Here is a 72089-nt window from a genome sequence, read left to right on the forward strand (position 1 = left end):
TTAGGGAGGTAGTGATCTCCTGTCACCAAAACCAGAGGCAAGAGTCCTGAGAGGGGCCATGAAGCATATCCAGTGACACTCCTCCCTGAGGAGCCCTAGAACTTTCCATCACGCACTCCTTAACACCCATGGACCACCCCATCACCACAGCAACTAAGGCTTGTGGCTCTGATTTCAACAACATACAGCTCTCCTCCAGATGGCTTCTCTGTGGCCCAACCTCTCTCATCTGTCTTTCAAAGGCTAACTCAGCCAGCCACCCAGGAGGCAGTCTCTAGAATAGAGACCAGACCATGCCTGGACACTCCCCACTGGGACGCTGTACAGCCTCAGAGTCTATCATTAACCTATCATCCACCAAGCAATTTGGGGCCAGTGCTGGAAGCAGCCACACACAGACAGCAGCAGCCCTGTGCCTAACAGCGAAGGGTCAAGTGGTCAGATGAAGGCAGGAGGCACAAGCCATGTCCCTGAAGATGAGTGAGACCTCTAAGGAGGTAGGAGTGCAGAGTTTTCAGTGCAAGTGAGGGATCCAGTTAAACTACAGGGTGAATCCCATCTCTGGAACTTTGTGTGTGACTTCAAGCAGATAATTGTGCTTCTCAGGGCTTCTCATCTCTCAAAAGAGCCATTATTGGGTATTCTGTAAGGAAATGTGTGTAATTTGCCTGGAGAATCTGAACAAAAGATGCCAGTTAGTCTGAAGAAAGTGATATCAAAAGACGGAATATTCTTAAGCCTCAGAGAAGAGGGAAAGAGAACACCAGAGATTGGAGAGGGCTTCCTGGAGGAGGCAGCAGTAGATCTGAGCCTTGAGGGAGCAGGACTTCAGTAGAAGAAAAGGAATGGTTGGCACCATAGTACAGGATACCAACAAAGGCCCCCCTCTGAGTTTGATGAGAGATGCTGCCAGTGTAGCAGAAGTCCATGGGTACCAGAGATTTAACTGAGCTTTGTGCTAACTATATCATGGAGACAAATTTTTTCCCTCAGCGTCACCATCTGTAGAACGAGGCTGCCAGAGTCCAGGAACCTCTGTACTGCCAGCCCTCCAGGACATTTCTTTCTGCACTGCCTAAGCTCCCAGGCTCCTAAATGCTTCCACATGTCAACCCTGACCTGCAGGGCTCCTTATCTTCGCTTGCACAATGTGGCCAGCCAGCTCTGCTTCCGGGCTCTGGATGGCCTCCCTGTGGTCCTGGAGCAGACATCCATCTCAGGACCACCAGGTACTGTCCCAGGCTCCATCAGAAATACAACACCTGCCTGGGGTGGTGGTCTCACCACCTCTCTCTTCCTCCTCCGGCCTCAGCAGTGCTGAGGGCAACATAGGTTTATCTGGGGTCTTCAGGGTGTGGAGAATGTTATCATTCTCAAGGAACTCCATGTCCCCATCCCACTGCTTATTCTGGCCCTTACCCTAGGATGCTGCGGGAGGCCCACCATTGGTGAGATCTCCCTCCTGCTCTCAACCACCCAGGGCTCACAGTTCCAAAGAGGTGTCAGGTTTCAGAGCCCTGAACTGAGTTCCAGGAGGGGCAGGCACAGCAGCCTCTTTGACTTTTAGAGCAGAGAGACTGGCAAGGCTGAGGGGTCACCCCCTCTCTAGTCCCCTGACCCTCACCCCTGCAGATGCCAGACATTTATTTGCCTTTCAAGGTGGAATATGAGAATTCTAGGATTTTAGCACCTGAGGATTCAAGACTCTTCAAACAGATGGAATCTGAGGCTATCAAACCCTAGGGGGGGGTTGTTGGATCTTACATTTCTAGAACCCCGAAATTCTAGACTCTCTTAAGTGACCGTGCATACAGGAAAGAGATAGGATTCACCACTCCCCTGCTATGTGACACTGAGCAAGAGATCTAACATCTTTGTCTTCTGCTATGTGACGCTGAACAAGAGACCTAACAACTCCGTGTTCTATCTCATCACCTGTGACATGGTGCTGTGCTACTTCCCACTTCTTAGGGCCCTGTGTCAACTGAATAAGCTGACATGCACTTAGAGCCGTGCCTGGCATATGGTCTTTGTGGCCACAAAGTACTGGCTCCTGCCAGTAACTGGCATGCACTTAAACAATGCTTCCTAGGACTCAGCCCCATGAGATCCTGGGCAGAGAGCCCACCTACACTTGGACTCAACTCACACAAATAAATAGGCACCATTTTAAGCTTCTAGGTATGCCATGATTTTTTTTATACATCAATAGAATACCTTCCAGCCAGAACACCAGTCCCCTTGCTACGTATTGTTGAAAGAGTCACGGCGTGAGCCCAGGTTCAGTATGAGTGGGAACCCCACAGGGTCCTGTACACAAGAGGTATGGTCCATAGTGGACCATCTTTGGATACCAGCAATCAAAAGTACCATCAGCCCCTCAAGGTTAAATCCTGCCTGGACCCTGTGTCGGGCTGTCAGTTTTCTAGAAGATAAAATGTTCTACTATGTTAAGACAATTGTTTCATGGGGCAGCTGGGTATGATATCAGAACTAAGAGGCCATGCTGAACCCAAGTCAAACCGAGTGTGTCCTCCCTAGAAAGATCCACCAGGGCTGCCTAGCTTAGCCCTCTGCCGTGAGGGAAGCCAAGCTCTACGGAAGGAAAGAGATTCCCCAGTGTCCCATAGCAAGCCAGAGCCAGGGTGAGAGATCAGGTGTCTGGAGGCATAGCTTCCAGACTAGCTGAGCTAACCAACACTCTATGCTCTGTCCCCAAAGGGAGAAGCCCCACAATGCCTTCACTTCAGAAGAGGACAGATAGGATGGAAGTCTACACACACACACACACACACACACACACACACACACACACAACCTCCAGAGACCTGGGACTCCGGAGAACAGGTGAGTGCCAGGAGCAGCCACATTGCACCCTGGACAGGTTATGTCCTGATCCCCTGGCCCACTCTGTGATCCAGGCAAGTCATTTGGTGTCCCCATTCTTCACCAGGAATGAGGCTGGTGTCCAGACAAGTGAGGTAAACCTGGAAATGCCCTGTGAAGAGAGTCAAGAGTTGATTTTTCTGGGCAGCTCTTCCAAGGGCACTCTTAGTTTACTCTTCATCTTTCCACACCTAAGGGCCCAAGCCTCCCATCACCTCTGACCCTAGTCCATCTCCTTCATCTCCAGTGCAAACTGCCAGAGATTCCTGGTTGTCCTGTCTAAAATGGTGTCTTCCTCTTTGCTCTGTGGATGCCTGCTCTTTTGTGTAATAACCCTTCATAATCCAGAACAATCCTAACCGCCCAACTTGTTTGCTTGCATTTGTTTCCCACACTAGACAATCAGCTCTCCAAGGGGAAGCAGTGGGTATTGTCACCACCATATTTGAGGATTCTGACACAGGTAATGCTTGTGTTGAGCAAAGGAATGGGTGAATGGAATTGAGATTAAGTCTGGGACAGAACTTCAGTATTGGTCCAAGCAAAGACCGTATCTGAGTCCCCAGTCTGTAAAGCAGTGGTTCTCAACTTGTGCCTTGTGACGCCTTCAGGGCTGAATGACCCTTTCACCTAAGACCATTGGGAAACACAGATGTTTACATTATAATTCATGGCGGTATCAAAATTACAGTTATGAAGTAGCAATGAAAACAATTTTACAGTTGGGGGTCACCACAACATAAGGAACTGTATTAAAGGGCTGCAGCATTAGGAAGGTTCGAGAACCATTCCTGTGAAGTGAAGAACACAAGAAGCTGCCCTGAGCCCACCCACCCTTATAACTCTCCTCTTCAATCTGATCACATGCAGAAATGGGACTCCTCGTTGGGCAAAAATGTCCCTACATGATAGACATTTTCTGCTTATTGATCTCCCCAAGTTTACTAAAATCATATTCTCATGTCCCACCTCAGAGTTTCTCATCAATATGACTTTTGAGTTGTCACCCAATGAATTAATAAATATCCAAATGTATGAGTGAGTGCTTGGTGGAAAGCTGAACTACTTAATGAATTGAGGATGGATAGTGGGGGGGGGGGTGGATGGGTGGATGGATGCATGGATGGATGGATGGATGGGTAGATGGATGGATGGATGGATGGGTGGGTGGGTGGATGGATGGATGAATGGGTGGATGGATGGGTGGGTGGATGGATAGATGGATGGGTGGTTGGATGGATTGGTGGATGGATGGGTGGATGGATTGGTGGATGGGTGGGTGGGTGGATGGATGGATGGGTGGGTGGGTGGATGGATGGGTGGATGGATGGGTGAATGGATGGGTGGATGGATGGGTAGATGGATGGGTGGATGGATGGATGGATGAATGGGTGGGTGGGTGGGTGGATGGATGGATGGATGGATGGATGGATGGATGGATGGATAAGGAAGTATATGAAAGGGAGGGTGGGAAGGGTGTTGATGGATGAGTGGTAAGTGAGTAAACATTCAATTTACTGTATCTTGAACTCTGCAGAGTCGTTGGGCAGAGGAAGCAGATGTGTTCTGTGGCCCAACAGGACAGACAGAGCTGAGAGCCCTAAATCAAAGCACAACAAAGTAAACCTTAGCTCGTTATAATCAGAAGATTGCTGTCACTGGATATGCCCCACCCATCATGGAAGCCAGAGAGCTGATTGAAAGCCTGAGCTACAGCAATTTGACCCTTCAGACTAAAAAACAGCGGGGTTCTACAGGACTCAGAGGGAACTTTCTGCCATCAAAGTTTGCAACGTCTGGGCCCCTCATTCTCTACCCTAGGACTTGGATGCTCTTTACCTTGGTACCTCTTCTGGGGCTGAGGACAGGGTCAGTGACATGGGCTACACTGTGTGTTGCTGACAACTCACAGGGTTGAGACTGCTTCTCACCCCACATCTATCTGCTTTCCCCACTTTGGCTTGCTGCATATAGGGTAGCAATGCTAAGACTTCAGAATCTTAAACAGTCCAACTTGAATGGTACTAACCTCTTGGTCTTTGTTGGTACCATGTACAAAAAAGGACATAGTAATATCTTTCTAATGTTGTTGGGAGAATTAAATAAAAGAACTGTACGGCCCGTCTAGTACCATGCTGAGCGTGTTGAAACCCTCATTAAGTGATAATAGCAATGTTGGTATTGGCTTTAACATTCTGTTACTATGAAGATTGCACTCATATTTTACTGGCACTATTGTAGCATTACTTTGTATGGCATAATGTTATTGTAGGTGGTCTACAATGTCACCATGGAATCATAGACACTTGAAATGAATTTTACTCAAAACTGACCTTTTTAGAAGCTTGGAAGACATTGGAATTACCATATATTGGAGCCATGGAAAATTCAATCCGGCTACTCTCACATCAGGCAGAATAGCTGAAGTCCTAAAATCCACTCAGCCCCGTAGCTCAGGACAGATGCCTCTCTCTGGTGTTCTCCATCCCACAGCTCCAGGCCCTCTGGGACCACCTGGGGGGTCCCAGCTGAACCCCTTGGCCCCACACTCCTATTCACAGACAACCCAGAATCCCAGGAATTTGTGACCACAGTGAGTGGGGGGGGTGCTGATTGGGCCTGGAGGATGATGAAATATGGAAGCTTCCAGAGTTAGCCTGGTGGGGAAGGCCACATTTTCTGTGTCATGTTCTATTGCACGCCAATCAATTACAGTGCGTCCTATATAAACACATCATGAGGGCTTTGACAGGGGGCCGGGGTGAAGTTGGGTGTCAGGGTAAAACAGGGGATAATAAAATCACTGGAGATTTATTCCTCTAAATTGGAAACTTCATGCTTACACCTGACTAAATCATCAGGCTGAAATTGGAGCCGACTCCCACGGAAAACACGTGTAACCTTATCCCATCTTTGTTTAACAGCAACCCATCAAGCCGCTGATGGCTTCTACAGATGCCCGAGCATCCTCCTTCAGCTCCCTGGGTTGTGGGGGTCTCTCTCGATCAGACCTGTCTTCACTGCACCCACCCTATTCTCTGGTGTCTTTTTCAGGGCTGGCCAAAGGGGCCTTTCTTAAAGGTGGGTGTCTACGTAGGTCTGCATCCCCCTAAAAAAGCACCCTCTGGCTCCCATCATGAATTACACCATGTGAGCACCCACAGTCTGCTCACGTAGCTGGTCTGGGAAAGGGGAGCACCGCTAAATAATAGGAGAGGCAACCAGGACATCAAGAAAAAAACTCCAAGCTAGAAGCTGTCCATCCTAGCTTCAAGTCACAGGCAGGTCTGAGAAAGTTCCACCGGTTAATGCCTTAGCCTCTCTCTTCCCTCACAGAACTTAACCTGAGGATTTGGTAAACTGATGACTGAAGGTGCCTTATCATTTATAAATGTGCGGTTTATATTGTTTGGTCCTCCCTTTGAATTATGGAGCACTGTATGTAGGTGATGTGAAGTTAGCTACCCTCGGTGTTAAGAAATTCCCCTGTGTCAGGAGTTACCAGCAGAATGGGGAGAAAGACTCCAAGGGGACTCCCACCATTAACTCCTCACCCGACCTGTGTGCTGGACCGCCAGGGCTAGAAGGGCTTAGAACCAGATCCCAGATTTCATTTGATCCCCACATCACAGGTAAGAACTACTCTCCTGGCAGAGCTGACAAATCAGAGAGAGAAAAAGAGATCAGAGAGTTTATGTAGCCTTCCCAGAGCTCCCGCCAAGTTCACTAAAATACACAGCAAGAGCTCTATGGTGTCTGATAGAGAAAAGGTGAGCGAGCGCTACCTCCCTGCCTCTCTCAGACCCTCCGTTCAGACCCATTAAAGTCTTCCACACACCAACACACTCACCCCAGTGCACACCACAGGTAGTCGGTGGTTGGGACGCTTGCAGCGGGAGGCTCCTTGTTCAGAAGAGGGGACCCTAGGCTCACATCCTAGGCTTACACCTCCACCGTGGCCCCTTTCGGTGAGGTGGGAGGGGGAGGGGAGGAGAAGCCCCTGTGTCATTTTCAGCAGCAGTCAGCAGAGCCTTACAAAGTGCAAGATGGCTTTTTTAGCCCAGCATAAGGATCTAGTTAAAAACCAATAAATCAGCAGTGAAATGTGCATAGCAGCCTTCTCCGTAAAATCAACATGGCTTGTGCCTCTGCGGGGAGCCTTCTGACTGTCGGCTGAAGCCCGGGGCGCAGGCAGAACCCTCCTCCTTCCCGCAAGAGTCTTGGGGGAGAGGGAGAGAGAGAAAGAGATCTCCTCTGCCCCTTGACAAGGAGAGTCGGGCAACCCGGAGCGCCGTCGAGGAGGTGCCTGGATTGGAGATCTACAATTCCCAGACACAGACATGCCAAGGAGGCGTGTGAGCATGCCCTAGACCGCCCTCGGCCTCCTCCTCTCGACACGGAAAATCGAATTAGGAGACAGCCGGGCTGGGACTGGATGAGACCAGAGCGCCAGGAGTCTCCCCAGTACTGAATCCGGCCGCCAGCTGCAGGGAGGGCACAGGATCCTTGGTGCAGACGGCCCCCCAAGCCCTGCTTCCCCTCGGGTCGGTATTTAATATCTGTAAAACTGCCACTCGGACAGCCAAGGTAAACAGCGTCCCCGGCAGTTCAAAGGTGAACGCGCCCCAGCGCTCTCCTTCGGTCCGCGCCGCCAGTGCCGCATCTGTGGGCCCCGCGCCGCGTCTCCCACGCACGCTCCAGATTTCTCATTAAAATCGGCGACTGTGTCAACAGTGCAGCCGGGGCTCCGGAGCTGGAAAAGCCATTTCGCCGTCCCACCCGGCCTCGCCAGGCAGCCGTCTCCGCGCCACTCCCCAGCGGGTCCCGGGGAGGGTCCCCAGAGCGCGCGTGCTGTCGGGCCCAAGCCCGGCCACCCAGCGGCGGTGCGAGCCCACCCGGCACTGGCCCAGGAGGCGGCTGCCCCAGGTGAGAGCTCTGGCGACCCTTTGACCTCCAGTGATGACTTGCACCCAGTGCCAAGAGGCCACTCTCGATCCTGCGTCAGGGTTCCGAGTAGAATTTGTAAGACAGTTGCAGCCCCAGATACAACAGGCCAGCTTGTTTGTTCCCCGGAACTTCTTTTTGTCATGCTAATACACAGCAGAGTATTAGGCCCTTGGCCAGCAATTGGATTGCTTGGGAACAGAGCAAATAGTATAAAGAGGGGCTGTACTGCTTTGCACTACAGGACCGGAGGGAAAGCCAGCAGAGTTCAGACCCACCTCCAACACACGGATGCCTGCATTGCACTTTTGAAAAATGTGGAGACCCTGTCTCGAAAAACCAAAAGAAAGAGAAAAAAAGTAGAGGCACTGAAGGCTGGAGAGAGGGCTTAGCACTTTCGGCCCCTTCCAGAGAACTCTAGTTGGGTTCCCGTATTTCACTTACTAAGAATGCGCACACACTACTTTAAGTACAGCTTCAGAGGGTCTGACACCCTCCTCTGGCTTCTGTAAGCATCAATAAACAGAGATTCACACACACAGAGAGAGAGAGAGACAGAGAGACAGAGAGAGACAGAGACAGAGAGAGACAGAGACAGAGAGAGACAGAGAGACAGAGAGAGACAGAGACAGAGACAGAGAGAGACAGAGAGAGAGAATAGAGACGGTGGAAGGATTGCTCAGTGGTGCTGAGCATAGGATCCTCTTCCAAGGGACTCAGGCTCAATTTCCAGCACCCGCGTGACAGCTCACAACCATCTGTAACTCTATTACCAGGGGACCTCATGCCCTCTTCTGGTCTCCCCAGGCACCAGGCACGCATATGGTACACAGACATACAAGCAGGCACACCCGGTCCACAGACATGAAGGTGAAACAACCATACATAAAATAAAATAGATTTTAAAATAAATAAATCTAAAGAAAATAGAGACAGCGATGGAAAGATACTGGCACCACCCACACCCTCCAGCCCCTGGGTCTCAGAGCTACTCCGCACAGTAGTTATTCTTTCATTAGCCCGTGTGTATTTACGAAGGCCCTTGTGCGCAGAGCCGTGAAAGAAACAGCTGGTAGTCCAGAGGGAGGAGGCTAACGGGAGGCTGACTGTCTCAGAATGCAGGTGAAGGTGGTGGTGGGTGCTCTAGACTAGGCCCTAGGGAAGGGAGGCAGAGCAGTGGCTGAAAGATGAGAGGGCAAGAAAGTGTTCAGAGACTTGCGGAGCCTGAGAAGGAGGGAGCAGTGAAGGGTGACAAAGGCACAGAGACAAAAGTGGGGCCGGTGCAGGGAGGGAGCAAGCAGTCTCGAGCTGTGTCACTCTCATGATGACCACTTTTAAGTTGTGGGGTTTGGTGTTTATGTGTGCTTGCTTGCATATGTGTGATGACTTATTTTTGTTTGTTTGTTTGTTTTACGGGGGAAATGGGAACAAAGCCTCCGACAAGTTATGCAGTCGAGTTTCTGGCATTTGGGGAAATCACATAGGTCGGCACACCTGGAGTGCAATGGATAAACCTCACCCTGGATCTCCCTGCCTGGTAAGTGAGTCCCCGTAATGTATGGAAGTATGCGTGTTGAATGTGCCCTCGGATGTATACCCACACACATGCATGTTTAAGATGTGTTTGTCTATGTAGAGGTATGTATGTTGTCTAGGTCAACATTCATGTGTGAGTATGAATGTGTATGTAAGTGCGCGTGCAGCTGCAATAGCAGAAGGAATAAAGATGTGTGCATTTGCCTTTGCACACGCGTCTGTCTTTATCATTTGTGTGGATCTGTGGATCTAAACTTGTGTTCCCACACATTTCAAATAGCGTGGCGTTTTCGTTCTCACGCTTCCGTGGCAAAGGTGTAGGGCTGGGGCAGCTGACTAGGTTCCAAGTTTAGCTTTCATGGGGACCAGATAAATACCACCAGCACGCTGTGCCCAGAACCCTAACCGCCCCCCTCTGTTCCTCCCGGTCAGATGGTTAATGTGATTCCCCTCCAGAAGCCAGTCCTCCCCTAACTGTCCTCTGAAGAGTCCACCTCCTCCTCCTGTCCAGCTTCTCCGGGTCTCTCAAACTGATCATTGTGAACCAACGGTTTTAAAACTTAAAAAAGCAAGATCAAGTTGTCACACACAGTAAACATGAGTGTGCTTGGTGACATTTGTTTTGGGTGTGTGTCCGGGAGTGCTGGTGACCTGAGGCTGAAAGGAAATCTTACTGGATTGGGGTCAAGAGTACAGAAGCTGTGTTCTCTCCCCTTTTACCACCTCCTGGCCTTCAACTTAGACTAGGGACTCTCACAAGCCACTACTTGGGATGCTTAGCGTTTTCTCAAGCTGCTGTCCCCTGCAGTGTTTTCATCAGCACCCATGCTTTCTTTCCTCTTATCCACTGAGTCAGGCCAGCTACAAACCCAAACAGCCTTTCCACTGGGCTTGGAGACTCAGCACCTGAGTGCTTCCCTGGTTCCCACCGTGCCCTGCTTTTCTGCCTCTGTGAACACCCTCTCTTGTCTCTTCTGGAGGCTCTTCTGTTCCTGCCCTGCTCTCAGTGTGGGTGCTCCTCAGTTCTGGCTTACAGACCCTCTTTCCTAGTCTTGGTAATAGAGGAGTTGGGCCCAGAGGAAGACTCTACCTCAGAATCTCCACCCTAACCAGTCTGATCTCTGCAAGCCTTCCAAAAGTCCTCCAAGTTGGCATGGCCCAAAGGCACCTAGCTTCTTCCTGCTCCTTTCCTGGTGTCCCCTGTCTCTGTGTGGGCACCTCCGCCCTGAACATCACCTAAACCAAAACAGTGGCTTATTCCTGACCCCACCAGCCCCAGCCTCCAAACACCTTCTCTTGACGTCCTCACTGGGCCTTCACTTCTGCCCTGAGGCAGAACTAGAATCACACTGCCTGAACCGGTTCCAGAGGCTTCTAATGGCTCTGATGTCATCTCCCTGAAGTCATCTCTCCTTGCTCTCTCCAGCAAGCTCTGCAGTCTCTGTCCTCCACGGCTGGAAGAGGAGGATCCAGCTGCCACATTATCCACGAGCTTTATCCATGGCGTTGTCCATCTCCACCACCTCTGGCTGCCCTTGTTCTGCCTAGAGCTCCTTGGGCTGGTGACCCATGACCAGCTGGCCCCTCAGCTTGCTCAGCTAAGTGCCCTCACTCTCAGGTTCCTTTGGCCAGGACTGACTGATCCAGGGCACCCCAAGCTCACCTTCAAAGCCTCAGACCCGCCCCAGCTGCCAGTCCCCATAAATGGGGATTAGGTGGCCCCCTTTGAGGCAGACGGGTGGGCTGTGAGAAGAGTTGGTTTGGTTGCTTTTTATGAGAGGATCACATTTCGTCATCAGGCCCCCCTCTAAAGCCAGCCAAGGGCAGGTCAGGGCCAGGGGAATGGGAACCTGAGCTCTCAGTCATCCCAGAAGAGGGTTGCTGGCACAGGAGAGAGCGGTGTTGGAAGTGGCACAGGCCTTCAGTAACAGACCGTCCTCTGCTACCCACCCACAGTGTGACCTGGGGTGAGGCCTCTGAATCTCCGATCTGTGAAATGAGGGCTCTCAAGCCAGTGGGCCCCCAGGCCATCTTCACTCTCAAGCTCCTAGACCCCTTTTCAGTCTAAGCCACAGAAGTCTATCACTCTTCCTAAAAGGATGCTAAGCTACTATAGACTTACAAACCCATGAACCAAGGTAGCCACATAGAATACAGGCTTCCAATTATAAATTCCAGATAAATAAATAGCTTTGAGTACATCTCAGACATTATACAAATGTTTTTTTAACTGTACATTATCTGTCTGAAACTCACATCTACTTGGATGTCTTGTGTTTTCATCTTTGTAAACTCGGCATTCCTACCTTGTATGCAAAGTAGTTTACAAAACCATAGCCCCATGGTCCTTCTAAGCAAAACAGGTCAGGGTTGGTGGGGAGGGTGGGGGAGCAGTCTTGGACAAGCCATCCAGCTGTGTGGAAGGGTGTTCCAAAAGAAGGGAAGAGTACAGTCTTAGGGGCAGAGGCAGGTTGGTGCTAAGGATGATTAAGGGAAGACAGCAAAGGACAGATATGTGGGAAGTCAGATGCTGCTATGCCTAATCTCTGCTGCTGCTGCTGCTGCTGCTGCTGCTGCTGCTGCTGCTGCTGCTGCTATGTTAGTAGAGGGAGCCCGGGGGCTCTTAGTTCAAGCAAAATTAGAGCCAGAGACTGGGTACAGGGAGCAGACTTTAGCTGCACAAAGATTAGGGGAAAGAAAACTCACATGGTCTAGGAGGAGCTTAAAAGGTCTACCTACTCAAGGACTTTGGGCTCAGATCTGTCATAGTCATGTCTTGTTATTAAAATAAAAATGTTGGGGGCTGGAGAGATGGCTCAGAGGTTAAGAGCACTGTCTGTTCTTCCAAAGGCCCTGAGTTCAATTCCCAGCAACCACATGGTGCCTCACAACCATCTACAATGAGATCTGGTTCCTTTTTCTGCAAGCAGAATATGTATAAATAATAAATAAATAAATACTAAAAACATTAAAATAAGTAAAATAAAATAAAAATGTCCCCCAACAGGCTCATGTGTTGAATGGCTGGTTCCCAGATCATGGCACTATTGGGACTTTAGGAGATGAGACATGTTGAGGAAGTAGGTTCCTGGAGTCTCTAGTCCTTTCCTCACTCTCTGCTTCCTGACCAGCATGAAGTGATCAACCTCCTCCTCCTCCACACACTCCCACAGCCAAGAACTATGGACTGAACTCTTTGCAACTATGAGCAAAATAAACACTTCCTCCCTTGTCTGTGTTGGGTGTTGCCTCATGTTATTTAAATTAATACCTTCAGAGTAAACAATAAGTGATAGTCAATAAATGAGTTGGGTTGTCTTTCCTATCACGTGCTCAGTCCATGCTGTGGCTTTGCACCAGCTGACCTCCCCCACCCCCACTCCCAGGGGCATTTCTTTACTTTTTTTTTTTTTGTGTGTGTGTGTGTGTGTGTGTGTGTGTGTGTGTGTGTGTGTGTGTGTGCTTTGCCTAGATATATGTCTGTGTACCATATGCATGCCTGGTGCCTGTGGAGGTCAGACGAGGGCATCAGAGGTCTGGAGCTGGAGCTATGGACAGTTAGGAACCACCTCATGGGTGCAGAAAGTCAAACCCAGGCCCTCGGCAAGAGAAAGAAGTATGCTTAGCTGTTGATGGTCTCTCCCGCCCCCAGGATCATTTCTTAGAACAGAACTGGCAGCTGGCAGATCCCCACACTCTGCCTTGCTTCACTGTCCTCTTGCCCAGTGTCAGATGGCAGTGAAGCACCGGGAAAACAGTCTTGACAGAGTGCATTTCAGGAAGGAAATGGTGAAAACTGTCCAAAGCAGAGGGGATGCTATGCAGGAGGCCCTGCAAGGTGCCCTTCCCCGAGTCTCATGTCGCTCTCTCAACAGCTCTAGGAGTAAGGATTAAAGCACCTCTGTAGAGATGTGAATAACAGGGCCCAGACTGATGCTTTGTCCAAAGGTCCTAACAATAACAGTAGGAAGCAGGCTTTAAAATTCAAAAGCGCCTTCTCTTGTACAAGACTGTATATATATATATATATATATATATATATATATATATATATGGATGAGAGAGCAATGAATCCCAAAACCCAGCATTTGCTTGAGCCTGCTGCACTCTTGCACCTGTTGACCCCCTCCAAGTGCAAACCTACCACTGCGTCCATCCATGAGGACTTGGAACCCATCCTGCTCAGGAGGCACACACAATGTTCTTCTCTTTATGTTATAAAGTGATCCAGTCTCAAGTTGACCAATTCACAGCTGCATAGTTTTTGTTGTTTTGGTTGGTTGGTTGGTTGATTGATTGATTGATTTTGTTTTTGTTTTTGTTTTTGCTTTTTGTCAGATGATCTTTTATTGAAATGTTTTCTCATTGCATCCTAACTAGCTGGGCATTCCACTGGACTACTGTTGACATCATCTATGATGTCATAAGGGTGGGGCCATCCACATTGCAGCCCACAGACTGTGCAGTACCCAAGATCTCCTTAATAGTTCCAGAAAACTCTCTGGCTAAGGACCAGTGCCGCATCTGCCTGGCAGTGTTAACAATCTCATCAAAAGGGGTGTTTCCGCTGTATTTAATGTCCTTCCCCTTCTTTCTGTCTCTCGGTGGCTCCCTGAGGGCTCTGATGGCCAGGGCAAAGGCAGAGGGCACCACCTTAATTTGGGCCTGTCTGTTCTGGATGCTCAGTTTCACTGTAATCCTCAGACCTTTCCAGTCCCCAGTAGCCTTGGCAACATCATCACTAACATTTTTTGGAGACACCCAGAGGACCCATCTTGGGGCCAAGGCAGATGTGGTGCTGACCTCGCCTCCGGTGCACCTCAGGTACACGACTTTGATATCACTGGGATCAAACTTGGGCAGCACAGTGGAAGTGGCTGGTGTTGGATGAATCCGGATTTGGGATGACCAAAGAAAGTTGGCACCATAGCCTCCTCTGAGCTGAAAGCCGGAAAAAAAGGCTGCATAGTTTTTAACATTGTACATTTGTACTTTTTTGTCTGTAAAATTAGGGTTAAAATGCCTGCCCCTTAGCGATGTGGCAGATCACTGTGATAATAAACAGGAAAGAGCTCTCTAAACCAGAAAGCATGGTACTGATGTGTTCCAAGCCCAGATCACAGACAAACGACACCATCCAAACTTAAAGCTTTCAGCAGGTCAAATCTCCCAGAGTCCTGGGAGGTCTCTGGGCTGGGTCCTGCTCATTGCTGATTTGACATCAGATTTGGCATTTGTCAATGTTTCATATGCCCTTCTGTGTGTGGGGTTAAAATCCTGCATCGGGCACCTCTAGCCCCCAGATTTAAAAAGTATGGTGGTGCCTGCCAATAATCCCAGCACTCAGGAAGTAGAAGCAGGAGAATCCCAAGTTCAAGGTCATCCTCAGCTATAGCGCAAATGGAAGTGGTTATAAAGGAAAAAGAAAAAAGAAAAAAGGAAAAGGTGAAAGGGCTGTGTTATATAGATCAATCAAAGGGGCAGTGAAGCTGACTACTGAGCACAGACATGACAGAGTAAGCATATGATCATTGGATGATCATGAAATACACATACTAGTGACAAAGAATAAGGCAATAAGGCAGGGATGGTGGTGGCGCACGCCTTTAACCCCAGAACTCGGGAGGCAGAGGCAGGCGGATCTCTGTGAGTTCAAGGCCAACCTGGTCTACAAAGTGAGTCCAGAACAGCCAGAACTCTTGTTACACAGAGAACCCCTGTCTGAAAAAAACAAAAAAGAAAAGTAAAAGGAAGGGAGGAAGGGAGGAATAAAATTAGCAGGATGTAACTAAAGCACGGCTTAGCATAAGTTTCATAACTTATATTTTATAGTTATATTTTAAAATAAGGGTAATATTAAATTAGTGGTCAAAGTTGTCATTTTGGGGATTTTTTTTAAAAAAAAGAAACAAAGAGAAAATAAGAGTTAACAAATGAGAGAGAGTAGAGGCTCTTATCTGTAGATAACAGATAAGATTACAGATGGGATTACAGTGGCTCACATCTGTAATCCCAGCACTCTGAAGACTGGGGCAAAAGAATCTCTGTGACACAATTCTGTGAGTTTCAAGAGCCAGAGCTCGGGTGAGAGACCATGTCAAAAATAAAATGTAAGCAATGAACCCTTCCCATGCCCTCCTTAAAGCATAGAATTAACTGAAAGAGAACATAAACAATAGGAGGCTGGAGAGATGGCTCCGCAGTTAACAGCACTGGCTGCTCTTCCAGAGGACCCAGATTCAAGTCCCAGAACACATAGGATGCCTAAAAATTATCTGTGACTCCAGTTCCAAGAGATGATGCGCTCTTCTGGACTTCTCGGGTACCAGGACTGTTTGTGGTGGTAACACATATACAAGCAGGCAAAACATTCACACACATGCAACAACATGAATACATTTCTTTTTAATTTAAAGGAAATGAACAATAAGGAGAAAATAATATAATCAAAAGCTGGTTCTTTAAGGAAAATTGATCGCAATCAATGAGCCTCCAGCTAGATTGCTTAATAATAAGAGAGAGTGTTGGGAGATGTCTCAGTGGGAAAATATGCTTTCTGTACAGGCCTGAGGACTTGACTTTGGCCCCCAGAATCCACGGCATTTTGTTTTGTTTAATCCACCTGAAGCCATAGGCAGTTGTGGTGGCACACACCTTTAATCCCAGGGCACAGGGAGGCAGAGGCAGACAGATCACTGTGAGTTCAAGTCCAGCCTGGATTACAAAACAAGTCCAGGACAGGCAATACACAGAGAAACCCTGTCTTGAACCCCTACCCCCAAATAAAGAAAATCCACTTAAAGTAACACACACACTGTGATCACAGCACTCATGGCTAGAGAGGTGACAGAGAAAAATGTGTGTCTGGAAGCTGATGTGGGAGCATAGTGTTAGAAACAAAACAGAACAGGAATAAAAAGGCCAGGCATGGTGTCACATGCCTTCGGCCCACCACCACCACCTGCACTCAGAGACAGGAAGATCCCTACACAGTGAGTTCCAGGTCAGCCTGGGCAGTAAGATCTTGTCTCTTTAAAAAAGTAAGAAGGAGAGAGCAAACTCCCAAAGAGTCATCTCAGGTCTCTGTGTGCATGCAGCAGCCCTCACCTCACACACCTTCAAGCCCCTCCCACACAGGATATAAATTTATTATTTTTTTTTAATTAGAAGATACCAATTGCCAAGAGCAGAAACAAAAAAGCCATAGAAGTAGTCCCTATGGCCACTGAAATAATATAATGATATGAACAACTTTATGTAAGTAACTGAAAAAACTTAGGTGAAATAAACAGTTTCCTTGAGTGATTCAAACTGACCAATACTTGTGCAAGATTTTGAATACGGAAAATCTCTAAGGTTTCTTAAAAACAGTAGAATAGATGAATGTAGGAAGAATATGATAAGATAGCAACTACATACGTATCTATATGTGTAATGAAGACTTAGGAAAAATGAAAACTTTTAATTATAATTTTAAATGGCATCAAAAAACTAAGGGTCCAGGAATAAACTTAGCAAACATAAAGACACTGCAGAAAGAAAAAAGAGAGATCCCAAAGAAAATTGAAATAGCTTGTATCTTCAAAGAAATCACATTCATATATTTTATAATGTCACAAATTAAAATATAAGATCATATGTGGTAACAATGTGTTAATAATACATGTTTTCAGGTAAAAAAAAAATGTAAAATATACATGTACTCTTTCAGAAGTTACAGGAGACAGAAATACTTCCCAGCTCATTAGTCTGGTCCCCAAACCAGATGGGGACAGTAAATGGAAAAAAAACTCATTCCTAAGTATCTTTTACATGCATAGACCTAGAAATTCCTAATAAATTATTGTCTAATCAAATCTAAATAAGCCACTACCATAGTTGTTCAAGTTGACTGCCAACTTTATGAGAATGAGCGTGTCTAGGACACTACTGAAGAACCCCTCTGACCACATCTGTGAGGAAAGATTAGCTCATCCAGATGTTGACTAATGAACAGTTTAATCCACTGATGAGTTCAAATTTGAGTGGACTGTTGGGAGGTGGTTGAACTGTAAATGGTGCCTTGGTTGTGCACGTAGGTCACTGGAGGCGGGTCCTCTGGAGCTGCACTGTGCCCTGACCCTTTCCTGCTGGTGCTTCACGCAGCTCGGCTCTACCACGCCCTCCCCACCACGATGGGCAAACAACTCCAAAACCAGGAACTAAATCCCCTGTGTTGATTATGACAGGCGTTCATGATGTCTGTCATAGCAAGACAGTTAACAGAATTACATATATATGTATATGCTACACAAGAAAACTAACAAAATGATATACATGAAATACACGTCACAGAATGCTGATGGCTAGATAATGACCAAGAATGTTTTGCCTTAGGGATCCAAGTTTGGTTTCTTTGGTTCTCCAAATTAACATGAGAGGGAAAATATTAAATGGTCATCGCAACAGGTGCTTAAAATTCATTAGATGAAATTCATGTCCATTGAGAATTTAAAAACCCTCAAAAATATAAGAATGAAAGAAAACTTTCTCTTTTTTTTTTTTTTGTTTTTGTTTTGTTTTTTCCAAGACAGGGTTTCTCTGTATAGCCCTGGCTGTCCTATAACTCAGCAGACTGTGACAGAGATCACCTGCCTGCCTATGCCTCCTGAGTGCCAGGATTGAAGCTGTGTGCCACCACTGCCTGGCTTGAAAGAAAACTTTCTTATAAGTATACTTGTAGAAAATAGCTACCTACATATTAATATTAGATTAAAAAACAAGGCAAGGATGGCCACTCTCACCATTGCTGTACATGATATATTGGTTATCCTGGTGAGAGGAAGGAAGGAAGGAAGGAAGGAAGGAAGGAAGGAAGGAAGGAGAAACAAAAGAAACACTTGCAAAGGCAGAAGTACAGCTCTCCCCGCACACACTGTATTGTGTGTATGTCCGTGCATGCACACGTGTGTGTGCATATGTATGTTTGCACTCACCCATGTAGAGACAGAAGCCCTGGTGTCATCCTCAATTTTTTGCTTTTCCATCTTATTTATTTGAGACAAAGTCTCAGGATCCTCTAGCTCTCCTCCTTGCCACTGGTCTTACAGCTGCAGCCAATCACACTCCGCTTTTCATGTGGATTCTGAGGATCTGAACTCAGCGTCTCATGTCTGCACAGCATCTTACCCTCTGAGCCATCTTCTTGGCTCTGCAATTGTCTTTATTTACAAATAACGTGATTCTGAACTAGAAAATCTGAAGGAGTGTACCAAAACATAAAATGTAAAAACACATGGGGTGATGGTGGCACACGCCTTTAATCCCAGCCCTTGGGAGGCAGAGGCAGGCTGAATTCTATGAGTTTGAGGCCAGCCTGATCTACAAAGAGAGTTCCATGACATCCAAGACTACACAAAGAAAGCCTGCCTCAAAAATAAGTGAATAAATAATGAAAACACTAAACCTAATAAATGAATTTAGTATAAAATACAGTACATGCATCAATTATATATGTGTGTGATGATCAATTAGAAAATTACATTTTAATATAATTTTACATTGCATAAAAACCCTAACAATTCAGGAATAAATTTAGCAAAATATGTGCAAAACCTCTGTAGTTAAAAGTAAAAAACACTGCGGAAAAAAAATCATGTAAGTTCTCAGGGAATAGAAAGGATATACTATTTTCATGGTTCCAGAGTTTCAGTATAGTTAAGATGGATCGATATGTTTAACATAATCCAAATCAAAATGGCAATAACCGACTTTTTGAAGAACTTGAACGTATTTGCAAATGACGTAGGAAAAATCACACCATCTTGTAAAAGCCTAGACTGAGAGGGCCTATGGCTGCCGGGTTTGAGGAGGTGACTAAATAGCCAAGCGCAGTTCTGGCACATTCTAGCATGCCGCTGAAGTCTGTGCGGGAATGTTGTAAGAACAGAGCTGGTGAAAAACTGGGCAGAATGATTGGGGCTCACCATAGAGCCAGCACGTGAAAGAAGACTGTGCTTTGAACGCATCTGTTCTAGAAGAAAAGGGGAGTATCTAAACAGTACGTAGCGTAGAACAACTAGGCTTCACGTAGGGAAAAGCAAGGCTCAACAACTGTCTCATCCTATGCCTCCCGCCAAAATCATTTCAAAAGTGATTATATGCCTAAGCTTAAAAGAAAAACTGAGCAGGGAAGTAGTGGCTCACGCCTTTAATCCCAGCACTCATGAGGCAGAGACAGGAGGATCTCTGTGAGTTCAAGGCCAGCCTGGTCTACAGAGCTAATTCCAGGACAGCCAAGGCTACACAAAGAAACCCTGTCTCAAAAACAAAACACACGCGCGCGCACACACACACACACACACACACACACACACACACACACACACACACACAAAGACAGACAGACACAAAGAAAGAAACAAAGACAGTTAGGAGTAGCCTTTGTCATTTTCACACAATTTTAAAAATACATCAACTCTATCCCAGCAATTCTACTGTTAGGCATTTACCCAAGAGAAATGAAAACATATATCCATCTCTTTCATATAAGAAATGTTTGTAAGAGCTTTGTTCATTATATCCCACAAGGTATAAACAACCCAAATAAATATATAAACAAAATAAGATGGATCCATTCATGGAGTGCAATCCGAACCTCATGAAAAACAAACCACCAACAACGCAGACGAAGCTCACAGTCTAAGCAAGAGAAAAAAAAAAAAAGTTACTTCCATCTGTATGAAGTTCAAGAGCATATGCAAACACTAATGTCTAGCGTTAGGAGCTATAACAATGGCTATGGAGGGTGGAACTGATTAAGAAGGGCCATGAGGGAGTTCTCGAGGGGGCCATAGAAATGTTCTAGCTTGATTGGAGTATGTTATGCTGTGACATCTAAAGTGCACCCCAACTCCATCTCATATGCTTCAGCACTTGGTCTCTGGGTGGTGACACTGTTTGAGGAAGCCGTGGAATCTTTGAGACAAAGGCAAAGCTAGAGAGTGCAGGGTCGTTGGAAGGGGGCCTTTGAGAGTTTATAGCCAACCCCACTTCCAGTCCATTTTCTCTGCTTCCTGGCTTATAATATGTGAACAATCTGCCCCACAAGTTCCACCACAGTCCAAGCTACCCTAGTCATTTCCCCGGCCACCCAGCCTTCCCTGCCAGGAGGACTGTGCTCTCCAAACTGTAAGACACGGGGTTTGGTGTTTACAGTGGCGTGAAAGGTAGCTTATACACCAGCGTGTTCATTTGTCAAAACTCATCAATCAGCATACAGTAGAATATAAGCTTTAGAACTTACAATGAGACCCATGACAAAGTAGCATATGGAGCCCCAGGGCCCATGGAGAGGGGTCAGCCGGAAACACTGTAAGAAAGATCTAGCATTTACATGAAGTCTTCAAGAATGGGTAGGATTTGGAAAGGAATGTGATAATCAAAGATGTCAGTTGGTTCTCAGGGATTGCTAAACACAAGAGACTTTTTAGCTAGAACTCTGGTGCTGTGAGAGAGAGAGAGAGAGAGAGAGAGAGAGAGAGAGAGAGAGAGAGAGAGGGAGGGAGGGAGGGAGGGAGGGAGAGAGAGAGAGAGAGAGAGAGAGAGAGAGGAGAGAGAGAGAGAGAGAGAGACCAGGATAAGCATGTGGGAGAGAGCAGGAATGATCACAGAGGCTCCTCACTGGAGAGACTGGTTGAAGGCCAGGTCCTCATAGACTAGGGAATGTGTATTCCTTGGGGCCCACAGCATTGTGCCAGGGGCGGACTGGGCACCTAGCCCACTTCTAGGCACATAGAAAATACTCAGTAAATGTTTTTCCAAACAAATGAAATATAAATAATGGAACTGCTAACAGGTCTCAGCCTAAGCAACGGCTTGGAGCCCAGAGAGGACCTGGGGCTGGCTCTGACTCACTCTATGGGGAAGCCGCACGGGGTCCTGGAGTGCTGAACTTGGACACATTCTATCACGAAGCTCAAGTCGCCCTGGGGGCACCATATAACTTTATTGTAAGCGCATGCAATAACAGAGGCAAATGGAGCAGCAATGTAAAGTTGGCTTTAATTAAAATGAAGGGTGTTTGCCTCCCCTCCCTTTTTCCTTTTCCTCCTTAGCCAAGGCAGCATGCTGAGCTATACGGAGAACTAAAAGGAATGTGTCCAAAGCAGGAGACAGCCTCCTATCCCCTGATGAGCTGTGGCAATGTTTGAGCAGCCCCTCCCACTTCCCCGGTCTCTGCCACACCCCATCTCACACGAGGCACACGGCAAGAGGCACCAGGAAAGCAGGCAGAAGCAGCAATACCTTCCTAATGGGCACCAGGAAAGGAAAAGAAGAGCAAGTACTGCCAGCCACAGTGGGTAAGGGGAAAGGCTGCTCGCCCATCTCGTCATCCCACCTGTGCTGCCTCCAGCTGTGAGCAGGAGCCTCTGTTGGGGCTTGCCTCCAATGAACTTTCTGTGTAGTAGGAAGTCTTGTTTTCTGCATACACCCAAGGACCTGAATTCAGTCCCCAGAACCCATGTTTTTAAAAGCAGGCATGGTGGTGAGCCTGTAATCTCAGTGCTGGAGAAACAGAATAAATGGATCCCTGGGGCTCACTGGTCAGCCACTCAAGCTTAATCTGCAGGTTCCAGACCAGGCGAGAGAACAGTAAGGTGGATGGTGCCTAGAGAATGACACCCCGAGCTGTCCTCTGTCATCCACATGCACAGGCACCCATAGACATGTGCACCCTCACACCCATGTGCCCACGTGCATGGACACAAGCATAAGGTAATAACGGCTAAGGAAGTCGTGAAAACTCTGTGAACTCAGAGATTTGTCTGTAAGTTCTGGCATCTGGAAAAGAAAGTTGATCATAAGAACTTAGCGACTTGGAAAAGAATCACAAGGAAAGAGACCAAAAGAGCTGGCACAAGCTGGGTATTTTATGCCCTTTACATACCCCATATCAACTGTGATGTGCTGACGAGGTGTAACAGTGCAAAGTTGCCATTTCCTGAGAGGGGAAACCCTTCTTCTTGGAGCATCAGCTAACTCCTTTGGTGTAAATTCCCCCACAGTTGCGGATTTCAAGTTGCCAAGATGATTATTAATCAATTTGCAAGATTCCCAAAAAAGCTAACTAGCCACTGGCTACTCAGGTTGATCCCAGGACACCACTAGGCCCAGCTGTCTGAGGTGCTCTCAGCTGCGAGAGGACATCTGAGCGTATCTCAGCCCAAGGCTTGCCTTCAAATGACATCTCCATACTACTAAGGTTTGTGCCCAGAGGTCTCAAGCCCTCCAATAATGACTTAATACAAGCATAGCTACTATCCGATGAACATCTGTCCTAGGCCAGGTTCCCTTCCTGAAGTTTGCTTTGTTTTGTTTTTACAACTCAGAGCATTTAGGCTTCACAATCACCAATATGCTACTATTATCCTATTCTGTAGATGAGAAAACAGGCTCAATGAGGGTACATTTCTAACCTCTGATCCCAGAGCTCACTCCACGGAAGCTGATGTGAATAGCAGTCTTCTCTAAATAACGCCGCCGCCGCCCCCCCCCACTTCCTCCATCAGTCCAATGTACAGCAGGCAGAAGCCAGAAAACTCTTCTTCGTCCTCAGGACTCTTTGAGAGTCAGGTTAAGACAGCTGTCCTGGATGCTGTCCGTCAGTTCTTCATGTTGTGGTGACTCTCCCCCCCCCCTCATCCCCCCGCCATAACATTATTTTCCTTGCTCCTTCATAACTGTAATTTTGCTAGTGTTATGAATCATAACGTAAATATCTGTGTTTTCCGATGGGCTTAGGTGACCCCTGTAAAAAGGTCATTCAACCCCCCCCCTAGAGGAGTTGAGAATCACAGGTTGCACACCACTGCTGTCACGAGAAATATGAGCATAGGTTCAGTGGTGTATTCTGTGTGCGGAGAATAATAAGGACGAGATGAAAAGAGAGGTTGAGAATCTTCTCCTCCGAGTCCTCCACTGCCCACTATGTGTGAGATGACTGCAAGCCACACAGGCCTGGGCCCTGCCGCTGGGCTGTGTGGGACCCATCAGAGAAGCCGTAGGGTCAGCAATTCCCCAGCTGTGGGAGTACAACCACCACAACACACTGACGAGTCTGGGCTTTAGCCTAAAAGCCACTTGGAACAATGAGAAGGGACATAGTCAGTTTTATATTTTATTTTGTTTTACTTTACTTTTTAAGGCAGTGTCACTACACACACCCAGTTGGCCTCAAACTCAGAGTCTCGCCTGCCTCTGCTTTTCAAGGGCTGGGATTAAAGACAAGCTGTATTTCCTTACAGATTACCCAGGATTCTCTAGAAAGAAAAGATCTGAGGAAACAGTGTAGAAGAGACCTGCTGGGGCAATTCAAAAGAGCAGTCAGTGACAGTGGCCTGGATAGGACATGGGGCAGAGTGGAGGGTGGATGTAGTGTGTTCCCAGCAGCACTTAAATTCATTGCCTTAGTGCGATTGTAACTAATTGTTAACCCCTTCCACCGTTTTGTCATCTGTGAGACAGCCAAAAGGCTGCTGAAAGTCCTGAGTGGACTCCCGGTCATGGTGACTGTTGGCTGGGAAGTTGCAGGGAGGAGAGGAGCCACTATGGATGCCTTCAGCGGGAAAGGCTGTGGGTGACCTGGGTGAAGCTATCGTGGGGCTTCTGGCTCTTGGGAAATCAGTCAAGACGAAACTGGAGCTATTAGAGTACACAAGGTACCCCTAAGGCTATGGGGGAAAGGAGATGCCCCAGGGACAAAACGCACACACAAGTGGTTCAAGTGAGCACTTTGCCTTTTGTGGCTTCCTGTGCTAGGTGAGGGGGTCTGGGCCCTGCTCCTGGATCCTTGGGAAAGTAGCAGAGATAGCAGTGGCTTTGGCAGTGCCCTCTGGAGATAGAAAGGAATTCATCCTCCTGACCCCAGTGGCCTTGGCTGCTGGCCCCTCCTTGATTCCCCGGGGGGGGGGGGGGGGAGGCAGGCCTGAGTCAGCTCCTCTGGGCCCTGAACCTGTCTGAGCCTTCAGACCCAGGCTTAGGCAGCTAAGCCCCAGCCCGTGCTGACAAATCCCTTCTAATAGAGAGATCAACTTTTCAATACTTCAGTTGCCGCTCTCGAGACATCCCAGGGCAGCAGACAGCGCACTGGTCCGAGAACTGTACGGAGCTGGCATCCCAGCACTGAAGACTCTCCTCGAGTGACCTCACTGACTTGTCACCACCCACTCCAGCAGCTGCAGGGACTCCTGGTGCTCCTGCTGGAGCCCCATGGGGAGACACGGGTCACAGATGAGGAGTCCCTGTGAGGCTTATGGACCAAATCACATCATGGTCCTTAAGAACTGCAGCAGCTTCTACTCCTGCCTCGGGGCCTTTGAAGCTATTCTTCTTTCTGCTGGAAGATTCTTGCTCTCAGTATTAGCGAGGCTTCTCCATCGACTCTCTCAAGTTTTTATCAGAAAGTCGGGCTTTCAGGGAGACAGACTCTCTAATCCTTTTGAAATGGCAGACACACTCCCTAGGTGCTGCCTTCCTTTCTCCTGCCGTCTTTATTCTTTCTGGAATGTAGTCACCATCTCCCACTCTGTACTTTACTTCTCATTTGTAATTGCTCATGTTTGCCATCCCTGAGAGCAGAAATCCTGCTTTGTGGTCTCTGATCAATCTTCAAAGGCTAGAACTGAGTCTGGCCCAATAGACAACCAATTATTTGCCTATTAAGTGATGGAGAGAGAGAGAGAGAGAGAGAGAGAGAGAGAGAGAGAGAGAGAGAGAGAGAGAGAGAGAACAGGGGTGGCTGGACTCAAAGTCAGAACTTGCGTTCTAGTTCCATCTACATCCTTAGTTTCCACATCCCTAGGACAAGGGTTGCGATGCCTGCCCAGGTTTGAAAGCCATCACAAAGGGTGGGAGGTAATATAGGTGGCAAGGCAGGAAGAGTCAGAGCCAGGGCCTGTGGAGTTAGAGCAGAGAGGTGGGGCTCATGGGAAGTTGGCATTGTCAGCTAGGCTACTCATTGGCCTATGAGGCTATATCTGGAAACATGTGGGTTGCTAGAGGGCCCATTCGACTCATTTTTTTTAATATGGAAAGCTTCACAAATTTGCGTGTCATCCTTGCGCAGGGGCCATGCTAATCTTCTCTGTACCCTAGCTAGGCATTCACTCTTGGAAAAGAGGGTGAAAGGTGTTGTTGGTGGTGGTGGTGTTGGTGTTTGAACACGTGTGCCATAGAATGTGTGTGTGGAGGTCAGAGGATAACTTTGTAGAGTTGGTTCTATCTTTTCACCTTTACATAATTCCAAGGATGAACCTCATGTTGTCAGGCTCGCACCCCAAGACCTTTCACCTGTTGAGCCATGATGTCACTGGGTTTGGGGGTGAGCATTTATAAAGCGCTCTAAGTGTAGGCTGAGCCCTGGGGGATCTATCCTGAAGGGGTCCTCTGAGTGCAACGCCATGGTCTCCCGAGCTTACCAGCTTCCACAATCCTCTTTTAGCCGCTCTGGTTCTGAGTCTGTCTCTTCCGCTGTTCTGTAGCTGGTACCGAATAGAGCAAATGTGTACCAAGCCTCTTCAGTCCTTCACCACCTACCTGGCTACCCGGCTACCCTCACTCAGCCCTGGGGCCTGCAGACAAGCTTCCATCCACCCGGGAGACAGTACCTCCGTGAAAGCCATTATCTGTTAACATATGTTTCCTGCCAGTCATCCCTACACCTAGAAACAGTTAGCCCAGCGTGAGGGCTTGGCTGGTGCTTGGAGAAAGGGAAGAGAAAGGGAAGAGGGGAGAAATGGGGAGGAATAAAAGGAACACTCTGACACCCAGACCATCCACCTCTGCACACTTAGATCTCTCCCTTACCCTTCTGAGATCCGGCGCTTCAAGCCACTCATCCCATTACTTCAGTGTGGTCCTTGGATCTACAGCAAAACCTCAGGCCAATTCCACACAGGCTGGATCTGAATGTGCAGATCAGCAAGATCCCCAGGTGCCGGACATGCACTTAGGCAGGAAGGAAATTCAGTGCCCAGCTCCAAGGAAGACACTGCCAGCCTCACCGACCTCCCAAGAGAGTGGAGAGTGTCAAATGGGTGACTAATGAGAAAACATTTGGATCCTGGAATATACTAGGCAGATGAGATAAATTGCTATGACTATTCTTATGATTAATAATAGTCCTCACCAACAAAACCACTTTATAGATTTGTTTCTAAAACCTCATTAAACTCTGTTCAAATGTGCCATTAAGAGTTACGTTCTAGTCCACTGAGTTTTGTAAACCCCAAGCCTTCAAAACAGATTGGAGCCTGGGCTTGGGGACAGGAACATGGGCCTTGCTTGTGATGGTCGCCATGGTCCTGATTGAATGCAAATTTTTTTCCCACAACACCCTGCCAACTGATTGATCCTGGGGAAGCAGGAGATGTTGGGAACTGGTTCCTCAGAGAAAGGAAAAACTAAGTAGAGGCAAAGAGTGGAAAAAGACAAGCATGGGGTTTCACGCTGGTTTGCGGGGTTGTACTGCATGCCTGTAATCTTCTGCCTTTCAGCCTTTGCCAAGCCATGTGGAAGGAAAAGAAGAGAGCAGAAGAGAAGGCAGCAGACGCTGGTGGGGATTACCTCAGCCACAGGCTGGGCCTCGGGCCACTGCCAACAGCCTTTCAGGGGAGAACCACAGGAGCAGCTGTGAGGCGCTTCAGGCTTTTGATGCCCTGACCACACTAGACCCATCAGCTCTCCTCTCCAAGATAAAGGCAAAGAGCGCATTGTGGAGGAGCATCGTGGATGTAAATTTAGGGAGGAGCCTGAGAGTAAGAAACATGGTTAAATAGGGTAGCAACTGATAACCTGTCTATGCAAGAAAAGCGGTAAGCTGCCTGTGTTCAAGGCCAGGCAGCCTCTTCGGTCAGCATACCCCACCAGGTTGGCCACTAGGAGCAGGCTCTCCAGTGGGGACTCTCTGTGTATCTGGAGAATGTGGTTCAACAACAACAGAGAGAAAGAAAGAAAGAAAGAAAGAAAGAAAGAAAGAAAGAAAGAAAGAAAGAAAGAAAGAAAAGGGGGGAAAACCCTAACCCAGCTTCCCCATCTCTCTTATCTTCTGCCTTATCTCTTTCCAGGTACAAACTTACCAACTTTTTAGCTCACATCGAAGCTGCTAGCCTAACTCCATGCCCCTCAAACTGGAAGCCTGAGGTGGAGTAGAGAGAATTCACTTATTCTCCAAGTAAGTTAGTCAGTCGCTATCCAAACATTCCCTGACCTTTCCACTGCGCCAAGCCTATGTGAGCTCCAGAGATGGGGAAAGGAATTGGGCCTGGAGAAGTCTTCAGTCCAGAGCAGAAAGAACACAGAGTAAGTTCTTTCGTGGGGGAGATCGGGGTAGCAGAGAACCCCAGCCGCAACAGGAGTCAGGGAGGGACCTCTGCGGGGGAAGTGGGTCTATGCTAAGACCTGACCAATGAGCAGCTTCGTGGATAAGAGGGCGTTGTGGGCACTGGAGCGGTCACTAGCGCTCAGAGGTACTCAGTTAGCAAGGTGAGATCTGTCTCTGCATCCATCATCCTGTACAGATAGTGGTTGAACACCTGACTCCTAGTGTACTGTCCAGGCCCAATCAGGCAGAGCTCAAGAGAACGATCTTCCGCTTGGGTGTGCAAGTCTAACAAAGACTTGCATGCCCTGATCCCCAGGAAGAAAGGTGTGGAAGCACTTACTGAGGCACTGTTTGGCAAAGAAGAGGCATTGCGTGGCTACAGCACATATGGCCGAGGAGTGATTGCCTAGGCTGGCGAGGGATATGCTGTGATATGGATAGACCTTAAAAATGTGTCAAATGAGAAAAAAATCAGAAACAGAAGGTACAGTGAAGGAAAATGCCAGTTGTGCAAATTAAAAGCATACGTAAAGAAAACAACACCCTATATTTTTTCAGAACAACGTGCATTCCCAATGACATGCACCAACACAAGCCAATAGGGAACAGAGAGGTGGGGAAGGGGTTAGGAGTTGGGGGAGGGGCAAAGAATACAACAAAGACGTAGGAGGAAAGATGAGAGGATGCTGTGTTGGCGCACAGAGGAAGGAACAGAATACACTTGTTGTACCTACCCAGGATCATTTAAAAAGGGAAACCACAGAAATAACCTGGATAGAGGCAAATATCAAGGGGTGCAGGGAGACCCTAAGGCTTCCTTAGGGAAGAGAGCAGAAAGGAGGGACCAGGCATGATGCACACTGAGGCTTGGACCAGTAAGGGTCCCTGTGCCATTATGAGGGTTTGGAATTTTATCCTATATCCACTGAGCATCCTTGGAAAGGCTTTTAACTGGGTAGGGCATGCACAGATGTGGGTCCTCAGCATTCCTAGAGAATTACAGACACACACACAAAAAAAGTCATGAAGAGATGTGGCCATGGCCTTGCAGCTCCAAGACAGAAAGGTCACCTCAGATTTTATTGACTACAAAGCTCTTTCACACTTAAAGCCTCAGTGGACCCCAGAACTCCTCCTGTGGGAGAGGTGAGGCCAATGTTACTTTTGTATAGAGGTCACTGAGGCTTGGGGAATCAAAAAGACTAATATTCTGGAAAAAATAATAAAGAAAGAAAGAAACAACATCCTTCTTTCCGCTGCTAGGAGATCCAGACTCATCCTGTCGATGAGCTGAATTCAACTATGTCAAGTGAAATTATGCTAGCTCGGTTTAAATTAACTTGCATGGTGCTCAGTTGAATCCATTCATTCATTGAAAAAAACCATTTTTCAGTGCCTACTGTGTATCAGTCTGTGGCAAATGTGAGGGGACGGAGCTGTGTGGAAGACAGTCCTGACTGCCCAGGGCTAACAGAAGAGCAAAGGGAGACCAGCTTTACATCCTTCTCTTGGATCTCACACTGTTCTAGACACACTTTCCTCCCCATTCAAGTTTCCTGTTCTCAGAAAATATTTGCCCCGGAAAACTAGAGAGCTCTCCTTCATTTCTTTCAGGTGTGAGCGCAAACATGCTCTTAAGGAGGCTTCCTGTGGCCACCATATTCTTTAATGGCCACCAGCCTTTACCCTGATGGGCTGGTAATCCTACCATTGTCTAATATTACATACCTATGAAGCATACATTCATACAGGGTAGAGACCGCCATAATACAGGCCATTACTGTAGCACTCCCAGCACCAGCTTTTCTGGAACAGAGTTGAGCATGTTGCGCAGCTGATAGTAATGAACTTCAAAATTCAATCAAGCTGACTTAAGAGTTCGGTAGAGTAGGCGTGGGGTAGGTCGGAGGAACCGAGGTCATCAGATGAGGATGAATGTCCTAAGGAAGGTGGGATGGATCAGGTCTTCATTAAACTGGGCTCAGGAGAAGCAGGAAGGCTTTGTTCAACATGCCAGTTCATAATCACATACTGACCACCTGCTGCGGAGAACATAGGCGCTGCATATGCTCCAGCCACACTGAGCATGCTTCCGTGGACTTAACGGGCCTGCACACAGCTGCGCTGTATTAGCTGGAATCAGGTTGAGCTGAGAAGAATGCTGGGATTCAGAATGACTTCAACGAATGAGGATGCCCTTGTAGAGCTCATGTTCTTTGATATCAATTTTTAAAGATTTCTGTCATTTTCATAGGCATAGGAGACAACTTCCTGAACAGAACACCAACAGCCCAGGCCTTAATGTCAACCATTAATAAATGGGACCTCATGAGGCTGAGAACCTTCTTTAAGGCAAGAGACACTGTCAAGAGAACAAAGCGACAGCCTACAGAATGGGAAAAGATCTTCACCAACCCTACATCTGACAAAGGTTTAATATCCAAAATATATAAAAAACTCAAGAAATTAAACACCACAAAACCAAACAACCCAACTGCAAAATGGGGCTTGGAACTTAACAGAGAATTCTCAACAGAGGAATATCAAATGGCCGAGAAACACTTAAAGAAATACTCGTCTTCGTTAGTCATCAGAGAAATGCAAATCAAAACGACACTGAGATTCCATCTTACACCCATCAGAATGGCTAAGATCAAAAACTCAAATGACACCACATGCTGGCAAGGATGTGGAGAGAGAGGAACACTCCTTCATTGCTGGTGGGAATGCAAACTAGTACAGCCACTTTGGAAAGCTATCTGGCGCTTTCTCAGAAAAATGACAATAGGGCTTCCTCAAGACCCAGCTATTCCACTCCTTGGAATATACCCAGAAAATGCTCTACCACACAACAGGGACATATGCTCAACCATGTTCATAGCTGCTTTATACATAATAGCCAGAACATGGAAACAGCCTAAGTGTCCCTCAGTAGAAGAATGGTCTAAGAAACTGTGGTACATTTACACTATGGAATTCTACTCAGCTATTAAAAACAAGGACTTCCCAAAATTTGTGGACAAATGGATTGATCTAGAAATTATCATAATGAGTGAGTTAACCCAGAAGCAAGAAGAGACAAACGGTATATACTCACTTATATCAAAACACTAGTCCAAGGGATATGTCCCATGAAAAACTTTACTTACCAAGAAAGTGGGTCAGAGGAGAGGACATCCTATTGAGACTTTAGGCGAGAGTAGCATGGAAGAATGGGGAAATAGTAGGATCCACAGGGTCCTGGAAACCTACAAGAAGAACTTTATGACAGGCAGATCTGGGTCCTGGGGTCCTCCTCAAACTAAGGCACCAGCCAAGGAGAATATAGGCAGTAAACTTCGAACCCCTACCAAGACCTAGCCGATGAACAGGATATTCTCCACCATTGAGTGGAGAGTGAGATCTGACTCTCACACGAACTCTGGTGCCCCTTTTCTGACCACGTCCCCTGGATGGAGGGGCCTGGAGGCACTCAGAGGAAGGATAGCAAGTTACCAAGAAGAGACTCGATATTCTAAGAGCATATATAGGGGGAGGAGGTCTCCCTCAATCACAGACATAGGAGAGGGGAGAAGGGGGGAAGTGGGAGGGAGGGAGGAAAGGGAGGAAACAGGGGAAGGGCTAACAGTCGAGATGTAATATGAATAAATTAATAAAAAAAGATTTGTGTCATTTTAATTATACATATGTGTGTATATATGTATGTGTGTGTGTGTGTGTGTGTGTGTGTGTGTATGGACAGGGTATGTATGTGTATATATTAAGCACAGGAGTGTGTAGAGTCCAGACAAAGACATCAAATATCCTGGAGCTGTTGTTACAGGCAGTTGTGAACCACCCAATCTAGGTACTGGGAACTGAACTCTGCTCCTCTGCAAGAACAGCGCATGCCCTTAACCCCTGGGTTCTAGAGTCTATATGCTAAGGAGAGTTACTGAAGAGTTAAGATATATCAGAGTGAGGAAACTTCAGATGAGCTTCACTGAGTCACTCACAGTCTGAATTGCTAGGCTGGGAGACACAGAAGTAGCCTCCACCGACACTACACAGCCAGTCTATGCATGCTGAGCCACACTGAGCACTCTTCCTTGGACTGAAAGGGCCTGCACACAGCTGCACTGTATTAGCTGGAATCAGGTTGAGCTGAGGAGAATGCTGGAGGCATCATGTGCGCTCTGTAGGTGCTTTGCTCTTCACTGGCTAGAGAGGGCATGGTAGGTCGGAGGCTGAGGTTATTGGATTAGGATGGATGTCCTAAGGAAGGAGGTGGAGCAGGCCTTCACTGAGCTAGACTGCAGAGAAGCTGTACTGAGTTTCTGTGATGGCTCAGGTCAGATCAGGTCATGGCTCCTTTCCCTAGACCAGAGATCAGTGGATTGAGATTACTGGGTCCAAGAGCAGAGCTGCTCCTAGCTGTCCTCTGAGTCAAGAAGGTCTGTGCTGGGTTAGCCTGCCCACACTTGCAGGACCTGAAGAGCTACAGCCAACAACAGAGCACAGGCTCAGACAGCTTAGAGGACACAAGAACCCTCCACACTATGTCTTGTCACCTGTGGTGGTGACCTACCTTCCTACTAGGCTGGGACCATCCACACCTTTTGGCTCTCCAGCCTCACACTAATCTGGTAACTTTGCCAGATAGTCACTTCAGATCCCTTGGAGATCTCCACAACCAAGTCTCTTGGCTGTTCCCACTTGGGTCCTCCATCTCCACCACCTTGTGCAGAGGAAGCAAGCAATGATTGATGACACACAGCATCTGTTCCCCCTCCAGCTTCCTGGGTGGGTTTCATCACGGTGGTCTGCTTAGAGACTAGCCACATGGGTGTTCTCAGCCTTCTCAGTCATGTACATGAGCACAGTGGAACTTGGGGCAGCAGCCTCTAGGTGCCTAGCAGCATTGGAGACCTGCCAGAGGGGTCTGCCCTCATGTCAGGCCCCAGGACACCAGCAGCAGAACCTTCAACACACATAATTTGGTTTTGTGTCTTTCAAGGTGGGCTATTTACCCAGGCTGCAATGGGGCAGTCTGATACATTGAAAGGAGGAGAAGGAAGAGGAAGAGGAGGAAGAGGAGGAGGAGGAAGGGAAGGGTAAAAGGAGGAGGAGGAGGAAGAAGTCTGTGAAATAAAAAAAAAAAAAAGGAACCTGAGCCAGAAGAGGAAACTAAATAAAAAATATGGAAATCCTAAGTTATGTCCTTTTGAGAAAGGAAAGTGGTAGAACTCAAGATGCAAGAAAAGTCTTGATGAGTCTTCAAGAAAAGAAAAAGATTGCTGCCAGCTTCTTCCCTGCCCCTCCCACCCCCAAGGAACAAAGAAGAGAAGGCAGCGTGGGAGCATCCTGTCCACAGGAGAGATATTTCCACAAATCTAATGGGATGGGGAGCAGAGCTCTTAAGCAGCAGAGTCTTGTCAAGTGTGGGCTCTTCCTACCTCGGGACTCTAGTACCAAGAGTGCTCCCCTGACTTTAGAGATACACCATATAACCAATTCCTACATACCCTTCAGGGATCTCTTAGGTGTCACTCTCTCATACGTGTCTCCCTAGCTCTTTCAACCATCCAGTGAGCCTCAGAGCACTATGCACTCTCTGTGCCACAGGGATCACCACGCTCATGGCACACTGAGCATCTCTTCCATCAGAACAGAAGCTCAGCAAGGCTTGTTGTCTGCTCCCCACCATCGCCCAGCACCTTGTACATAGAAAGCTCAGTTAGCATCAGTGAATACATCAGTGCAGCCAATATACACGTGTGCGGCACACCACACAGAGAGCTAGGGAGGGCCACTCCTCCCATTCAGACCCAGTGATTGGGCCAGGACAAAAACTCAGACCCCCAATACTGAAGTATGGAACCAGCTCTTCTGCCATGTCTGGACAGGATGCGCTGGTCTTCAAGCATGGAGCGAAGCAATACCACCAGAGAGTCTGCTGCTGTGAATTAAGTTGGTCCCCAGCTCCCTGGCCTCCCACTCCATCCTGAACATCTCTCCTCTCCAAAGTGCCTGCCAAGGACCAGGCTTGGATACTGGGTTCCCAGTCTTAATCCACTACATCTGCTATCAAACTCTGTCTTGATTACCCAGGGCAGAGACACAGGCTCAGAATGGAAAGAAAGGAACCTTGCGTGCCTCAGAAGCAACAGTCTGGCAATCAGTCACTCCTGGGCCTTGTATGGCAGTAGGCAGGCAGCTTCTCAGCCCTTGGAAACCATCTTCAGCTCCCCGTGTACTACGAGACATCATCCACCCAGTGTGTGCCAGGTCTTGAAGGGCATCTTACTGTGGCAAGAATGTATGGACGTACATAGTGCTATCCCGCTGTACAAATTAAGAAATTGGGGCTCAAAGAGGTCACCCACTTACCTAGAATCACACAGCAAGAAGCAGCAGGGTAAGATTCACATGCCTGCAAAGCCACACGCTGTGCTGCCATGGCACCCCATGCTCAGCTAGCCCACACAGTCCACGTCATGGATGTTAGTGGAGTTCTTCCAATCAGTTGGTCCAAGGAACTCAAGAAAAGGACAGTAAGGAACAGAGAGAAAATCTGACAGACAGAGTTCAGAGCTAAGCCCAAGAAGGAAGATACATGTGAACAGGTACATACAGTCACATGGACAGACAGACAGAGACAGACAGAAAGACAGAGAGACAGAGACAGAGAACCCTTCAGTGAGGGCAGAGTCTCCACTGCTTTGCCACACAGGACAGGTCTCAACAGAGGTTCTGTGGCTCCAGCTGTCTGAGGGGCACCATGGCCTTGAGAGCCTCTGCTTGTGTGGGTTCAGTTGGCTGAGTACTCATCCGAGGGGACAGGTTGCTGTCCCGGCTCCTCTGCTCCAGTGGCTTGATGTCAGAACAGGACTTACCACTCTCCAGGGGATGGGGATGGGCAGGAGCAGAGGCAGAGTGAGGACTAGTGAAATCCAGAGGAAACATGGAGGGTTGGGGACTGGAAGGAATTATCTAGAGGGGCAGAGGCCAGAGTCAAAGAGAAGAGTAGCCCTGCCCATAGTCAATCTCAGTTAATCCAGGAAGCATGCAATTTCACATCCAGAGGCGTTTTGCTAAAGAACCAAGCTAGGCTCCTCAAAAGTGCCATTGTCAAGAAAGACCCAGAAAACATAAACAGAAAAGCTGGGAGACTGTTAGAGCTTAGAGACTACAGAGACAGGGCAACCAGAATGGAATGTTCTAGAAGGTGCTATTTAATAAATTGACATTTTTGAATGACATTATAATTAGATGATAGCATAATTTCAGAGCTGCAATTTTAGGGCAATCCTTGTGTTGCAGTAATGGAGAAGCATGCTTTTTGTCAAGGTCCATATGCCAAAATTAGGTGATAGGACAAATAGAGGAGGGAAGGAGATATATATATAGAGAGAGAGACAGACAGACAGACAGACAGACAGACAGACAGACAAAGACAGAGACAGTGAGCGTATGCACACTGGGGAGTGATGAGGGAAGAAAAGAAAGAAGAGACAAATTATACTAAGGATTACTAACTCTAAAAGACAAAGAAGTGTTGATTCTATGGTTCTTATAATCCTTCTGTTTTTCATCCCTCTCCCCCCACCCCAAAAAATGTCAGAGAGGGTCTGAGCATGTGTGTGTGGGGAAGATGTAATATGTGTGTGGTGTATGTGTGTGTATGATGTGTGTGCTGTTTGTGTGGTGTACGCATATGTGGTGTGTATGTGTGTATGTGTGTATGGTATGTGTGTAGTGTAGTGTATGTGCTGTGTGTGTATGTGGTGTGTGTGTGTATGTGATGTGTGTGTGTGTGTGTGTGTGTATGTGATGTGTGTGTGTGTGTGTGTGTGTGTGTGTGTGTGTGTGTGTTCGTGAAAAAGTAGCAAGAGGGCAGACGGTGCTGGTGGAGATGGCCCAGGCAGGGCTCCCTCTGTCCAGGAAATCTTTCTCTGGAAAGGAGGCTGCTGGAGGCAAAAACACTGCAAAAGGTGAGGCACTCTTTCCTTCCTAGAGCAATGTCCCAGGCTGAGGCCACAGCAAAGGCCTAAGGCTTCTCAAAGGGGGGGAACTAACACTGGCAGAAGGCTAGAATGGCCCAAGAGCAGCATCAAGCAAACCAAGGATGGCAGAGGTGTGACCAACCTTCTCAAAATCACCCTGCTCCGAAGCTGACAACAGATGAACGGGCACTCGGGCAGGGCTCGCCTAATAGCCCTGGCATGAGATGAAACATCTGGCCTCCGGTGACAACAATGAAGGCCAAGAAGTGGTTGGACAGTTAGTTCCCCTTTTTGAGACAGTCTCAGTAGGTTGCCTAGGCCGAACTCAAACTCAAGTGCTCCTTCAGCCTCAACCACCCCAGTAACTGAGCCTACCACAGTGTCCCCATGCCTGCCTGATGAGCGCATTTTTGAAGGTAGACTATTGTGAATGGGCAGCGTTTCCTGCAGAAGCATGTGACTGTCCTGCCTCGGGTTAGTGAAGTCTAAGGAAATCTTCATGAAAGGTCTCCAGTGTGTGCCAGGCTAAGAGGCATCTGGAACCCTTGCAGGACCACATGGAAAGCTACAGATGAAATTTTCTGCCTTGCAGGTCTCCCCAGTGCCCATGGCCCCTCCCCAGCCACTCCCTGCCCAGATGGGCCCACAGAGGCCACAGGTTACAGAGAGGGAGTGAACACCCCAGCAAAGATTGATGCCTTTTAAACAGACCCAGAGCGAGAAGGACAGAGAAAGTCAATATTTGTCCGAGCAAGCCAAACAGGCGGGCTCGCCCAGGAATGTGAGGGAGGGGGAAGGCCAGCGCCCAGAGAACATTATTTCAACAGACAGATATTTGGAAACCGTCGCTGTCCTGGGGGTGGGGGAGGGGCTGGCCATCCAGCTCTGGGTCCTGCTGGGAAATGGATGGGCCCAGGCCAGGTGGCCAGAGGCTGGCAGAAGAGCTGACCCACCACTTCACACGCCTGGTAATAAGGAAAGGAGTTTGAAGCAAGACCCACAGGCCCAATTGTCCAGCATCTTCCAACCTTTCAAGTTGAGCTACAGGGTCGTGCTGACTGCTTTACATGCGTGCTACTGGACCCAAATCACACCTAGCTGTCCCATCTCACCTTGCTTCACACACCTGCCAATCTTAGCAACTTAGCTCCCTCTCGCCCGCCCGCCCACTTGCCCACCACCATACCCACGCCCATGGCAGGTGCTAAGCCACTCTTCACCATGCTTTTGCTCAAACCAGTCCTCAAAACACATCCTCAAACCTTGGTTCAAGGTTCACCTGCAACCATCTTTCACCCCCAACACACACATACCCAGCCTTCTAGCTTTGGGATTAGAGCTTTGGGGGGAGCCCAAGAAGGGCTGGATGTCCCTGTTGCTAGCTGATTACTTAAGCATCCGTGACTCCACCCTCCTGAGTCCTGGTGTTTTCATCCACAAGCTGCTGCGGCAGGCTGCAGAGCCCTCCGCAAGATGTCCAGCCCTTCCTCCCAAAGCCTGGGCGTGGCCAGTGGAATCTTACAGATGTGGTTGTACTACGGATCTTGAGATAGAGAGATGGTCCTGGGACATCCAGGTAGATCCAGTACCAACACAAGGGCCCCCGGAGAGGGAGGCAGGAAAGTCTTGGTGACAGCAAGGATGATAGAAGCAAAGACTTGAGTAGGCAGGGCCCATGGTAAGAGGAACACAGGTGGCCACTAAAAGATTAAAAAGTCAAGAAGGTGGATTCTCCCCTCCAGCTGCCCCACCAGCACGAACCTAATCTGGTGAGGTGTGTTCTACACGTGCCTTAGGACTGTTAAGGTGGTAAACTTGTAACGGATCTAGACTCCAGCTTCTAAAGTGTGGGTCATAACCTTGTATGGGGTCATACAACTCAGGGTAGTGGCTGTGACATTTTGGGGGCAGCATTCACGGTTTCTGAATGCACAGCCAACAAATAATTTAAAATCAAGCAAGTGATGAATGCCGAGGTGTTCCCAGGAGTGCTTGACCATGCTCACCCTCCGCCTCGAGAGGCACTGCACACGCCCTGACACCAGGAAATGCCTCCGGATCTGCCTGTCCCTGCCATCTAAAACACCTCAGCTCAGCGCAGAGCAGACTGTAGCGTCTGAACTGCAGAGTTTTTGTTGTATATACACATTTTTTGCTTTTATAGACACAGTGGCTACAAGTAAAAAACAAAGACTTTAACATTTTCTTTTTTGTTTGTTTGGTTGGTTGGTTGTTGGTTCTTCAAGACAAGATTTCTCTGCATAGCCTTGGCTATCCTGGACTCGCTCTGTAGACCAGGCTGGCCTCGAACTCACAGCGATCCACCTGCCCATGCCTCCTGAGTGCTGGGATTAAAGGCGTGGGCCACCACCACCTGGCTCTTTTAACATTTTTTTATCACCATTCTTTAACATATAAACATCAAAGTAGTATATCTTTGGATTGGATTGGATTAAGGATGTTTGGCTTTTAAAAACAACAACAAAAACACTATTTCCGAGCAGGTGAGATGGCTCAGGGGGTAAAGGCTGCCACCAAGCCTGAGGACCTGAGTTTGATTCCTGAGACCCACATGGCAGAAGGACAGAGAAACAAATCCAGATTTACATTAAAGAGTAAACATAATTTTTAAAAATTGTAATTGTTTCAATTCCTGGCTTAAATTTCATTTTTTTAAGATTGTTAAATAAATTTGGCTTGGTGTTAGGACATAATTGCCAACAACTTCCGAGATGGCACAAAACACACTTCTGCCATTTTACGTTATGTATTTATGCAAAGCAATATTCTCAGAATTGGCAACTATAGAACCAAGATACTGGCCAACTCTGAAAAACACTGGAGACGCTCTTCATCCTGCAGGATAAAATATTCAGCTAAGATTTAATCTGTTTTCCTTCTTTCCTTTTTAATGTCTGTGTGTGCAGGTGTATGTAAATGTGCATGTGCGTAGCGTGTATTCGTGTGCATGTGAATTGTGTGCGTGTGCATGTGTATGTGTGTACATGTACATATGGAGGTCACACACAACCTCAGGCACTACTCATCTTGTTTTTTGAGACAGGGTCTCTCACTGAGACCGTGTGCATGTGTATGTGTGTACATGTACATATGGAGGTCACACACAACCCCAGGCACTACTCATCTTGTTTTTTGAGACAAGGTCTCTCACTGAGACCTGGGTTTCACCAATCCGGCTTGGCTGGATGGTCAGCAAGGCCCCCGGATCTGCCTGTCCCTGCCCCCCTGCTTCAGGATTATAAGCATGCTTTTATCTAAGTTCTAGGGATTGAACACATGTCCTTAAGGTCATAGGCTTATTGACTTAGCCACCTCCCCGGCCCAGATTTTCATTAATTTTTTAAAAATATTTCCATTCTCACCCTCCCTCTCAACCCCCAAATCCCCCTTCCAATATTTTCCCCTTCCACTTTCATATCCTTATTTTTTGAATAGCTCACTGAGTTTGATTAGTGCTGCCTGTGTACACAGGGAGGTGGACCATCCGCTGGAGTATGGGCAAACTACCAGCAGCCGCACTCCCAAAGAAAGATCACTTCCCTTCCCCCAACAGCCATTGACGTCAATAGCTCCCTAGGTAGAGGTAGGACTTCATGAGCCCCTCTCCCATCCGTGCTGAGATGCTGCCTGCCTTGATCTTGTGCAGCTGATGAGAACTCTTAAACGCAATGGTGCTGTTGTGTCCAGAAAACAGCATTTCACAGCATCCCTCTCCATCTTCTGGCTCTCCCGTCATATTTACAGAGCCTTGAGAAGATGGGTAATGTAAGTATCCCATTTAGGACTGGGCACTCAGCAGCCACTTGTTTTCACCCATGAGTCTCCGCATTGACTGCCTACTGCAAAAAGAACTTTCTGTGGCCAAGGCTGAGAACAATACTAATCTATGTGCATAAACACAAACGTTTAGAAGGAAGTTTGGCATGTATATCTAGGAAACCAACAATGGCACGCTCCCTTCTAGAACCTATGACCTCAGCATCCATGCACTTTTGACAAGTATCAAGCATAAGTTCCCTCCTTTGAAACAGGCATCAACTCCAATCAGAAAGCAGCTGGTTGCCCCTATCACAGTCAGGCCATTGTTGTAGCAATAGGTACTCACTTGCCTCACAGGTCAGTGCTATAGCATGCAAAGCCCAGCACAGGGCAAAACCACTGGTGTCTTTTCTCATCCTGTGGCCTGCATAGCACCTTCCTGCACTATAAAATCTAGCCGGTAGAGAAAAGTCTCCATGGCCAGTTCCAGCTTGCTTTCTCTAAGTGTTGCAACCAAAGTGTGGTTTGTCTTCGGCAATAGATTATTACCATCTAGCTATATTTCATATAAAGTTAGGAAATGGTTTTTGTTGTTTGGGGTCCTTCCTGACCAGTAACTTTTAGGAAAATATCTCACACCCGGCACTGAGTTTTCATTTAATAACTCATGTCTTTTGTGGGAAGCCTTTGCTATCCGTACAGGGTACCTCCATTCACGTTCTTTCTTTGTTTTTGTTTTTGTTTTTGTTTTTAATTAAATCTTGAATTAACTTACAAAGCAGTGAGTTTTTGTACATCTTTAGTTTTGGTTCGTCCACCACTACCCCTCTCTTTTCTTGCCCTCCTTCCCCATTCCCGTTCTTATTTAGCCAAGATAGAATTCTTTAGCTAAAAATAAACAAGGACATCCATCTCATTAGAATACAAATTCATTTTCACTCTTAATAAATGATAACATTATATGCGTTCTAAAGAACTATTTTAAATAGTGATCTATGTGATTTCCTGTCGTAAATGTTTGAGTTGTATATGTATTTTATGTGCCTTATGCCTGGGGTTAAGTAAAAGTCTTCTTGGGTAAAAGGGGGCAGGTGGAAGACACTTAAGAAACCCTGGTCTGGTCCAGAAAGCTTGTGCTAACTTGTCAGAGCAATAACAGGAAGCTAATTGATTTGAGCATCACCTTCATGCCTCTAGGACTCTGGGAAACACTAATGACATGACACTTTGAGAATGCCTAGCCTCCAACGGAGAGAAGGATTGGGAGCTGCTGGGCATCCCCACTGGTGCTACCACATCCATGACCCCTTCATGGTCCCCAGGATCCTACTTTGCTTGTTTCCATGTCTGTCTATCCCTCCAAGATAGGAGCAAGTTGAGGGCAGACATGAGGTAGCACATTTATCTTCGGATCAATAATTCCAGCCTCTTAGTAGGGAGTCAATAAATTGTGCTAAGCGAGTGAGTGGATGAATCAATGCTGATATTTGTCCACACATAGCAAAGCTGAAGTCATACAATTAAGGGCAGGCAAATCCCAGAGACAGAGTAACAAAACTCTACAACCCATCAACCCAAATGCAAGCATGTAAGTGCTAGAAGAAGAACTTGATGCCAGCTGGGATCCGTAGAGAAGGCTGGTGTATGTCTCTCTTTGTCTACATTACAGGGTTCCCAGTGGCCTTTCCTTGCTGGCACAATGAAAGGCTGAGGCCTCTCAACGTGGGTTTCACACATCCCTTCTTTCTCTGGTCAGAGTGGAGTGCATGTGGTCAGCAGTTCCAGGCATGGAGCATGGAGATGCTGAAGTGCATGGCCAACAGCTGTACTACATTTCAGGCACAACAAAATCATGATTGCACCTCATGTACAAGTGTCTAGTAATATCTGCCAGGGACTAAACTGGAGACCAGACAGGTAGTGCAATCTATCCAAAGTCACACATCTCACTGGCCTCACCTAAGAAATCTGCGTAGTCTCTCAGGACAGCAATGTTGCCTGGGGTACTTATCAGTGACTTCTCTACGTTCATCCAACAAATACTTGTCAAACCGTCTCTGAGTCCAGACTTGTTCTGGGTTAAGAACAGAGATATGGCCCAGCCCAGTGAAGAAACAGACCCTGGAGAACTACAGTATCATAGTGGGACATGGCAGAGGTGTAGCTGGAGACCCAGGTATGGGCACCTAAATCTGATGAGCATCAGAAATAAAGCTCTCTTTGTAACAGCCGAGCACATGAGACTGGGCTGGCGAAATCTCTGGAAGAGGGAACTTCAAGCTAAGCAGACAGCACACACAGGATGCCCAGACCTAAAGGGAGAGCACGTTCAAAAAAAAACACAAGACAGTTGGAATGACAGAAAGGTAGTGGGTAAGACAGGGACAAAATTGAAGAGGACAAGGACCAGACAGAGACCTAGAGGCTGAGGCTGCCCTCACACCTGAGGGCAACGGGACACATTGTAAAGGATTGAAGGAACAGAAGGGCCTTGGTCAAATGTTATCTTTCTGAAAATAACACCTATCTTGTACCCAGGATTTATGAACTCACAACCGTTCTTCCAACTGCATTGCATAGACTTCTTTATTTGATCCTCCGGAACGCCGTCATCTTACAACATCTCAGTCTACAAATGAGGAAGCCGCAAAACAGATAGGTTGACGGCCATGTCCAAGGTCACACAGGTAGCAAGTGGCAAAAAAAAAAAAAAAAAAAAGAGACTTGAACATAGACACTCTGGCTCCAGAGTCTAAGTGCTCACCCTGGCTCAAGTCTTCACTCAGAAATGAGGGGTTGGACGCGTTTTACATAACACTGGAGCCTTGCACAGGGCCAAGCAAAGAGAAGGCGTGCATCTAGGCTGTCAGACAAGCGGCCTGGCTCCAAGAGAGAAATCCTGTTCTCCACACATCTCTGGGCACGAGGTCAATTGGACTTGGGTGGGCAGTCATTGATGCTTCAGAAACACTTCCCCTCCCTCCCCCCAACTCACTGCTTTGTACCCACCAGCCCACAGTGCAGCACCCCAAGCTTTGGAGCACTTTATCAGCTTCCCAGATTTCTCTGGGGTTTCTCCCAGCTTGGATTTTCTGGAAGTCCTTTCCGCCTTGCTGCTGATCCTATCTCCTCACGTGGTTCCCATTAGTGGAGCGATTAGCACTCATCCATTTGCATAAGCTGGGAGGCCCCCCACACTCAGGAGCTCTGCCTGTCTGGAGAGAGACTACAAAACCGGCCCACAAGCTTTCTGGGAACCCTCTTGACCTTGTTAGATGCCTTAGTTTCCTCTTGAAGGTGGGGGGGCGGTGGGGTGGTGACAGCATGTCACCCTATGGTGACACGCAGACAAAACATTTAATCAGTAAAGAACCAGACATAGGTGTTATGAGTGCAGTCCAACCCATCATTCCCAGTTCTGTCAAGCACACTTTTCACTTAAGAGAACAGTGTTTGTTGAAAGATAAAATTGTGTGTATTCACAGTATACAGATGATGTTTAAATATATATATTGGGAAAAATAGCACAATTGAGCTAATTATAATATGTTCATGTCTCAAAGTTACCATTTATGAAAACATGAAGGATTTGCTGGCTTTACAAACTTCAGTTGTAAGTCATGTGATGTAATTAGCCACTGTCACCATGCAGTTTCTAGAGTCCATGACCTATTTGTATTGCACTCCTGAAGCTTGCTACCTACCCTCTGCCCAGTGCCTGCTTCCTGCCTTTGAGTCAACTTTTCCAAGTTCACCTTGTAAATAAGACCATAAAGAACTTGTCTTTCTATGCCAGGCCTGTTCCATTTTGCAAGACTTTCGGGTTTACCCACATTGTCACAAATGACATGCTTTCCTTCTTTTCAAGGATAACTAGCGTGTGTGTGTGTGTGTGTGTGTGTGTGTGTGTGTGTGTGTGTGTGTGTGCGCGCGCGCGCGCGCGCGCGCGCGCGCGCGCACTTCTGACTCATTCTTCTGTAGACTCTTGCATTGTTTCCATACCTGGGCTGCTGAGAACTGTTGCAATGAACACGGAGCATGCAGCAATGCTCTCGCTGTACTGACTAGTCTTCTCTGCCTGTGCACCGAGTGTGGGATTGCCCGGTCTGCCACAGCACAAAGGACGAAACCTGCACTCCTTGTTTATTGGGCCATAGGGATTACCATGTAGCACATAGTGAGCCTAAGCTGACGTTCTCTCATGTAATTCTCGTCATTTCTTATTAGAAAATAACAATTCCCATTTTAGAGACAGAAAAAATTGATGTGGAGAGATGTGTGGTTACTAAAAGCGAAGTCACATGCTCTTGTGAGCCCAGGTCTACTACCCCCTACTGCCCCCACAGTCACCCTGCTCAGACCCAGGCCTCTCCAGAAACACAGGAAGGTGAGGGGCCTTGTAGAGCTGACCGGCCCCTGCCAGTGCATAAAATAAACCAGTAGGATGTGTCCTGCTCGCATTAACACGGGCAAGAGTCAGCATTTCTTCAATTCATTCTAGATGCCAGCCTTCCTTTTTTATTATTTAAATTTATTTTTTGAAATGTATTCACTTTACATCCCAGTTGTAACTCCCTCCCTCATCTCCTTCCCATCCCTCCCTCTTCCTGCTTACTCCCCTCCCCTATTCCTGGAGAGGGGGAGCCCTCCTCCCCTACCAACTGACCCCAGCCTACCAAGTCTCATCAGGACCGCCTGCATCCTCTTCCTCTGTGGCTCAGTGAGGCACACCACCAGGGGAAAGTGATCAAAGCGCAGGCAACAGAGTCCATGGCAGGGACAACCTCTGCTCCCTTTAGTAGGAGACCCATGTGGAGACTGAGCTGCCTATCAGCTACATCTGAGTGGGAGACCTAGGTCCTCTCCATGCATGGTCCTTGTTTGGTACATCAGTCTCCACCAGATGCCAGCCTTCAGAACTGCCCTGGAATATTAGTTACCCCCACTTCACGCATAGAGAGACTAAGGCACCTAGAGGGAGAGTCCATTGCCTAAGATCATGCAGCTAGTAAACAAAGTGGCTGAGCCAGGATTTGAACCAGACCTCATGCCTTTTTCACACAGTACCAGAGATGCTGAAATGCTCAGAGATTCAGTGAAGAATGTCCCCCGCCTCTATCACACACACACACACACACACACACACACACACACACACACAAACACATCCTACCCAGGTGTTCTCAACGATCCGTCTGGCCTGCCCTACCTACTTTACTACATCCAAGATGTCCCTGTGTGAGGATGCCTGGGGTGTGGCAGTATGGAGTTTCTAAGGAGTCAGATCCTGCTGTGGAAGAAGGTGGCCAGCACACAGGAGGTGGGCAGCCCAAGGGCAGTCTCCCTATCAGGCCTTGCTGCTATTTACATTCTGTGGGCCTCAGATCCTGCTCATGATAGGAAGATTTGCTGCTATTTTCCTCTGCCCTCACCATGATCCATCTATTACCTTTTAGAAGGGCCTCAGTGGCCCTGTCTGAGTTGCTGGAAAGCAGAACCCACCCTGCTACCTGCAGACCATTCACCCTCAGGCTTCTCCCTGTCCCTCATCACTATAGACCCCAAGTATCTCTGCAAGGTGCCAGATTTCTAGGAATGGCCTAAAGGAGATGCTCCTGACCCTCCTGGAAACTGGCAGGTCCTAAAGACACCCAGCACAGCCATCTGCTCCCACTCAAACTCAGTATCCCATCCATCTGGACCGCCCAGCAGAACCAATAGTGGATGGGGTAGATGAAGTCACTGTCTACACTAACAGGCCAGATAGAGGCCGGGGAAGAGAAGAAACTGTTGTCAAGAGCGTGAACACAGTATAACTCTTCAGAGCCTCCCAGAGGCCCAAGCTCCTTCTCCTCCTCTGTTTGTTCCTCAGCCTTCTAGACAAGTCAGCCATGACAATGAACTCAATGCCAAGGTCAGAATTCAGCTTCTTAGTCCCATGCCTGGCTTCCTGCGTTAGTTACCTGGGGAAAGATCTTCCCTTCCAAGGCTTCTCTAAAACGAAGGCTTGGTCCTGCAGCCATCTAGAACTCTGAACTCAAAGGCCCTGGTCCAGAGTGACTGGGATGCTGTCTCCAGGCTCTTAGAGAAGCAGTCCCTAAGGAGAGCTCAGGTCACCACAGACATGGCTGCCAGTCAGTCCCCCTCCATCTCACCCCATTCTGGTTGGCCCTCATTCTGTCCCTTTACGTAAGAATAAGCCAAGAGGCCAATTCTGGGGCAGGCTTAGAAAAAGATTCCCAGAGTGTCTTAGATTTGCCAGCGGGAGGCAGGCTTGCTGGCTAGAAGCCCTCACCCCTCAAGACAAGCAATGGTCCCCTTAATCAAATGCATACCCCGGACTCTAGAGAGAGCCAGTGGGAGCTGACTCACTTACACTTGGACCTGCTTTCTGGCTCAGAGTAAGAAGTAGGCCTTTTAATGGAAATAACTGGAGCTTCCCCACCCCCTCAAGAAAAACAATCTTTTTCTTAAAAATAATAACAATAATTTTTTTTAATTCTTTTGAGTAAACACAAGAAGTTTGGCCAAGTTAGAGATTCTGCTACAAGCTCCAAACCACAAAGTCCAAGGTGCCTTCTTCCATCACCCCTGGGTTTCTCTCCTCTGTGAGCACAGACCATGCATAGTGACTAGAGTCACATGACCAGAAACTTTTAAGATGCTCCAGGAAATGGCAGGTTGAGATGGACAAACACTTGAGAAGGAATAAAATTATTTATCTGAGTAGACAGGAAGTTTAGCAGCTTCCCAAATGAGAAGATGACAGAGACAGTTTGCTCCCTGAACAGTCACCCAAAACTCTCTATAACGTTAGAGCATCTTCTTCAGCCTTCTGGCCCAATATATCTGACAGACATATTTGTGAGGCAGGAACTATTGAGGACTTGCTCACCCTGTCTCGGCAGAGTTTGGCCATTGACTCTGCCTGCATCCAAGCTTGCTTGTTTTTAGGCAGAATTCTGTTTGTGGCAGAAACGGGGACATTTTGCGCAGTGGCTTGTTTGCCACATTTGAAGTCATCTCCAAAAGGAGGTTCATTGATGCTCATTAACTTCTTTGAAGTAGGCTGGGTGTTGCCAGGAGTTAACATGTCTCATTGTCAAAGAATCTTTAAAACAATAAAAAAATATTTAAATAATTTATTCTGAAGGTCTCTGAGGTTTTTGAGGACCTTATCTAACTATTTTACCTTATTAGGTCTAGATAGATGTTTTGAGTTGATAGATGAGATACAATAGATATTGATTTCCATTCAGAATTTTAGACACACCAAGATAGGAAAGATGTTTTCTTCAAGGTTGACAAAAACAAAGAGTCAAAACACTATGAATGTAACATTAATATAATCCCTGGTTGTTTCATGATTCTCCTTGCTGTAGGTAGTTTATTGTATATGTGTGTAATAATATAAATGTGTACATTTAAAAAAAAAAGAAAAAGAAAAGACACTACCCTCTTCTCAAAAACCCACCCCCTCAGACATCCCCTGCCTCAGTCTCTCTCCACCCGCCCCCCAGCCCCTTGTGTTCTGTCTGCCTCCTCCAGATCACCATCTCCATCCATGCCGACGGCCTCAAACCCCTCACCTGTCCACCACAGGTATCCTCTCAAATTCCGATGAGAGCCAGAAAATCCAAGGATTTCTCCCTTCAGTTCAGCCCCTGAGGTGGCGAACCCTTTGTTTCTCCTGGGTGCAAGTGCCTGATCACAGAGCAGGTACAGGGCCTGGTCTAAAGCCCAAGTTTAAACAAATCTCACTCTTTTTCATCTACTCCTGCCTCCCCACCAACCTGGAAGAAGGGTGAAGGTGGACCTCAGACTGAACAGCCCCTGTGGTCCCATGGTGTCGCATACGTGATGCCATGGCTGGCGGATCCATTTTGCAGCCTCCCCACCCTCACTTCACTCCATGCTGCTTCTGTAGTCACTGCCCTCAGCCATGAGTGTCCCCAGATTTGGCTTTGCCTATTTCAGAAGATCATCCCAATACGCAGGTGGGAACAGAACCAGCTCTAAAGAGAGTCTTTCTACAGTACTGGAGTCCCTCTTGCCCTTGTATGCCCAGGGCACCTTGTTATTTGTAGGGAGAAGCCCATCCTATTCCACACAGCTTAGGTCCTTCCGCCTCCCCTAACTTCAAACGGAGCCTGCTGAGACCGCATGGAGCAGAGCTGCTATCGTCTCTCCCTGAGTGCAGGCTTACAGGATCTGAGGGGCTTGCCTCAACTTCCCTGACCCTGCTTGCACAGGAAGCCCACACATCACTAAGCAGCCGTGGGAAGGCTCCCTGTACGGCACACTCACTGCAGAAACAGCAGCTGTAGCTGCAGTCAAGATGAACCTTGGGAAGGTGGGACTTTGAGATGGGTGGAGAATGGCCTTGTTCACTGTGCTCCCAGCGACCTCAGCGACAGGCTTACCACTGAAGGAGCAATCAGGAAAAGCACAAATCGATTTGCATAATGTTTGTGCTCAATTTGCTTCTTATTTGCATAAGTCCGTTAGCCCACCCTCCTGGGCGAATCTCTGCCGTGAACACAGTCTCTCATATCCTAGCAAGCGGAAGTCTGTCTTGTAGCCTCTGGAGGCTCCTCTCTTTAAACTGGGTAGGTCACCTAAGATATAGGCTGGGGTTGGATCCCAAGAATCAAGCACCAGGCTGATTGGATCCTACATAAGGACACACAGGCATGACTGAGCTCAGGGAGAGGTAGGTGTCAGGAGAGGCACCTGTCTGTCTCTGTTTGTTCTCGCTCTTTCTCACCATCTTCATATCTTCATTAAAGAAAAAAAGCCCTGGAACAGTAACAGAGAGGGAGGGGGTGGGGGGATTCTAACAGGGGTAGAAAAATCAAGAAGGATTTTAGGAAGTGAGTTCCTGAGCTGGGTTTCCAAAGATGAAGGGAATGTAAACAGGCAAACAGGGACTACAGTGGGCAAAGGCCATGTGTGATATGCTTATTCATTCTTCAAATTGGGGCATAGATAATAGATGACAAGGGGTTGACAAGCAATAGACTTATAAGCTGAATCAATAGATGATAAATGATTGATAGGAGCAAGAAGACAATTAATATAGATAATTGATATATGGCTAAGAAATGATAGGCAACGGCTAGAAAATAAATACTAGATCTACATAGATGGATGACAAATGAGAAATGCTGGGCAGTACATATATGGATGAATATTTGACTTTGTGCCACATGCCAGAGAAACAGTGATGGTTAAGCATGCTCCCTCCAGCCTGTGAGGCAGACCAGACAAGCAAGCAATTCATTAAAATTCAGTGTGGAGAGAGCTATGCTGGAGAGATGTGCAAATTGTTGTCGGAGTACAGGCACGGGGGACTATTAATTCATCTGGGAATGGAATAGCAAAAGATGTGGAATAGACCGTGTCGCAAGGTTGACATGTGAGCTGAGGGTTCTAAAGAGTTAAAAGAAGGTCACCAATAGCTCAGGCTGTGGGGGGGGGGGGGCAGCATTCAGGCAGAGAAAATGGCCTGAAGCAATGTGTGCTGGTACAGGTGAAAAGAGCCAAGCCTAGGGAGGATCTACTGAGAGACAGTAAGAAAAGGCCACCACCATGCTAGGGAAGGTCCTAGCAAATAAACAAATGCAGAATCAGGAAAACTACGCTCCTTAAAGGGTGACAAATGCTTTGTACAAAGTACATATTTTTAGCCAGATAGAGTGAAAAACACCTGCAATCAAAGCACTCAAGAGGTAAGAAGAGGCAATAGTACCAGGAATTCAAAGCCAGTATCTGCCTCGCAGCAAGTCTGAGGCCAGCCTTGGTGTATGATACCCTGAAGAAAGGAAGAAAAACAAGAAAGAAAGAAAGAAAGAAAGAAAGAAAGAAAGAAAGAAAGAAAAGTTTCAAATTTCAAAGGAACATTGCCAGATTACAGCCTGGGAGATTGGGGAGACATTTAGAGACATGAGTAGACAGATACAAAAAAATGAGCCAGAAAGGAAAAGGTTAAGTGTGGATGGGTTACAGGTGGCTAACTGGGTAGGTGTATGTGTATAAGAGCTGGTGAATGGATGGGTGGGTGGATGTTTGAATGGAAGCATCAGTGAATGATTTGTGTGAATGACAGGCAGGCAGATGGTAGGTGAATAGGTGGGTAAGCAGATGGATGGATAGGATGGGTGAGTGGGTGGGTGGACAAGGATGGGTGGGTGGATGAGCAGGTGGATGGATGAGCAGGTGGATGAGCAGGTGGATGGATGAGCAGGTGGATGAGCAGGTGGATGGATGAGCAGGTGGATGAACAGGTGGATGGATGAGCAGGTGGATGGATGAGCAGGTGGATGGATGAGCAGGTGGATGAGCAGGTGGATGGATGAGCAGATGGATGTCTGATGGGTATATCTAAATGGTTGATGTTTGGATGGATGAATGGAAGGCTAAATTCACTTGACATTTTGATAACAATTTGACTAACTGAACCATTGCATGGGTGGTTGTTGAGAGAGGTATCAGCATATATGACGGTGTGAAAGAGGGAGACTGTCTGGCCAACAAAACAGTAGACACAGAAGAATGGATGACATTGGAGCCAGACAGGCGCCTACAAATATGTTAGGACATCTGAAAAGCAGAAAAACTCCAGGCTTGATAGAGAAGATGATTTCTCACCTGAGAGAGGTAAAGATACCTTAGTTATTAATTTAATTTAATTTCTGAGGTGAAATCTCACCAGATACTCGAGCATGGTCAGGATCATGTTGTGTCACCCAGGCCTTGAACACGAGATCTTTCTGCTTCAGCCTCTGGAATGTGGTGATTACAGGTGTCTGCTGCCATGCTTGACTGAGAGATCCCATTAATAACAACAACGGCAATAGGGAAATTTTGAATTTGAAGTAATCCTTGTACACGCAAATAATAACTGCATACTTCTTGTACTTTCTTTAAAACAAAACAAAACTTGCAAAGATGTGAAGCTCAGCTTGGAAACTGCACAATCACCTCAGCTGGAAGCTGTACGGCCAAAGGGACAGATTTTCCTAACTAAATTTAGCACTTCTCACTTCTTCCTGCTTTATAGAGAAGAGTGGTTATCAGTCTATCTCTGGCCGCACACCAACAGTGACAGCAGAGGTCAAACCCGTAGGCCTCCACTAGGACAGGAGGGACCTGTGGAGGAGGGAACACAGGCACATGAAGAGTCTAAAAATACAAATGGGGGAAAAGCAACCACATACCCAGATGCCTGACCTGGTAAGCCTGACGTGACAAGAGCTTGGTAGAAGAGGTACTGGGCACCCTAGAGGAAGAGTGGCTGGGTGGGTAGAGGAGGTGGGCACAGCCAGGAAGAGATGGCATTGGGAAGTGATAGCCCCTTTTCCCATCTGGGTGCTCATGTCTTCCCCTCCTTTGAAATCTCCAAGGCTGAGATCCTGCCTCCAGGATAACCAGAGTCTATGGTGAGGAAGGGCAAACCTACAACTTGGTCCACACAGCACCTGAGAACTTCTCGCTTCCATCTTCAGCCAGTTCTTCCACCTTCCCGACACCCCAGTTCTCCAGGCCTAATATTCCTATAGGATTCCCATCTCTTCCATCCCAAATCCCTGAGCTTGGCTATGCATCCTTAGTCAACTGGAGGCCCTCTCCTCAGATTCCTCGCCTATAAAACAAGTCTAATAGTCCAAAAGCTTTATGAGCATAAAATGAAATGCATGCTATCACCTGACTTTGTATCCATTCAAAGTATGCACAATCACCTTAAGCAAGTTTTTAATTTTCTTCTTTTTGCTCAAGACAAAATGTCCCAAAAAAAAGCCAGATATAGTGGTACATGCCTTTAATCACAGCATGCCAGGAGGCAGAGGCAGGTGGATTTCTCTAAGATTAATTCCAGTCTGGTCGACATAGAAAGTTTCAGGCTAACTAGGAAACACAATAAAACCCTGTCTGAAAAAAATATGATTTTCAGGGGGGAAAAGTATTTCATGCAGGAACAATTATTTTTGCTTATAGCCCCAGTACTCAGGAGGCAAGATTAGTAGCTATGCCTGAACTCCGGCATGTTTCTGAATACTATACATGTTCTTAAAAATTAGGGACTCCAGGTTTAGCTTGATGGTCAGTTGTTTGCTTAGCGTGTGAAAGACCTGAGGTCAACTTCCAGCACTACAGAAAAACGAAAGCATAATGCTATGCTAGTACTCCAAAGGCAGAGGCAGGAGGATCTCTCTGAGTACGAAGCTAGCCTGGGCTACATATCAAGTTCCGGCACAGCCGGAACTACACAAGACTGTCTCTAAACAAATATAAATAAATAAATCCACAATTATTTAATAAGGCAAAAAAAAAAAGCAAAAACGTAGAAAGGGGGAAAGGTTGAGAAAAATTAATATTTAAAATCGTAAGGGGCATTTTCTATACTGCCATTTCTTAGATCTCTTAGTTGCTTAACTCTGGATAGCCCAGGTAACCTTGAACTCATGGTGCTCCTGGCCCAGCCTCCCGAGTGCCTAGCTGAAAGCCTCTCTTCTAAATGCCATTGCCATCATTAGTTATATGACATTTTCTCCATCTTATTCATGTAGGAGCTATTGCTCAACAACTCTTAACCAACCTGGTGGCCCTGTCACTCAAATCCTCCTTCTGCCAAGCCCAGTGACTTGGAAACAAACATGCTCTTGATGAATCTTCCTGATGTTGACCTTGTTCTATTGTTACTGCTCCCCAGTGCTGGGAATCAACCCATCAGGTAAGCACTCTACCCCGAAACTGCAGCCCTGGTCCCTTCCATTCAATGTTTAGTTATCATGTCTGTTGGACTGGGACCACATCTCGATGTAAGCATAAGGGAACCTCGGCTATCCAGAACCCTTGCTTAATGCATTATTCCAGAAACCTGGCCTTCTGGACTGCAATATGATTGATTTTTTTTTTTAATTGTCTGCTACAGGCTGGAAACATAAGCCAGGGCTTGAGCACTTGCCTGTCAAGCCCAAGGCCCCTGGACTTGGCCCTTAGCTCCTCAAGAAAAAAGAATGAGCTTTCTGTCTGGCCCACAGAAATTATTCTATAAAACTATGAAACTGGGTGTGGCAATATGGCTCAGTGGCTAAGAGTATTTGCTGTTCTAGCAGAAGCCCTGGGTTTGATCCCAGCACCCACAAGGCAACTCATAAACCACCCATAACTCTAGTTCCAGGGGAGTTAGCACCCTCTTCAGGCCTCCGTGGGCGCCCGACACCCACGTGATACACAGACATCCATGCAGGGTAAACACTCATATGCATAAAATCTTAAAATATAATTTTTTTAAAAAAAATTAATTAAGTAAATATAAAACTCTTAGTGGGGGACTCGATGGCTCAGTGGCTAAGAGCACATACTGCTCTTGTAGGGACCTGAGTTTACATCCTACCACTCAGGTCAGATAGCTCACAACTGCCTATAACTCCAGCTCCTGGGGGACCCAGGAAATGGGGGGGGGGGCGGGTGTCCAGTGCTCTGGCTTCTGAAGACACCTGCATTCATACCCAAACACAGGGAGTGGGGAAGGGAGAGAGGGGCATAAACATGAATAATTAAGTTTTTTTTCCAATATGGGGTTTCTCTGTGTAACAGCCCTGGCTGGCCTGGAATCACTTTGTAGACCAGGCTGGCCTTGAACTCACAGTGATCTACCTGCTTCTGCCTCCCCGGGATTAAAGGCATGCGCCACCACGCCCAGCTTTATATAATTTTTTTTTTTTTTTTATGAGACCCTTTCCCTAGGTTCTTACTCAGGACATACAGAGAGTAGCAAGTCATTTAAGCATTTAGTGCTGAGGACAGTCAGCTCTCCTCCCAGCCCAGCCTGGGCTGGGTATATCTCACGACATGACGTCTTTCTCCTGTCTCCATTTCCTCAATAATAATAGCAACCAAAAGTCCCACTTGCTGCACGTGACCACATGTACGCTTCCGGACAAGCGTGAGCTCACACCATTGCCCCAGCTCCTGGCAGGTGCATATTCTCACTCTTTGTTGCCACACAAGGAGAGGAAGACACCACCTAGAGGCTGAATGATGCACCCCAAGCCACAGCGCACGCTGCCCAGGGAGGGAGCGTCTGAAGCAGGCGGCCTGCCCGTGGTAGAACCAGAGGCTTCCGGCTGCTCTCATGCTCAACCTCGGTTCTAAATGCAAAGAGGAGTCTCAGCAGCCTGGATGCCTCCCCAGCTCCAGAGAGACAAACATGCATTACCCACAGCTCCCTGGAGCCTGCTCCAGGCCATGGACAGTACCTCTGAGACCTGTTTTCTTTGTTCCCTGGCCATAGGAATAAAATGACATCCTTGGCCTTCCCCCAACTCCCAGTTGTATAACCCCAGAAAAGACAAGGAGACAAGGAGCTGGACAGAAACACAAGGAGGTGGCCACAGCCTCCTGCTCACCCGCCCCCATTCCACCACAGGCCACACAGCAGCAGCGTTTCCTCCGCGGCCCAATCCCTTCTCTTCCCTTTTGCAAAGAATGACTGTTGTGGCCTCCCTGCAGACCTGGAAAAATGTAGCATTCCTGCCCACCTTCCAGCCTCATCGCCCGCCCACAGTGCCCTGGCAGAAGCCCCTTTTTCCAGACAAATCAGGCTCCTCGTTGATCTCAGCACATGGTTCATGCTTTCCTACCTCTGTGCCTCGGCCCACATGTCTTCCAGGAGTGTCCTCCCTCCTCTGCCTGCACCCAAACCTACCACCCTACAAAGGCCTCGCTAAAGGTGAGCACCTGCCTGAGAACTGACTGTGCAGTGCCAGGTGCTGAGATGCACAGTAACCAGGAAGCCAGTGAGGGCCCAAAGCAGAAACAGAAAAGAGATTATAAGCCACAAATAATGACAGCCCTGACATACACTTCTGCTCAGATGTGCACCCTACTGTCTCCTCCCAGCTGGTGTACCACCATAGTCACCAAGACCAATGCTTGCTTAAAACTTGTTCAGCAGTCCTTGTCCCTCCCTTCTGCTACCATCCTCACTTAGAGATGGTAAAAGGCTTCAAAGCCTCCAGCCATACCTACCTCCTCCTCTAAGGAAGCTTCCAGAACCATAGCCTTCTAAACACAGTCTCACTAGGTCGAAGGGCCTCTCCGACAGCCGCCCTTTGTCAAATCTCATTGACCTACTCCAGTGGCCTTGCAGCCTTCTGTGACCTGCAACTTGCCTTCCTCCTGGCCCAGTGTGACACAGTGCAGCAAGCTGTATAAATACCTCAGTACTGTGATGAGTGGACAGGGCAGTGAAAGCTACAGCATGCCCAAGGTGAGCCAGAAAGGTCCTGCTGATCACTGGACACGTCTCCACATTGTGCTAAGCAATGTCATTCCTATGGTCAGGAGAAGATAGTTTTTCACTTTTCTGCTTGGTTCAAAATTATTCCCTTGGATAGCTTTTGACTGTCTTTTTAGAACTTTGAGTGAGGGCTTCAGCAGGGAGATGCAGCTCCATCCAGCAAAAATTCTCACGTGGGCTAAGATGAAGCTCAGTAGTACAGTCTTTATTTAGCAAGGGCAGGGCTCTGGGTTCCATCCCCAGCATCCCAAAAAGCAATGATTGATTGATTGGTTGATTGATTGATTGATTAATTAATTAAAATGATCTCTCCATTTACTGTCTGGGAATTGAGATAATGAATACTTTTCATTAATGACTCTATATTTAAAATAATTTGAGGGCTGAGAACACAGATCAGTAGGCAAGAACAGCTGCTGAGATGACATAAGGGCCTGAATTTGGATCCGCAACACCTATATTAAAAGCTGGACATGACCATGGCCACCTAGAGGACAGAGACAGAAGGATCACTTCATCTTGCTGGCAGAAAAAATAATGGCAAGTTCCAGTTTCAGTGAAAGGCTCTGTCTCAAGGGACTAAGACAGAGAATGGTAAAGCAAGGCACCAAGCATCCTTCTCGGCCTCCACAGAGGAGCACACACCATCACCATCATCACCATCATCATCATCATCATCATCACCACCATCACTATCATCATAATAATAGTAGTAGCAGCAGCAGCAGCAGCAGCTGTTGTTATTGTTGTTGTAATGTGTGGGCTGGGAGGGTGGCTCAGTTGTAAGTGTGTTTGCCACACATCATGTGTATCTGGATTCAGATCCCCAGCACCAATGCAGAAAGCCAGGTCTGAGTCCTGCCCCTATAACCCCAGCACTGGTCAAATGGAGCTAGGAAGATCCTGGGACTACTGGTCAGCCAATTTAGCCAAACTGGTAAGCTCCAGACCAATAAAGACCTTGTCTCAAAAAAATAAATAAATAAAGTGGAGACCAATAGAAGACGACACCAGGCATGTACCCTTGGCTTCCATGTGCACATACACAAATACACAACAAGCACATACAACACACACGCAAGATAATAATAATTTGAAATCACACACACACACTCACTAACACACACAAGCCCCAGTGGGAGAAAGGGCCAAGTCGGAGGAAGGCAGTGTTCTTTATGGGGGACATTTAGGAGATAAAGGCTAAATGAAGCTCTCTAGTTCTGACAAGTACAGTGTTGTGAAAAGACAGTGATAATCAAGGGTGAGATTTAATCCTTCTCAGATTTTTTTTTTTGGACAAATATTTTTACTCTCATAGAGTATTAGCTCCCCAAAGCGGATCAATCCTCTGCCTGTTTCCAAAAGGATGCTGTGGGCAGGGGAGAAGTACCAAGGGTGCTGGCACCATCCATGAGCTGGAGTATGATTTGGCTCTCTAGCACCACAAGACTCTGCTATGAAGTCCCCATGAGAAGACCTCAAGGAAATGGCAGAGTGGTGTGTCCTTGCCTACTTGGCCAGTTACTTTCAAAGCCACATATTGATGGATGCAGAGCTTCACCTGGCCCCACATCAAAAGGGCAGGCGTCTTGGTGCGAGGATTCACCATCCTCTGTAGACCTGTGCTTGGAACGACCTCCCCCAGTTCTTATAAGCAGGGAAGGCTTGATACTCATCCACCAGAGCTGCAGCGGCCACACAGAAACTTCTCCACAACTGGAGGGACTTCTGTGGCTCCTGGCCAAGCACGTATAAGATACTACGGCTCCAGGAAAGACTTCACATGGGTAAACTCAAACCCCAAAGACTAACCATTGGAAGGCGCGACTGCTCCTGAGAGCATCAAGAAAGGAGTCCTTGTGGAAGATGGAAAGTTGCAGAGGATCATAAATGCCATTATTGCCATTTTCACAATCACTGTTGTGAGCAGAAGGAACAGAGATTGTAGAAAACATCCCTTTCTTTAAAGCACCCTCCTTCCCCAAGTCTGAGCATGAAACACTGAACAGAGACCCAGCACTAAAAGCAATGTATTAGTGAGCTTTCCATTACTGTAACAAACACCTGAGATGATTAACTTACAAAAAAAACAACTTTTTTTTTTTGGCTTGTGGTATCAGAAGTCCCCGTCCATGGTCCATTGGCTGTGTTTGTTGGTTTGGGCAGTAATTCTCCATATAGGTTTTTAAAGGGGCATCTGTCCAATATGCACCCACAGGTCTAGCCCTTCGGAGTAAAACAAACCCTTCACTGGCACAGTTCAGAGGTCATCAGAGGTCAACTCTGCCTGCCTTACTAAATTAAATGGCTCTCAGGAAAGTGGAGGATACATTAACAAAACCCCAACAGTTGCTGAATCTAAGAGATGGGTAGAGACATCATTGTACTGCTTGAAAATGTTCCTGTGAAATTAATTCCACCAGACAACGGCACAATCAAGGCCTCCAGCACTCACGAGGCAGAGTCAGGGAGACTGTGAGTTCAAGGCCAGCCTAGGTAGCAACCATGTCTTTTCTCAAACATCAAGTGGCTAGAGAGATGACTTGGCAGTTAAGAGCAAGCACAGCTCTTACCTAGGGATTGGAGTTTGGTCCCCAGCTCCCACGAGGATGGCTCACAACTACTTGTAATTTCAGTTCCAGGGAATCTGATACCCTCTTCTGGCATCTGCAGACAATGCACTCATGAACACACACACACACATACACACACACACACACACACTTAAAGCTTAGAACAATTAAAAGGCTTTTTTAAAGTTTAAAACAAACAAACAAAAACAAGGCCTAGAGATGCTAGCGCTTGCCTAGCATTCACAAAGCCCTAAATTTTATGCCCGGCACTGAGAAACAACCATAACACTAACAACTTTGAAGGAGTTCGGAACTGCGGCTCCGGCTGTTAAGCTTCTGAGGGTTAGGTGATCATGGAGTAGACAAAAGTGGATTTAGAGATCTTTGGAGTGTATGCAAAATAAAGATTCCTGTGTGTGGAGAAGACCGTGGGTTAAGAGTAGAAGAGGAAGGTGAGTGAAGCAGAGCCCGCCCAGCAGGAGGATTGTGAGCTTGTGTAGGAGCTGGGCCAGCTGCGGGTGCAGAGGTGTGCGCCACTCTCTCTGCATCTATCTTTTTTTTATTTTTTTCTTCTATAACTCAAAGGTTGCCCTACAGGCTTGCTGTGGACTGTCATTAAATAACCAGTGAGCACTCGGCACGTAGTAGGTGCTCAAGAAATCTGGGGTACTTTATAAATATCTGCACTTTAAAAAAAAATAGATAGGCCCCAGAAATTCCTTTCTTTACAAAAGAATTCACCATGGGGTCCCTTTAAGCCCTTAGCCTTGTGAGTGCATTTGGAATGGAATTGTTTGCAGAAATCCATTTACACATGACTTTTCAAAACCACGGCCAAGGCTCTAATGAAGGCAGGCGGATGGAGCTCACGGGGCACGCTCTCTCAGCCTCAGATCCTGTCCAGCAGGATTCCCTGAAAAGACTAGAGACTAAAAACATCTTCTTTGAAAAACCCACAAAGACCCAACTGGGAAGTCTTTTTTTTTTTTCCATGCGTATTTGGAAGGCATGTGGCGTTTCCAGCTATGGGCCCAAGATTATGAGGACAATAGCAGTAGCAATAGGCTAAGGACATTAGCTAACATTTATTGAGGCTTTCCTATGTGAGAGGCACCGTGCTAATTCCCATGCTTTATCCCACACAAGATGAGAGAGGCTAATATCTGTAGCATTGCAACGTGCGCTTGTAGATGAAAAAAAAAGTTCCCATAATTCCTCACAAAGAAAAAAAAAATCTCACAGGCTATTATCTCTGTTGTTGTTTCTCAGATAGGGAAACAGAGGCAGAGAGTGTTTAAGTCATTTGCCCAAATTTTCCCATCTGAGTTATTTTGAACAAGTCCAGCTCTGAAACCCACCCTGTTACAGACTACTGCTCTCTGTCCGTGATCTCGCCCCACCAGCGGTGCATTCAGCAGAGCCAGGACTGCCAGGCAGAGGGTCCCTATGGGAGGCACTGGCCCTCCCTCTGCCCCCTCCCCATCTCACTTAGCCCTCCACAAGCTGTTGTCAATTGCACTGAAGTATTTACAGCAACCAGCGACCGCTGACACCTCTGTCCACGTGGGCTATAATTTGATGCTCAAGTTGTTAAGCAGCTGCTTTCTAGCAGCAGCTCTTCATACACGAGTGTCTCCCCCAAGAGCCGGGCTGCCTGTCTCTCCACTGCTCCGCACGCCTACACACCTCTCCTACTAGCCCTGGGTGTGTACACATATGTGCACTCACCAAATGCATCATCGTTTACAGACTCGTGCGCATGCACACACACACACACACACACACACACACACACTTACACACATAGGAGTCTGCACAAAAAAACACACACACACATACAAGCACAGACTCCATCATAAAACCATCACAGTCCTCTCTTAAAGACATACCTGTTAATACACACCATGTGTACCACAAATTACTGACCTCACCCCATTCCCACAACTTGTGTCACCCACTCACAACACCACAGAGAATATGGCTGGGAGGATTCTGTAAAGCAGTATTTAAAAGTGATGATGGCTAGTAATGCCAGCTCAGATACAGTCACAGGAAATATATTCTCTTCCAAAAATTACTCATATCTTCAACTTTTTATTAGGGAAAGCATGTAAAAATCCAACCTGCTTTGTCATGACTTGTATTAAGGCAGCTGTCACTCACATGTGCTTGCATCCGTTTGCTTGCAGGTTGGTGTGTCTACCTAAACCCCTGGGTGGCAGAGACCACGTGTGCACATCCATCTTTAGGTAGCTGAAAACAATAGCGGCAGACCCAGCACATTAGCTCTGTTGTAGGCCATCTCCTCACGAAGTTTACAGAATAAAGCCTCCTTCCACCTAACCGCCAGAGCAAACACATGCCCATGTCCCAGAAACCTTGCTCCCACACCATCTTCATTGATGGAGCAATGGGAAGATGAGAGCGGGGGCAGAGACTAAGTGAAGAGAATGAAGTGGGCAAAGCCATCAGGGAAGGGAAGAAACTGCCCCCTATACCCCCAGAAGACGATGGATTCACAGATATTTCACCAACACAGAAGTAGCCCAGAGCACTGGAGACTAATCCACTAAGGGTCAGAGGAGAGTGCAGCTTCCCTGACCCATGAAGGCCAGGAACAGCTTTAGACCGCTTTCAGAGGGGTGGGGAGGCACTCAGGAGGCTCCGGAGGGTTGGATAACAGAGTGATCCTGAGCCAAGACAGACCCCCCCCCCTTCCTTTGGAGACTTGGACAGTCTATCACACACAAGGAGTTTCCCACTAGCCCTAGAGCTAGGCCTGAAAGATAAACTGGGCAACAAAGGAAAGAAGACAGAAGCTCTGAATTAGATGGGTGAGAACACATCCAGGAGACCCAGGGCTGCAACAGAGGTGAAGAAGAATGGAAACTAGCCAGAAGATTGTGAGGCAGACCTGAGCTTCATAGTGTGAGTCTGCCTGAAAAAAGAAAAACTGAAACTCTCCTAGAACCCAGGCAGAGCAGGGAGGGTGAGGGCATATCAAACCACCAAACCCTGCCAAAGGAGCCAGGTGGTGGCCTTGGGGCAACAAGAAGCTGTTGGGAGAGAGAACGGGCAGATACACCTGGGAAGGGGCACCACAACTGTGATGCGGAGACCTAGTTTAAGTCCCTGTGGAAACAGAACACTGCTCCTGGAGATGGTGCAAACCTACGACAGCCATGGGGTTTTCACCAAGTCTTATCAGGAAAACCATGGCTCAGACGCATCTCATGGCATCGTGAGCGCAAGGGTTGGAAAGCTCTCTCTAGCAATGTGTGTGCGCCTCCACATTGACCCAGACTGCCAGGAGATGATCTAACTGAGCCGTGAGGAAATGGCTTAGTTAAATTTTACCGTTGTCACTCTTTGTGTGTGCTCTGTGGCCTACCTCTTTCCACACAGGCTCTGTTGGCTGGCGGGGGGATTGCCAGCCTGTATGTGGGTGCTGAGAGAATGAAAACAGAGGCAAACAAGAGGACAAGAGACCCCAGGGCAAGAAGGCCATCCATTCAGATTTTCAGTACAACACTTATTCCCTGCATACCTACTACACGCCAAGCACTGTTTGACTTAAGCCATGGCTTCCATAAGTGAGCACAGGCTACGTTACCCTGAATAGAGAGATCAGCCAATTTGAGTTTATTCCTCTGCCTTCTACACATGATCATGAGGGCTCTTTCCTGACCCCGTGGTCTCCATTCCACAGAACAGCATTTCCCTGGGAGTCTAGCAAAGAGAAAGAGCTGTAGTAGGAAATGAGTTAATTGACTGGACGGGTCTCCATCTGGTGGTCTCTGGCCAGCCAGAAGTCAGGGCTGTCCTGAGTGGGCTGCCTGCGTGGAGTGGACCTTGCAGCTGGATGGAGTAATGAGAACAGGACGAGGAGCACTGCCATCCAGAAGCCATTCAGCACAGGTGACGTCAGACATCTCTGTCTCCCCCTGGACTTACTGTACACAGTATACAGGCCTGTCCATCTCCCTCTGTACACTCTCCATGGTATGGGTACAATGCTCCCTGAGTACCCAACAAGCAAGACACAGCCTCCTAAATACTTAGACACTGAACGGAACAAAAGACTCAAAGAGACTATGGCAGTCAAGGCTGTGCAGTCACCAAGACCCATTCCCAACCTCACCCAGATACACAGTCAGTCTCCATACAGGCAGGTGGAGCCATCGGACTGAGTTTTGCCCAAGGAATATGGTCGCATGTGATATTTGTCACCTCTAGACACAGGCATGGCCCTTTAACAAATATGTCTTCTAGAATCCTCTATTCTCTCTGTCTTTTTTCCTTACTGAGTTTAGAGAATCTGAGCTGGGATCCCTAATCCCCAAGAGGCCCATGGGTAAAATCTGTTGGGTTTCACAGGGGTGTGTGTGTGTGTGTGTGTGTGTATGTGTGTGTGTGTGTGTGTGTGTGTGTGTGTGTATTCGCAGCTCTGTAAGCCTGGCCATAAAAAGAAACTTATCTTTACTTCAAGAAACATCTAAACCAAAATACAGCATTTTATTCAATAACGGATGTAATAGAGCCTGTCAGTATTTTCTGTACCTGTAGAAAATTAAAACAAGTTTTTGCAGAAATGTCAAATTTCTTCTGTTGACCACTTTGAAAGTAATACTATAACATCGCTGCAATGTTGCATTTCATGGGCTACATTTGTTTCTGGGTTTTCTCTCTTAAGACGGAGTCTTGTTGTGTTGTACAAGCCAGTCTAAAATTAGATTCCGTCTTCCAAGTAGAACTACAGTCATCTAACATCTTACACTGCTTCATTACTCCAGCATTGCAAACTATCTTACCATATATCTTACCATATAGCAATTTTAAAAATATTGTGATATTTGAATCTCAGTAGACTTTGTTATTTTGTAGGCCTGTAAACTTGATTTTTCGCATTTAAAAACTTTTATTATAAAGGGGGGGAGGTCTATGGACTTCACTAGTCTTCCCAAGGAGGTTCCATGGTATTTAAGTAGCAATCCTTTAGGGAAGGATTTTGGGGGGGCCTCTGAACCCCTGAATGGTTGTATGCCCATTACCGCCACCTTCAATGATTCAGTATTGGACTATGGACAGATAAAAGAATAATAATCTTCATTTGTTCAAAGACAGAGAAATTGAGGACCTCTTACAATTCAGAGGGAGCCCATGTGACTAACAGAAAACAAGCAGGTGGGCCTCTCAGCCTTGCCTTGGGCTCGCTCATCTCTCCTGAATGCCCTCCCTCATTGAGAGAGAAAGTCTTGAGTGCTTCTTTTTCAAGCCCAGCCTTCTACCATCCAACATCTCCCCAGGCTAAGGTCTAATTCAAATGCTTCTTCCTTTGGGATGTCTCTTGGTCCTCTCCTCTCAGAAATTATTGTCTCAGAGTTGGACCCCAAAGCTATCAACATCAGACTATGAGCTTTCTGGGGAAAGTTAGATAAATCTCCTTCCTCTGACCCAGCCAGACCTCTGCTATGAGCCTGTATCTGAGATGCCTAGTCACAGCAAGGTCAATAACTCTTTGCTGCATGGCAGGTGGGGGTAATCAAGGAGCCATATGACTAAGCTCCTTTCCCCAGCAGGCTATTCCAAGTCCACAGAGTAAATTATGATCCATGTGGAAAAACATATCAGTGACTTCCCACAGTGGAGTCCTGATTTCCCTTAACAATCCTTAAGTTTTAAATAGCACTTTTATAATATATTATTGTTAGACTCATATTGTGTTTAACATATGTTAACCTGCATCACAGGTGTGTGTGTGTGTGTGTGTGTGTGTGTGTGTGTGTGTGTGTGTGTGTGTGTGTGTAGATTAGAAACACATAGACCCTGGTACCATCTAAAGTTCAGGTGTCCACATTTCTGGACAACACAAACTCTCAAGACTTTTGGGGCAATGCAACAAACAGGCTTTGAGGAAGAGAGGAATGCAACAGGTCTCGGACAGTATACCACCAGAAGTAAGGGGAACTGCTGTTGCTTCAGCAACCAGGAGTCAGGCAAGGACTAGAAACAACGATGGGTCCTCTCCAACCCTTGTGGGTGACCCCTGACCTTGCTGGGTGAGAACCTGGAACAGTCTCTTTCTCCCACATCTCACCCTTGAAGGTCACATTCTCTGCCCCATTGCTTCTTCCTTCTCCCACCTTGCCCTACCCACACGCAGCCCTTGGAGCCACAGCCCTTGACCTGGAATGCTGGAGAGCACGGCAGACACTTGCCCCAGCAGCTGGTGTGTGATGGTGTCGAGGAGACAGCTCTCTGACCTCCTTTAGAATGTAATGGGCCAGACCAAGCTCTTTCTGTCTAGAGGATGGAGAAGCTCTAAGTATGAACAAAGCTCGCCTTGCAACTCTGGCTGCATAGCGCTGTTCCCACTTCCTCTCCATGCCATGCCAAGGACCAAAGATCACTGTTTCTCAATAATTATGTTTTTGAATTTAAAAAAAACTCACAATGCAGGACACTTTTGGAAACCTTGCACCATGTGCTAGGAACAGAGAGATGTAAAAATTCAGCTACCCCTCTCGGGTGCTTCCAACAGGGTATGAGTGGTGAGTAGAAAACAACAAGCCAAAGTTAGTTCATTAAAGCACTAAAAGGATGTGGTTCGATGGTAGAATACCATCTAGCATTTGCAAGGCCCTGAGTGCTATCCCCAGTCACAAATAATACACTAGAAATGAGAAAGATGGGGGGCATGGGGAGAGGAGTGGTGCAGGAAGAAAAGAGGAGCAATTACATCGATAAACTATAGAGTCACTGGCTATTGGCGTCATTGAAAGATATACCCCTAGGCTTAGAGAATCATTCTTTTAATCAATGGTTATTTATTTTTGCCAAAGGAGTCTCACCACTCCTAGAGCTAGGCTGGTTTCCATACTCTACCCACGAAAGACAGGCTGCCCCTTTCAACCTTAAGATAGGAGAGAAAGAAGTGGGTCTGAAGATGCTCTGGATGTCAGGGTGAAAGCTGAGCCCCTCCTTGCTATGTCTCAGGAAGGTTGTGCAGTTGGGACTTGGGAAGGACAGTGCAACTCTAAAAGGATCCTGCTTCCCTGGGGATCTTTAGTGGCTGAGCTGCCCAGGAACCAGAACTGCTAAAGAAGTTAGAACCCACTGCACAGCTTTTTTGTTTGTTTGTTTGTTTGTTTGTTTGTTTGCTTTTCATTTCTCTGTGTAACCCTGGCTGTCCTGGAGTCCATCTGTAGACCAGTCTGGTCTCAAACTCACAGAGATCTGTCTGCCTCTGCCTCCCAAGTGCTGGGATTAAAGGTGGGCACCACCACCACTGCCCGGCTACATCACAGCTTTAATTGGCCCTGTATCTCTGTGTTGTCTTCACAACATTAGGCTGTCATCCTTCATCCTGAAGCCAGGAACCATACGTGGTTTGTTCATCATCATATATTCTATGTAAGAAAGAGGACGCAGTACAAACTGAGTCCTAAAAGACTATCAAGTCTTGGATCCAAAGGGTGGGCATGGGAGCACAGCTCAGCAGTTGAAGGCGGCCTTTCTTTTGTCTTACAAAGAGAGGGCTTTGGGAAGACAAGAACTTAAAATGGAATCTCAGAGTTGGTTTGATTTGCATTTCTCTGATGACTAAGGTAACTGAGCATTTCTTTTAAGTGTTTCTCAGCCATTTGACATCCCTCTGATGAGAATTCTCTGTTTAACTCTGAACCCCATTTCTTAATTGGGTTATTTGGTTTGGTAGTGTTTAATTTCCTGAGTTCTTTATATATTTTTGATATTTGCCCTTTGTCAGATGTAAGGTTGGTGAAGATCTTTTCCCATCAGAATGGCTAAGATCAAAAACTCAAGTGACAGCACATGCTGGTGAGGATGTGGAGAAAGGAGAACACTCCTCCATTGCTGGGGTGAGTGCAAACTTGTACAACCACTTTGGAAATCAATCTGGTAGTTTCTCAGAAAATTGGGAAAACCTCTACCTCAGCACCCAGCTATTCCACTTCTTGGAATATACCCGAAAGATGCTCCACCACACAACAAGGACATATGCTCAACTATGTTCATAGCAGCCTTATTTGAAATAGCCAGAATCTGGAAACAACCTAGATGTCCCTCAGTCGAAGAATGGATAAAGAAACTGTGGTACATTTATTTGCACTATGGAATATTACTCATCTATTAAAAACAAGGAAATCTTAGAATTTGCAGGCAAATGGATGGAACTAGAAATGATCATCCTGGCCGGGTGTGGTGGCGCACGCCTTTAATCCCAGCACTCGGGAGGCAGAGGCAGGCAGATCTCTGAGTTCGAGGCCTACAAAGCCTACAAAGCGAGTCGAGGACAGCCAAGGCTACACAGAATAAACCCTGTCTCAAAAAACCAAACAAAAGAAAAAGAAAACAAGAATAAATTAATAGAAATGATCATCCTGAATGAGTCAACCCAGACCCAGAAAGATACACATGGTATATACTCACTTATAATTGGATACTAGCCCAACATGGATGTCTTCTTAGAGTCTTCACTCAATGGGGGATTGGGACAGATGCTGGGACTTGCTACAGGGACCCCAGGTGAAAGTAGTATGGGAGAATGGGGAGACAGAGGGTCCAGGAACCCTACAAGAAGATCATCAAGGCTGGCGGATCTGGACCCAGGGAGGGCGTTCACAAACTGTTGTACCAACCAAGGACAATGTATGCAGTAAACCTAGACCCCCTATTCAGATCTAGTCCATGGACAGCACATTCTCCACAGTTGTGTGGAGAGCAGGGACTGACTCTGACATTAACTCTGGTGCCCCCTATTTGACCATTTCCCCTTGGTGGGGAGGCCTGGTGGCACTTAGAGGAAGGGGAAGCAGGCTATCCAGATGAGACCTGATAGGCTGTGACCATCCGGTGGGGGAGGAGATCCCCTTCTGTCACAGGTCTAAGAGAGGGGAATAGGGTGAAAGAGGGGATGGGGGGGCTGGAAACGGGAAGATGCAAGTGAGGCGATAACAACTGGGATGTAATCTGAATAATAAATGTTAATAAATGAAAACATCTTTAAAAAGAAAGAACAGACCGCAAACTGTGGTTACACCTCATTGGTAGGGCACCTGCTTATGCATGAGGCCCCTGAGTGCAAGGGAGGTGGGGAGGAGAGGGGATGGGAAAAGGGATAAAAGAAAGGAGGAAAACTAAAGACGGTGTATCTGTAGAGGTGAGAGTGTGACAGGACAGGAGAGGACCAGCACCACGGACAAAGAAAAGTACTCAGAGTCCTGGTCCCTAAAGTCTTCTTCCTAGAAAGACTGGTTCTCTTTAAGACTCTCTTCTCCTCCCATGTCCCCTCCCCCAGCCACCTTCTTGAGGGTATAAACTGCCCCAGAACTATAGCACCTAGCTATGACACCTTCTCTCAACCAGGTGTCCCTGAAACTACTGAGAGGGCAGAAGGGGAGCTACTGGTGTGTGGGGAGTCCCTGCTAGGATGCAGGAGCCCCCAGGACAGCCTGAGCCTCTAATCTGCACAGGGCACATTTTGAGAAGGAAGGTAGAGAGACACATCAAGACAGCCCAAGCACATGACTGTTAGCATGGATTTGCTTGGGGTCACTTTAGGGTCATCTCTGTAAGCAGAGGGTCAGACCCATTTGCAGCAGGGTCACCTTTGTTGGCTTAGGGTCATCCCTTTTTAGCACCAGGTCATTTACTTTGGGGCAAGATCCTCCTGGCTTACAGAATCAACCTCCAAGGAGGGTCGTTCTGAGGCCCCGTTAGGAGAGCCATCTCTGTTAGCTCAGGATAAGTCCTGGGCTGCACAGGGTATGCTCCTGGACTTTGGGGCCAGTGGCGCCCCCAGGTGGCTGGACTTAGCCAGCCAGCACTTGGCTCCCTGCCAGGGAGAGTTTCAGGGGCTTTATCGCTGAGATTCCACTCTCTCTGTGTCTCTCACTGTGGTAGGAGGGAGAGAGCCCACTCAGACCCTGGACCCTTCAGGAACTGAACTGCTACCAAACATGCTTGAACATGTCTTTAGGAATCCTGCTCCCAAAATACAATCTAGACACTGGAGCACATCTGTGACTCAGAATCTTCCACAGTGAATCTGTAAGGTAGGCAGAGAGGAGATAGGCCACACGGGTAAGAATCACATGGCCAGGCTGCACAGCCCCCCCCCCGATTCCCCTGGATCTGGGCGCAGACACCCACTCTTCCAACTATCCTCTGAGAGTCCCACCCCTCCTCTAAAAAGGAAAAAAAAATCTTAAATTCTCAAATTTGGTCTCAGTGAAGTGGAAGAAGTAGGGCACATCCACTTCCCTTCCCAAGCTTTGGAATGGCTCTTCACCTATGTTCACCCTGGCCCAGGCACTTCCGGGAGGAACTCTGCCTCCCAGCACCTCTCCTCATTCACATCCTAGCTGGGTTTTAGGGAAGAAGAGGAAGCTTAGGAAGTGTAGAAGAAAACCCAGTGTGGGCAGAAGCTCTTGTCCGTGCTTTGTGCTGCTGTTTACCTCTTGCGCTCTAGAGGCCATGGTGGGTGCTGAGTTCAAAAGCTGCCAGATGGTCACTCCTCCACAGTGGAGACAGACTCAGTCCTCCATGGAATCGTGGCTTCCATTCAGTCCTGCTCAACCTTTTAGGGCCCCATCAGTAGAGAAGAAAGCCCAGGCAGGGTTCTACATAAAAGCTCTACCACCATCAAGAAAGGAAGTGAGCCAGTCCTTGCTGGCCTACTGTACCACTGGCCACAAGCACTGCCTAGGCATCTGCAAAGTCCCGCAGTCAGACCCAGCACCCTCACTACACTAAGATAACTTGGTTTGGAAAAAGACTCTTAAGCCTTCTGAGACAGGAGAGCTAAGACACAGCCACTGACCCCCAGAGAAGAAGGCAGGATCAGGATTATTCCAGCTCCGTTTCTCAAACCGAGAAACTCAGGCCCTGTGAGAAGTCCTAGCACAAGGTCACAGAGAATCCACACCCTTGCTAGAACTGGGGATCCTTTCTCCTCCCTCTCTACCCCTGATGTAGATAATCACCATCACAGTAGATGCTAAGATAAAGCCCCAGGAAGAGAGAGAGAGAAAGAAAGAAAAAGAAAGAAAACCAAAGCCTACCAGGCACTCATAGGCTGAGTATAAATCAGAATTGCTATTACCACACAAAAGTACATAAACACACACACACAGCATGCACAAACACATCCAACCCAAGAAACAATGGTTACAGACACCCAGGGCCATCTTTAGGGCCAACTTTTTGAAAGACTGGGCATAGGGTGGGGCAAAGCCTGGAGCATCCAGATAGTCCAGCAAGAAGTTAGAATCAAAAGGACTCACCTAGCTGGAAGAAATAGAGGGGAAAGGAAGTCAGTACCTCCAACAGCCACAGGAAAGAGATGACTGGCTGGCAAAATAATAACTCCTACCCTCATTCTCCCCTGTAAGGAGGTAGGAGATTTTGCTCCTCCCCAACCCTAAGTTGAAGCAGTGTCTTGCTCACCTGCACTCCCCGTCCCTGACATCAGTGCATGGCTCACCTAAGGGCTATCTGTTTCATCTTGATCTACCAGGATCGTGGACTGCTCTCTCTCATCCTGATCTTAGCTTTCTTTATGTCCTACCTGTGGGAAGAAAGGGAAATTTAAAGGCATGGGCAGCCCACTGTCTTGGGATTTCCCAAGAATTTAAGGGCAGTTAGAGGTTTGAAGTTCTTTATAATACCCAGATGAGTACTTTGTCTATGCTGGTTTATAGAGGATTCAGGGTACACCTGTAGACCCAGGATGCTGCTAAGCACCTTTAGTCAAACTCTGACTCTCATCCTCCCTTTGCAGATTAGACCCATTTCCACAGGCAAGAGTCAGCCTTGGCTACATTGTAAGCTCTGGTACAGTCTGCACCTGCACCTTCGACACAGAAAGACAGTTTCCTGGGGATGGAAACAGAGGCTCCAAAGCCACTTAAGACTGCTAGCCAAGTCCCTCTATGCACGCTGGAGTAGAGGAGGCTGTGTGGAAGGCAGGCCAAGGCTGGACAATGGTACATGTTAGCTAGTCCAGAGCAAGCTGGACCTAGAGACCAGGTAGGATACCCTAACCATCCGGAGTGAGCAAGCGTGAGGGGGGCGTCAGCCTGCTCCTCTGCTAACCAAATCACGGCACCTTTAGCAGTTTTGCTCCACACTCCAAACCCCAGTTTTCTCTGCGTCTGGGGAGGAAGACAGAAGATAAACAAGTCTCAATTGCAGTGAAGAGAATAAAGGGCAAAGCCAAGAACCCACCACTCCATCCCAATCCTCTCCACCCAGTCTCTGCCACGTCCTCCAAGGACATTACCGCACAAGCAGACTCACAAATATCTTCATTAGCATATGCAAATTCACATATACTTGTAAGCACAGAAACAGGAGCAGAGTGCATATCTAACCCTTCCCATATGTCAACAAAAATGATCACATACTTCCTCAAACATGGGATACCTAGAGACATCATCACAAAGTGGATGATTACATCTTTAATTCTACACACACACACACATATATATAGTGTGTATGTGTGTATGTGTGTGTGTGTGAGTATATATCACTTGCTCTGTCTTTCCAGTTCTCAACTACCAAGCTAGGTAACTTTTAAGGAGGGCAGGCAGATATTCAGTATTGCAACATATATAACGCCCAGCACACAGCAGGTGCTCAATAAATACGGGGGAGAAAGGGAAGGAAATAAAGTAACCCAGGCTATGTTGTATTAAGTCATCTATCTATGTGAAATCTCTCCCAGACTGAAAAAAACTGGTCCTCACACTCTGCAGATGAAGGAGCAGGGCACAGTGGGTGCCAGTGCTTAGATCAGAGGTAGGAGAGATCGCCTGGTGCGTTAGAGCCCAACTGGAAGTTGCTTCTAATTCTATATGCTTGTTGATTTGTTTTGTCTTGTTGTTTTGAGACAGGGTCTCACTGTGTAGGCCTGGCTGGCCTGGAAATCACTTTGTTTACCAGGCTCACCTCCAACTCCGAGACCCATCTGCCTCTGCCACTGGAGCACTTCGATTAAAGGCGTGCAGGTCCACTCCAGGCAGCCTAATCTATTGTTGTTGTTGTTGTTGTTTTCCCCAGAGGCACGCTGTTTTGCAAACACACCCTATCAATGATCCTAGACCCTCTGGTGCAAACGCGGCTCCACCAAGCAGGACTGGCTGAGGAGGCCAGGACGCATGATGAATCGGCAGGAAACCGGCGGCCCACCGGCGTCGGACACCGGTATACTAATTCCGGGTGTCCAGATCCTTGGCTTTTCTTCCTAGGTCCACGACTAAGTCGCTAGATGACCGCAGGCTGGTTCCTTTCAGCTCCAACCTCGAAACCCTCTAGCTACGACAGTCTGGGTCCGAGCCTAATTTAAGCTACCGTCTCCCCAGCGGCTTTCTTTAACATTAAAAAGCGGAATTGATTTCCAAAAGACTGAAGCATATCAGAGTAACCGGCAGACGCGGCATAAACCCAAAAGGCACAGAAGTGGCTGACAGGCCCATAGCTGGGCTAGAATTAGGGCAAAGAGGTGGGCTCCCAACTCCCAGGGGCGTCCAGCACATCTACATCTGAATGGGAAGCCCTGGGGTCCGCCCCCCACCGACACCTGCTGGAGGAGAGGGCCTCAAAGTAAGGGTCTTCGGATACTACTGGCTAATTAATTTGAACAATATAGTCCACTCTAGTGACCTCAAGGCTCCGAACACACCATACCCATCCCATTCCCACACACACACACACACACACACACACACACACACACACACACACACACACACACGCACGCACGCTCGCAATGTCTACACATATACGTGGAATGCACTTCTCAGGCCAGCAATCAGTTTTAGGAATCAAAAATATGGGTTTAAATATTTTGTTCTCCCACTGAAGAATTCGCTCTCTCCAGCCCCAAGATTTATGGAACCCCAATTCCAAAGATATTTTTGCCTGACTAGACAAAAGTGGCTCCAAGTGAGCCAACCCTAAGGCAGTTTCCAGCTTCCGTGGAAACTGAGCACAGACCTTCAAGACGCTGGCTTCGAATGCTGAAGCTCTCAGAAACCCAGCCGCCGAGACCGAGCGCATCCTTCCCAGTGGCGCGGACCCCAAGTCTGAAGCGTGTTTCACGAGACTCGGGGGTCTGCGAAAGATTGGGGAGGGGTGGGTAGAGGGGTGGTGAAGACTCCGACCTACTGAGCTCCACCGGACCACGAAATTTAGACCGACGAATAGAAGGGTAGTGAGCTTGCAGTAAGGCTCACACAGAGGAAAACGCAGCCAAAGGAGAAACGCTGAGCAGCGACTACGAGCCGTCTCTGCTTGAGTCCGTGTGGAGCGAAAAGACCACACTCGGTAGGGACCCCCCAGCCACAGAGCCCTGACCAACGGTGGTGGGAAACATCCCCGAGGATGTTGCCTCGACACAAGCAGCCTAGCCTACAGCGGAAGCCTTCCTTCCCCGGTTGATCCGAGCCTCTCAAGTCTAGCGCGGCAGCGGAGTTGTCGCAGCGCGGGACCGGCTGGAAGGAGGCGGTGCCCGCTCCGCCCAAAGGCGCGACGCACCCTCCAGCCCGCGGAAAAAATCGTTCTCAAATGCAGAGCCCGGAACTTCTGTCTTTCCTACAGAGCCCTCCGTTGGTGCGCGTCTATGCCAGCCTTAAAAAAATAATAAAATAAAATAAAAATCAGAAGCTCTAGCTCTAAAATCCAATCATTTGTTT

The 72089-nt window shown here is 47.5% G+C and overlaps 2 pseudogenes; both read right to left on the minus strand.

The window, feature by feature from the left end:
- Positions 1 to 13738: 13738 nt before the first annotated feature.
- LOC127211936 (60S ribosomal protein L12-like) lies at positions 13739 to 53351 on the minus strand (annotated as a pseudogene).
- LOC127212135 (uncharacterized) lies at positions 25427 to 25526 on the minus strand (annotated as a pseudogene).
- Positions 53352 to 72089: the final 18738 nt, after the last annotated feature.

Source organism: Acomys russatus, chromosome 29 (assembly GCF_903995435.1).
Source record: "Acomys russatus chromosome 29, mAcoRus1.1, whole genome shotgun sequence".
Classification (NCBI taxonomy): Eukaryota; Metazoa; Chordata; class Mammalia; order Rodentia; family Muridae; genus Acomys; species Acomys russatus.